The sequence below is a fragment of the Magnolia sinica genome, chromosome 7, assembly GCF_029962835.1.
Source record: "Magnolia sinica isolate HGM2019 chromosome 7, MsV1, whole genome shotgun sequence".
Classification (NCBI taxonomy): Eukaryota; Viridiplantae; Streptophyta; class Magnoliopsida; order Magnoliales; family Magnoliaceae; genus Magnolia; species Magnolia sinica.
The window spans coordinates 79432259-79504347 of record NC_080579.1 but is presented as its reverse complement, the minus strand read 5'-3'; the positions used below and the strand labels follow the sequence as shown (position 1 = coordinate 79504347).

General features: G+C 41.1%; 2 protein-coding genes and 1 long non-coding RNA gene across 3 annotated transcripts; all 3 read left to right on the top strand.

The window, feature by feature from the left end:
• The first annotated feature begins 16970 nt into the window (after positions 1–16970).
• On the top strand, positions 16971–21006 carry LOC131251492 (protein MAIN-LIKE 1-like). Its single transcript, XM_058252242.1, has 6 exons — positions 16971–17506; positions 17630–17675; positions 18700–18746; positions 19244–20003; positions 20074–20235; positions 20310–21006. The coding sequence occupies exons 1-6, from the start codon at positions 17292–17294 to the stop codon at positions 20457–20459; spliced, it is 1380 nt and encodes a 459-aa protein (XP_058108225.1). The 5' UTR covers positions 16971–17291; the 3' UTR covers positions 20460–21006.
• A 4909-nt stretch (positions 21007–25915) lies between these two features.
• On the top strand, positions 25916–41236 carry LOC131251494 (uncharacterized). Its single transcript, XR_009173891.1, has 6 exons — positions 25916–26255; positions 38956–39025; positions 39115–39302; positions 39390–39684; positions 39772–40102; positions 40202–41236. It is a non-coding gene; the product is annotated as an uncharacterized LOC131251494 (long non-coding RNA).
• A 4-nt stretch (positions 41237–41240) lies between these two features.
• On the top strand, positions 41241–70564 carry LOC131251493 (uncharacterized). Its single transcript, XM_058252243.1, has 13 exons — positions 41241–41332; positions 41499–41603; positions 41690–41768; positions 60422–60484; positions 60694–60830; positions 61575–61670; positions 62464–62565; positions 62861–62983; positions 63060–63129; positions 63230–63308; positions 68590–68680; positions 68948–69039; positions 70357–70564. Exons 4-11 carry the CDS (start codon positions 60478–60480, stop codon positions 68600–68602), a joined length of 627 nt encoding a protein of 208 aa, XP_058108226.1. The 5' UTR covers positions 41241–41332; positions 41499–41603; positions 41690–41768; positions 60422–60477; the 3' UTR covers positions 68603–68680; positions 68948–69039; positions 70357–70564.
• Positions 70565–72089: the final 1525 nt, after the last annotated feature.

The window sequence follows — 72089 nt, the reverse complement described above, 5'->3', positions numbered from 1 at the left end:
CACAGCTGGGGCCGTGAGCCCCAGCTCGTCCGTCCGTCAGCAGCCGGACGGCATGGCGCTGCTGCCTCCCTTCTATTCCTTTTTTTTTTTTTTTTTTGAAATCCGGTTTTTTTGCAGATTTTCTATGGTAGGGTCCACTTCAGTCCGATCCGTCCCAGCCACCGGATTCTACGACTCAAGATCGACGAAACGAGACCAATATGCAATGAGTTGTTGGCGGATGGACGGGTCAAAGTGGATTTAAATGGTGATACGTCTGTTTCTTACGGCATGGCCCGCTTGAGAACCGGATTGGTTCCAAAATTTAGCTCAACGTCTAAATTAATCCAAGGAAGAGGATAGACGGATTAGATCAAATACTTGAATCAAGGTGGGGCCTATGTGAATGGTCCACCCCCAAAGGTTACCTTTATCCCTTTTTTTTTTTTTTTACACACCCATGCCACTTGCCAACGTCCAGCGTCCAGGGACGCTGGACGGCATACATAAGTGTATTATTGGGGTGGGTCCCACATAGATGTGGCCCACCAACCTATATACATAATATATATATATATATTATATTATATATATAATACATAATATATTATATAAAATATAACATATATATATTTATATATAAAGCATTTAACCCACCTAGATAGTGGATGGTGTGGATCATCACCTGTAATAGAGTGGACCACACCGTCTGGTGTAGATGGACGGGGGAGATGTAACACATATTGGTGGGATCCACACCATTACAAAGAAAGAAAGAAGGAGAGATAGAGAGAGATACACGGTGAGATAGAGGAACCCCGCCACTATGGGCCCTCTTGATTAAATCACATACATCCAAATGGGTCCCACCAACAAGTGGGCCCTAAAATTTAAATTAATGGAAAAACACCCACCTTATCTTCCTTCTCCTAGCTCCCTTGGACTCCTTAGCTCCTTACCTTCACTTTTAATGGAGATTGATGAAGGATGAATGGTTGAGATTGGAGATGAGAGGGTGGGCCACACTTGAAGTTGAGAGGGAGTGTTGGATGAGTGAAATTTCTCATGGGATTTGGAAAATTTGCTAGAGAATGAGAGGGAGAGATAGAAATAATGGGTGGAGGGATGGGTGGAGTGATGGTTGTAAGAAAGAAGTGATGAGGGGTATGGTTTAGTTTGAAATTGGTGGAGAAGAGAGATGGTTGAGGTTGAAAATGAGAAAAGAGGAATGGTGAGGTGGAAAGATGGTGGACTTTTGGAAAAAGAGGGAATGGGTGAGGTACTTTGATGTATGGTTGCATTTATGTTTAATTAGTGGGACTAATTGTGTAGAGATTCCCTCGAAATCCGCAACGCGCGGTGTTTCTTCGGAATAAACGCTAATCGGCATCTTCTTACCTGGGTATCGGTTCGGTGCGCAAGTCACGGCGTTGGAACCGCGGCGACGACGCGATCACCAAGACATAAGTTTCGGATCGAGCCGACGTCGGTGTGCGGGACCTGGCTTAAGATCGTGCGCAAATACCGAATACGGTGCGAAGGTTGCCGGAATTTGACCGGAAGGACCGCGGAAGCTAATGAAATGGTATGGATTAGGACACGGGTCTTACATCATCGACCTGAAAAAATCATCCAGTCGGACAGGGGTTGATAGTCGGTGGTCTGGGAGCTAGCGAAACGATACCCCGAAGATCCTAAGGGCACGTGCTACAGCATCCAGATTAGCCACCCGTCATCGCCAACATGCCATGGATGCATGATTAGTCAAACCGTAGTCCAGTTACAATCAGCCAATTTAGGTAAGCTTAAGGTCACTACGGGGAGCTCAGAGCCCAGCATAAGCCGACAGCTCGAGCATAGTGTCTCATTACCACCATTCCCGGCTTATGAGGCTACCACCTTAGGGTGTTTAATAGAAAACCGTCAACTAGTGGTCAATCATATTACAACATATGGGGCTTGCCATCGCATGGTTGCACGGTATAAAAACATCGAGCTCATATAGGAAAAATACCAGGACAAGGACACATACGGCGATATCAAAGCAAGACACATAAGGCAAATATCAAAATAAGCCACATGAGGCGAGTATTAAAATCATGCGATAAAAGACCATCCTTGAAAACCGTTGGACACAACAACCCTGGATGGTAGGCCCACATCACTGGTTCATTTAAACCACCATTCAATAACTACTAAGCTGAAGGTCCATTACTATCGCAACCAGTCGGGTTACATCCCAAGTATAGGTGTACACATATAGGTGAGGGTTTCCCACTGGTGTACCAATTCAAGTTCCATAAGCAATCCACAAATAATCCACAAGCATGAATAAATATGCAGGATAAACATTAAGTATGTAATATAGCAATTTAATTCCAACAATTAACACATGTGACCATGAAATTGATATATTAATTATAAGTTAAAATAAAAACTATAACTTAAGTTAATGAAAAAATGGAAAGCTCAAGGGGAAGAATCATCACCTTATACTTTGAATCGCCTTCTAGTGTCGCTAAGTAATTACACCATTGGAATCGTATCCTATCACAAATCACGAACTTGTACAATTAGATCCAAGTTCTACGTACTACCTAGGTTTAAGATCATGGCCTAGGGTTTTGAATTTACTTATCTTAGGGTTTTGATGTAAAATTAGGATTTTCATCCTAGAGTTTAGTTCTAGGCTCATATTTCTCGGATTTGAACGCTAATTAATATAAAATTTATTTACCATGCTAAACTAGTAACTATAAGCTAATTGTTAATATTAATAACGGTATTAATATTAGCTAACGTGTTACTAAAAATCATTATGATGATAATTAACATTATAATCCACTATTTATAATAATATTTAAGAGTGACAAAACAAAACACTAGTATTTAGTAATGATATTATTTTATTTTATTTTATTCTTGTCTACCATAACTAATATTAGTATAGATCATTTACTAATGGCTAATCTTTACTGATATTAACAATCCTAACAGTAATAATGGCAATAATACAAAAATAATGGCCTAGTGTGGGTTTGAAGGGCTCATTAATATGGGAAATTGGGCCTCTAGTTTGGCCTTGCCTAAGGCCCGAACTGGACTTAATCTTGGGCCTGATTTTAGGCCTGGACTAGGGCTGATTTCAACCCAAATCTAGGACTGTTCTCAGCCCAAAATGTGGCTCATGATAGGGGCTTCCCATGGCCCACATTACAGCCCAACTAAGGCTGATCTCAGACCACAGATCTGGACCAGAGTTCGGCCCACTGTATATATGGTGGGGCCCATGTGCATTTTGATCTTAGGTGCGGCCCACTGCATTGTACAGTGAGGCCCATTGGAATTTGAAGTCAGCTGCGGCCCAACTTGAGATGTAGCAAGGCTGAAGTCAGGCCCAGATTACGGCCCAAACTTTACTAACCACGGCCCAGTCCCTTTTGACTGGAATTAGGTCCAATCTCAGCCCAGTTTTGAGGCTAGTCTAGGCCCAGAACGTGGGCTGGTTTCATCCCACCTCACGCACCAGCTGAAGGCTGGTATCATGGCCCAGCTGAGGCCTGCTTTCAGCTCAGTTTTGGGCTAGCTTTCAGCCTAGATAATAGCCCAACTAGAGAGCCATTTTCAGTTTGTTGCAGGGCCAGAAAGGACTAATTTTGGCTCCTCTCAAAGCCTTTTTTCAGCTTGATACAAGGGTCAATTTCAGCTTGATACAAGACCTGATGAAGTCCTTGTTTAGCTTAGTTTAGAGTTTCAAGAGGAGATGGAGAGAAGGTTTACCTGACTCAGTTTGGCCTGGAGTTGGAACGTGCACACCCACACTCCCTTCTTTCTCTTTCTTTTCTTCTTTTATTTCTCTTTGCTCCCTGGTTCTTCCTTTCTTTCTTTCTCTTTTGCTGGAAACCCAGCGAGGCACAAACTAGCCCAACTTGGACCGCGGCTCGATGTAGTTTGAACGAGGAAGATGACCGGGCTAAAATGGTGGATTCAGATATGGAGCTTCTTCCTCCAATCCGCTCCTTCTAGACGATTCGTGTGGGTCTTAAGAAGCTTCCAGACAAGCCTTTTTGAAGCTTGAGGAAGGTTTAGGTGATGGGTTCAAGGGTGGAAGGTGACGGTCGTTTTCTCTCGAACGACTGCAAGAATAGAGAATGAGCTTCTGTTGCTCAATCCTCCCATGTTTATAACATAACCTAGCCTTCTCATGGTTCGTCGGATTGACAACAAATGCTCCAGATTGGATTTGGTGGAAACCATTTTTGCACATGGCTGGTATTGCAAATACTGGTCGTGGTTTTGCTTCTTTGTGGGCAGGAATCCTCTCCCACGTGGAGAGCCATTGGATGGCTGAGATGGCTTCCTTTGGGACGATTAGGATAGGCGGAGAGGAGATCACGCAGATTGCCCTCATGGCAAGGAGGACAGTTGCCAATTTTGGAAATAAGGTTTTGTAGGGTCTGTTTTCAGCGAGGACTGTGTGCATGTACATGTGTGGAATCATTTGGGACTTAGGGATTTTGGTCAGCTCTACCATCTTGATCAGATGGACGGTTTAGATTGTCCAGATGGACCATGCAGGTGGGCCACTGATCAAGGGAAACAGATGGTCGTCCGTCGGCTACTGCAAATGAGGAGAGAAGGAGAGTTTTCTCCTTTCTTTTTTTTGGAAAAACGCGAGTAAGAGCTTGTCTGACCGTGCAGGCAGTCTGGTGCACCTCGGGTGTACACCAGTTATGCACATGTGTACCGTTATGTGGGGTCCGCCCTGATGTTTGTGATAAATCCACCCCATCTACCCCACTTGGAGGGCTCAATCAGAGTCTTTTACCAAAGGTGGGGCAGATCCAAGGTCCAAGTGGGCCATACGGGTCGATTCCTAGCTCTAACGGTGGATTCTCGTCGATCTAATGGTCAGATTGTTCTGAAATTGAATGTCAACGGCTAAATATAGTCCCTGGAATTTACCAGACGATTGGGTCCACATGTTGTAGGGACATGGTGGTGGAAACCACGGTCACTTCCAGTTTCTGAATGTTTCTTCATGTTGCTATTCAAAATAGGTAGGGTCCACCTGTGATGATCTTTTAGAGAATCCATGCCATTCACTACTTTTGTATCGTTATGTTAGGACACGGGGTCAAATATGAGACGATTTGATTAATCGAGTAAGTCGTACGGGGTGTCCAATAGCAACCAACACTCACCGTTAAACCCCATGCACGTAGCTTGCTGTGAAAATTTAAATGAATCGAGTTATTTTGTGTGAAGTCCACTTAACTACTTGTAATTGTATGATCCGCTCTGTTCATTGCGTTTAACATGCCCTATTAGGATTAAGGTCCAAGAATGGGGCAGATCTGTTGATCGGGTGGGCCATACTATCTAATCAAGCATCAATGGTGGCATGTAGTGGCATTCACTATTTACGAACTCACCATCCATTTTCTAATCATCTTCCAATGTCTATTATATCAGAGTGTATTGTCCAAATGCCCTGAAAGTTGGCGGGTATCCCCCATTTTTCATGCTCTTTTCATTGGTCCAATTTGGGCCCCGATCTCCCTAGGATGTCCAAGATGCTCCTTTAGTGGCCTACACACTCCGTAATTCAAGATAACATTTATACACCTCCAATTGACAAGTTACTAGGTAGTTGAGACTTAAACCCGCAGATCTTCACAATGACCGATTCATCTTGATATTCGGATAGCCCATTTGACGGATCCAAACCTGATGAATGGTCAGGTGACTTGTTAAAATAAGAAAACTTTATGGTTAACACTCTAACCATACATATGGGTGGATGTATGGTTAGTTTTGTGAATGGGTGGACATAAAATAGGTTTCTAGAGTGATTAGGGGTAGGGCTTATATAACGTTAGATTCGAGTGACTTTCTTATAGGTGAAAGTTTCTTAGATTCGGATTCTAATGGTGGGTTAAGCATATTCATATGGTGTGAATAAGATAGACGGATCAGAATCTTGATTTGATAAGTGTACGAACGGATGTAGAGGTCAAGTAGCTGAATTAATGTGATCTAAGGGATGAAATTTGATGTGTACGGTTAATTTATGATAATTAGGCCTGGTATAAAGTTTCACATGAAATGGATCATGAGAACCTTGTGAGTTGGAATTCAGGGTATAGGTTGATGGCATTTTCGTAATTATTGCTGATCTAAAGTTTTGTGAAATCCAATGGTTCTAGATTATTATATGTCATTTTCTAAATAATTCTTACAAAAGGACTTATATTTAAATCAGTATAGATAAAGACTTATTCACTAATTTAGTTAAAGGTAGGTACATATGTAAAACTATATGAGCAACGGTCGGATGACTTGATTTATGGATAAATATCATTTATAATCGGTCAGATTCATATTGGAGGATGGAAGTAGGGTTAGGTTGACTAGATTGGTACCGTACACGTATATATAATAGGTTAAATTTATGGTAACACTCGAGGACTTTCAATACTCGGGTATTGAAAAGTTCGGGGTGTTACACTCGTCACCCCAGCGTAGGCCGACAGTATGGGCATAGTGTCCCATACCACCATCCCCGGCTCATGAGTCTTGTGGGCCGTAAATTACAATTAATAGTAGGCGCAAAGGTCTTAGGGTACTTCGGGCTCATACAGGCGTGATCAAACATGGTTAACGTATGAGGATGGCTGACTTAAGAGTTGATATGCCCCCACAAGTTGAACTATAAACTGAACAGCCTGAGAAAATGTACAGCTTAACTAGTTGGGCCAGATTTACCCATGGGCTGATCCAACGATGGGATTCCCAAATAATTCTGGTTATCGACCAATCCATGAGAGGACAAGTTCACAGATGGATAACATAAATACGACAAATTCAGGAATAATTTCATATATGGCAACATAATCCAACATTCTAAGTATATGGATAATAATACACCAATCTTCACCAACCACGAGGATCATGTTCAGCATATTCCAACAATTGTAACAAAATGGACATCAACATACAAAGCTCCACCCAAATTTATAGATTATACATATCATAATCCAGCCTATAATTGCATGGGCAGTCAGTCATATAACAATACACCGAAGTTTATCTTCCATAAATCAACATGAAGCGCTCAATTCAGCCGTACATCTAATATTAAGGCAAGTAACTCAACTAATCAACCGATTTGCAACATTGCATGCCTTCACCCAAACATAATTAATCATATAATCGGAAATCAATCGCTAATTACCAATTTACAGCAATCCATGTTATCATTTGAAGCATAGTTAACACTAAATCAGGGAATCAACAATCAACTAGAAGCAATTTGGGAAAACTTAAATATTTACATCCTACATGAGCATGCAAATGCATAAGTCATATATTTGGGGTATTAGGGCCAAATTTCTTCCCATTATTTTGATAATTCCTAGTCCATTATCCTATATATGTCGTCCAAATGAAAATTCAGTCACATGCACTACCAATTCACCAATCACATTCATTAAAACTACGCTAGGCGCGATAATCGACCACCTAGAGATAATGGTTCGCACCTATTGTCGACTGGAAGCCTTTGCAAGCGTCCTAACGTCGTCAGGTCCACAAACTCGACGTCTGGGACCCTACGTTGCAAGAAAATGGTGGTAGGATGCATGCATGTGGCTGGTCATCAGGAAAAAATGGGCTGACGTCCGATTCTTACCTTAGATCGGGCGTGGCTCGGTTCTACGGTGTTAGGATCGAAATTTTCAGAGTTGCAAGGACGATGGGTGCAGGGAGTTGCGATCTTCAAGCACCAAGGTGCAATCCTTCACCCTCACTTCTCACCCTCTCTCTCTCTCTCTCTTTCTCTCTCTATCTCTCTCACAATTTCAACTGCTGAAATCTCAACAAATGAGGGAGAGAGGGCTTATAAATACCCTGAAATTATATCTATTGACCCCACGTTTCAAGAAATGCCTTCAATGGCCCTGTAGGACCCAAATCTGGCTACTGGGGCTGCCCTGATGCCCCGTTGGCCCATCTAATTTATGAGATAGGTGCCCTATGGCCCGATGAAGGGCTGTGCAAAGTTTGACGGCAAACGGATGCAGGGTTTTACCGGAATGGCCCGGTTTGCGATCAACGATCACCGATCCTCGATCAATGGTCAGATTAAACGGATGAGTGTAGGGAAATATTTTCAGCCTATAGTGCAAATTTCGGTGAAATCCGACAGCTGAGATGCCCTAATTTATTGTCCTAGATGGTGGGGTCATTTGTTTTAAAATTCAAATTTTGTCCGACGGCTGAATTATCTATTTTCGGTCGTCGTCTGAGTCTGTTGTCCGCGATGGACCACAAACCCAGTGGGATGGACATTACTCTATAATTTCGGAACTAGTGGCCCACTAACGAGTGGTCTAGAGCTTGTTCGGGTAATCAGGTATTTTTGAAATAAAGTGGGTAGAAGGATTTCTTGGGCGTCGTTGTTGAGGTATGGATTAACTAAGTTCATAGTATGGCCTATTCAAAATTAATGAAAGTGAAGATTTGGTCATGATCACTTTAAACCATCGGTTTTGGGCTAGAAGAGTAATTGGGTTGATTTGGTTCATTAGTCAAGATCCGGGTCTTATCTGACTCGGCTTCGGGTAGATCTTTTAATTAATTATAATTGTTTTAATTAATCAGTGGTAAGTCGGTCAGATTTGGCCCTATGTGAACAAGTCATGGGGATAAACTTGATATTTAAGTGATTGGTTGGGTTCATTGGTTTTCTACGGTCAATCAATCCTATTTGTACGGCTCTTATCAGTACCAGCCATGCATAAGCCCATCTCGAGTGTCAAGGGTCAGTAAGTGATGATGTGGCTAGTTATAAAAAAAGAGAACTTTAAGGATTTTTGGTAATTCAAAATAGCAAAAATTCGGGGTGTTATAGGCTAGTAGGACAACCCCTGCTCCCCCACGTCTTACATTAGATGATCCGTCTACGTAGAGTACCCAACTGTTTGGGTCTACCTTCTTTGCCCTAGGGGCCTCGGCAGGATGGGAGGGCTGGAGAGTTCCGTCGCAAAGATCAGATGTTTCTGTTGGATTGGACGATCCTCCTAGGCTGCTTACGGATGCCTGTTCATCCTGAACTGAAAGCTCGACAATGAAATCGGCCACCACCTAACTTTTGATAGTCGTCCTGGGCTGCTACTGAATTTCGAATTCACCGAGCTCGACTGCCCATTTAGTCAGCCGTCCTGACACCTCGGGTCTCTGGAGAACTTGTCGAAAGGTTGGTCAGTGAGGACCACTATGGTGTGTGCTTGGAAGTAGGGACAGTTGTCTGGACGAATCACTAAGGCCAGAGCGAGCTTCTCTATGCTCGAATACCAAGTCTCGGCGGGGACCAATGCTTTGTTGACATAGTACACATGGTACTGCTTTCCTTCGGATTCTCGGATAAGGGTCGAGCTCACGGCCAAGGTGGACACGGCCAGGTAGAGTTGTAATGTTTCTCCTTCCATCGGTTTTGACAGTAACGGGGGTGATCCTAAGTATTGCTTTAATTGTTGAAATGCTTGCTCACAGTCGGAGGTCCACTCCACCTTCTTGTTGCCTTTCAGTTTTCGGGGAGACCCCATGTCTAGTAGAGCTTTGATCTTATTCGAATTTGCCTTGATGCCCCTCTGGCTGACCTGAACGCGCACTTGGTCGGATTCAGCTTCATTCGGTATTTTCTCAAGATAGAGAATGTCTCGCCAAGGTCAGTCAGTTGGTCGGCCGCCTTGACACATTTCACTACAATATCATCAACGTACACCTCCATTGTGTGGCCGATCTGCTGGGTGAACATCTTGTTCAGCAATCATTGGTATGTCACCCCTGCATTCTTTAGGCCGAATGGTATGACCTTATACCTGTAGAGACCTTTATCAGTGACGAAGGTAGTCTTCTGCTTATTCGGGCAATGCATCGCTATCTGATTATAACCCGAGGATGCATCCATGAATGTTAGGAGCTTGTGTCCAGCTTTGTTGTTAACTAGTTGGTCGATTCTGGGAAGAGGAAAGCTATCTTTTGGGCATGCTTTATTCAGGTCGGAATAGTCGACGCAGATGCGCCATTTCCTTTTGGATTTCTTAACCAACACCACTCAGGATAATAGACTTCCTTAATGAAGCCCACATCTAACAGTTTGCTGACCTCCTCGGCGATTGCCGCATATCACACTTGCTCGAACATTCTTCTCTTTTGCTTGATCGGCTTGAAGCTCGGATCCACATTTAATTTGTGAACTCTAACCTCGGGATCAATGCCCGGCATACCCTGATGAGTCCAGGCAAACACATCTCAGTTTTCCCTGAGGAAACTCATCATCTGAGCACAATGGTCACATGTAAAAGATGATCTGACTTGTACCGTTTTGTTGGGGTTGCCTTCGTCAAGTGAAATGGCAATAAGCTCCTCCATCGGGGAGCCTTTCTCCGATGACTCTTCTTTGGGATCGAGTGAGTTGATCATCAGGGCTTAGTTGGGTATACCTTTCCTCACCACAGTTGAATAGCAGTGCCAAGCCTCACGTTGGTCTCCTCGGAGATAACCGGCCCCACCTACAGTGGGGAACTTTATCATTAAGTGGTATGTAGATATCATTGCTCTCATGGAGTTGAGCGAAGGTCGTCCGAGAATCACGTTATAGGTTGACGGACAATTCACCACCAAGAAATCCACTATCAAGGTGACCTGATTCTATCCCTCCTCGGCCGTGACAGGGAGGAATCGCGCCCTCGGAGATGACCTTATCCCCCACAAAGTCGTGTAGTGGGGTTTGGATGGGTCGGAGACATGATCTGTTGATGCCCATCTTATCGAAGGCCTCATAGTATAGTATGTCGATCGAGCTTCCCGCATCGACCAGAATGCATTACACCTTTTGATTGGCTATAGATAGCCACTACCAGAGCAACGTCATGAGGATGTTGAATACCGCGGACGTCATCTTCTGTAAATGTCAGGCTACACAGACTCATATGCGACTCCTTGCTCGGTCTATTTGCTAGGTGGATATAATGTTCAGGGTCGGTGCTCTAAGCGTGCGCTTTGCGTGCATGGTTTGAGTCTCTGCCCCCGGATGGTCCTCCGCAAATAGTTCGGATCTCAACACTGTCGTCTGGTCCTCTGCTCAGATGTTCATCTTCCCGAGCTTGCTTGTCCTTCTTGACATACTCACGAAATGCCTTTTGCCGATAAGAGTTTCCACCAACGCAATTGCTAGTGTTGTGGCCATGGTCGCGATAAAAACGACAATATTTGCTCGTATCTCGTTGACTCGCGTCCGTTTTCATACAACTTGGCCACCTTAAAAGCTTCTTGTCTCGAATCTCTGGGAGGACTTGCTCTGGAGATGTATTCAGGGGAGTGCACAAGCTAAATAGACTCTCAGGACACCTCCTCGACCTTTGGCTACGCGAGGTGTCCTCGTATGATCTCTTTCCGTTCGAGCTTGACTGGTGCGAGGCCTCCTTTCGCTTCTTATCGCTCGTGGAATTTTCCGCACTTTGGGCTCCTTTCCGAAAATTGAAGAAATCTTTGGCATTCAAGTATTTCTGAGCTCAGTTCATGAGCTCCCCTAATGTGGTCAGAGGATTCTTCCCTATCGAGAAGAGAAACCTTCCTTCTCTGAGTCCAGCAATCATCGCAGTCAGAACCATCTTGTCAGAGTAGTCGTCGACTTGCATCGACTCCCCATTAAACCAAAGAATATAATCCTTCAATGCTTCTCCCTCCTTCTGTTTGATGGTTAGTAGATGAGCGGAAGGCTTTCAGCGTTGTTTCTCGACGATGAACCGCATTAGGAATGCTTTGCTAAGCTCGGCAAATGAGTCAATCGACTTCAGCTTCAGTTGTTGGTACCATCCTCGGGTGACTCCCGTGAGGGTTATAAAGAAGGCTCGGCACATGATCGATCCGGAGGTCGACTGGAGCTCCATTCATGAGTGATAGGATTCCAACTGCTCAGTCGAATCCCTAGAACCTGAGTACTGTGCGATGGGAGGCATCCGGAACCTTGGAGGCATGACTGCGCCCATTATTTCGTTGGTGAACAGGGGCTCCGCCTCTTCCATCATCGCCTCCACTACGGTCGGAGCCTATACTTGATATGCTCGGCGCATAATGCCAATCTAACCTCGCAACTCGTCCAGCTGTGTTCCGAAGGGTCTTTATTTTCAAAGACAGTTTCATGACCTGGATTGGCTTCAAGAATTTCCCGCGCCTCCTCTTTAGTTCATAACGGAGGTCAGTTGGAGCTAATGCCGAGGTTTCGGAAACATGAGTTGGCGCTCGGGACGACATGCCTCGAGCATGAGTCAATGCTCGGGCTGACGCACCCCGAGATGTTCCTCCTTGAGAACCGGTAGGGGCGGAATGTTCTACAACTAGTGGAGCGATCGCCTCATGATCAAGGGGAGGATGTTGTCTGGTCATTTGTTGTTTCATTTGGCCAAGCTCATTGACCAACATTTCGACTTGATTTTGTAACATGTGATATCCACTTCCTCGATTCGGAGATCTCTGCGTTGGTCTCGTCGAAGCTGATTCACCGAGCAATTGAGAAGACGAGTTTCACTGCCCAGCCGGCTCAAGATCAACAACAATGGTTGGAGGAAGCGCTTTCTTCTTTCCTGTCATCATTTTTTTTCTAGTAAAGTAGGAGCAGCTTTCATGTCGAAATTCCCACAGACGGCGCCAAAATGTTGATGCAAAAGTCTGGTTCACCCTCACCGAGTTCTTAGATCCGAGCACCTGCACAGATGAACAGAGGGGACCCTTCAATGCCAAAGTCAGGCCTGAAATCTGGGTCTAAGTTGTGTAGATGGGGTTTAGGGTGAGAGATTTTGTTTACCTGTTTCATTTGGTTAAGCTTCTATTTATATTGTTTGGTCGGAGTGGATGTTTATTAATCTCGGCACGATCTCTGCCATTAGGCGAGAACTACGTACGTGATGATGATATCAGTTATCCCATGATTGTGGTTAAGCGATTAAAGTTATCGTATGTTACTGGATTGAGCTTGGCTCAGTCGTCTTAACTAAGTTGGTCGATTGAAGTTGGTCCGAGCAGACGGCCCGAGCAAAGCTCTCTTCAATCGGGCTCAGACTATGCTGGGTCGGCTGTGGGCAGCCCAAAGTTGGGGTTGGCGGGGTTGATTCACCTAAGCCCATGCCTTTCCACGCTACGGCTCATATTCATCTTGCCCGTTGGTCTCGTTCGATGAAGTATATTTGGAGCGGCTGCTTGTCTGTTAAGCCGACCATGAAGGAAGTTCGGCTGATCTGTCCTGAGACGTGACTAAGCCGAGCTGGCATTAACTATGGTCGGATTATATTTTCCCATGACATGAACCACATTAGAAATAAATAGTGGGGCAATGATAACCGTTAAAACATTTGTAGGACCCAATATAGCATATATTTTCCATCCAATTTGTTCATAAGGTCACACTGACCTGGATGATGAGGAAAAACAAATATCATTTCGTTTCTAAACTTCTATGGCCTCCAAAGGGTTTCAATGGTAGATGTTCAATTCCCACTGCCTTCTTTAGTGTGGTCCACTTGATCTCCGGACCTGTCTTATTTTTCGATTCAAGCCCGAGGACGAGCTCGCCAAATAAAACGACAGTCGGGATATAACACATACCTCATGATGGGACCGACAAAACTTGGTGGCATCAACACACAAGCCATATCGCTGGTGTACGGTACACCGGCCAATCTGCTTCCTACTTAATTTGCGTCCGCGCGTCCCTATTGACAGTGCTCTATCGGCCCTATATGATATACATGTATTATGTGTTTTATTGAGGCTGTCCATCTTTTTTTTTCAGAACATTACAGGGCACTATCTGGAAAATGAGGGAGATTCAAATCTTGAGTGACCACATGATGAGAAAACAGTGACAATTGAATGCACTTAAATATGTCTATTTTTTTAGTTCACGCCCCAGATAGTGCCGAAAAATGGATGACTGCTGTGGATAGGATACACACATCATGATGGCCCATATACTACTGTCCGTAGCCTCCTCAATAATGATACTGTCCGTACACAACAGGAAGCCATTCTTGCCCGGAGCGGATTGCTAGATGAGTAAGCTACATGGGTCTACTATCATTTATATATTTTATACACTTCTTCCATCCATTTTACCAAATAGTTTTAGCAATTGATCTCAAAAATGAAGCGTATATAAAGCTCAAATAGACCATACCTTGGGAAACACTGTGACTTAAAAGCCTACTGTTGAAAAATTCTTGAGGGCCACTAAAGTTTTGGATCAAGCTTATATTTGTATTTTCCCTTCGTCTATGTTTTTTATATATTATGTTAACAGGTTGGATGGCAAATAAACATCAATGTCGGGCCTAGCAAGGTTTCAACGGTGGAAATCATTATTCCCACTATTTCCAGTGGTATTGTCCATAGGAGTGTACATCGAGTCGAACCGAGTCGAGCTGGCCTCAGCTCGACTCGGCTTGGCCACTGGCTGACCTCAGCTTGAACTCGGCTCGGCTCGGTCCTCGAGCCTGACTGGCCAGCTCAGTTCGGTTAGCAGCTCGGGCCAACTCAGGCTGAGTTCGAGCCAAGATCGATCCGAGTTCGCCATTGAGGCATTTCCACAAACACCTGGACTGCACCTTCAAGAAACCAAGAAATTTGACCTCCTTGTTTATCCTGCCACCCCATCAAGGTAATAGAAAGAAAAAAAAACATTAATTAAAATTTTTTTAAATAGAATGAGAAAAAACATTAAGGGCTATATTTATAGAGACATGTACTATGTAGACACGCACACATTGACACATGTAACCCATTGTAGTTACCTGGTAATAATTTCGGTAGACATCACTTGCCATGGCTTGTGATAGTATCAGGTTGTGGCCTGCGATCAAAGGCTCTGTCTCTAAATCCCCAATAGAACAGTTTCCGAATGGTGCAGAACACCGACCCCGCGGGTATGTTCCCTTGAGATAGCCAAACTGAGCCACAATGTTTGGCTCGTAAGGTGACCCACAATTTCACCCGATCACCACAGGCCTTGAAGAAGATATTGGCAAAATATGCGAATTCTTTCCTATAAGGATCAAAATCTCATCGATGTTATAGGTAATTCAGTCATGGGCCTCATCGCCAATGTAACATGGCTAATATAGGAAAAATGTCATGGGACTTGCTGTATTTGAGAACTCATCCATCCACCATATTTGTCCTTGAGTTGTTGTGGTATGTACATACCTTCCTTGCTACCAGCCACACTTCGTTGAGTCATTTTATCAAACACTTGGTGAGCAACATTAATGGCAAAGAAACCAAGTCACTGAACTAGTTCGATCCGAGTTTGATTCGAGCTGGATTTAATTCGAGTCGAGTCGAGCCGGGGCTCGGCTCGAACTCATTTTCAAGCTAAAAAAATCAACTCGACTCGACTCGAACTTAGCTTCAAACCGAGTCGAATCGAGCGAGCTAACCGAGCTAGCTCGGTTCGTGTACACCCCTGATTGTCCACTTGAACATTTCTAATGCTTCAATTTTGGGAAGCGGATTGCATCCTACCCCATTCGGGCAAAGTTCTGTGGGGACCATCGTAATGCAAACGTCTTATCCACACCGTCCATCCTTATTTACAGATCGTTATACGGTATAAAGCCAAAAATTAGGCAATACCAAGGCTTAAGTGGACCACAAAGTGGAGATTGAAGGCCCTCCATTAAAAACTTCTTGAGAGCCGAAGAAGTTTCGAATTAAGAAGATATTTGTGTTTTCACTTCATCCAGGTCTACATGACCTTATGAATAGGTTGGATGGTAATAAAACATCACGGTGGCCCTTAGAGAGGTTTCACTGATGGGTGTCATTATCACCACTGCTTCCTTTGGTGTGGTCCACTAGAGAGTTGAACCTACTTTATTTTTTGCATGATGCCATAAAAGGGTCTGTAAATAAGTATGGACAGCGTGGATAAGACGTTTACATCACGGTGGCTCCCACAGAGCTCCGCCCCGACGGATTATTAGGGGTAGGATGTAATACACTTCCTCAATTTTGGTCTCAACCCGTTAAATGAGCTGGAAAACGGATGCATGGAGTGGATAAACACAGAAGCGGATTGGCCGGTGTACCACACACCAGCTAGATAGCTACTGTAGGTACGTGTCGTGCGAAGATGAGCACTGACGCTCCTCGAGCTCCGAGTTTACGAACTGTTCAAAGGAGATCAAAGTTACATGGGCCCCACAGTGATATATTTATTATATCTTCATCGTTAATCTATTTTTAGAGATCATTTTAGAGCATTATCCAAAAAATTAATCATATCCAAAAATCATGACCACACCACAAATAGTGGTGGAGGTAATGACTTTCATTGCTAAACAATTCATAGGCCCACCGCAACATTTATTTTCCATCCAATCTGTACATAAGGTCACAAAGACCTGGATGAAGAGGAAAAACAAAACTCATATTGATCCAAAACATCCGTGACCCAAAAAGGGTTTCAATGGTAGCCGCTCAATCCCTCACTGCTTTTTGTAGTGTGGTCCACTTGATAGTTAGATCTGTCTTATTTTCCATCTCATGCCTTAAGACGAGCTAGCCAAATGGATGGACGGTTTGAATATAAGACATACCTTATCATCAAACTCACGGAACTTGCTGGCATCAATACAACAGCTATATAGCTGGTGTGAGAGGTACACTGGCTTCCGATAAACACGCACATACACGGTTGGCCCATCTGAGTTGATTCGGTACGATAGTGGTGTTACGAGTAAAACAGTACCCAATTCGATTTCTTCTCGTCCGTACCCAGGTGGGCCCACCCGATGTACGATCCATGAATCCCGCTCACACGTTTCAGTGGAATCCCCTCGCGCAAATCTCCTCACTAATTTCTGTCCGTCGGGAGCGCCAAAAAGCCCCTCCGCGCCAATCCCTGGCGCCACGGAGAAGAGCAAAGAAGCAGAGAAAACGCCTTTCCGCACTCCCCAAATCCCAAATTCCATTCTTCCCCACAGACAAACCGCTCTGAGTTCCAATCAATCTCTCGCTCCTCTCTTCCTCTTCAATCGTTTCTCCACGAACCAAAAGAGAGGGCAAACGAAAACCCTAAATCCTTCCCCCTCTCTATCTATTTAAAATATATCAATTCCAGAGATAATGCTTTTGCTTTGAGAAATGCCTCTGAATCTCAGTCGTTGCAAGCCATGCGTATGAGTTTGATTTCGACATTTGGAGCTTAACTTGCAATCAGGGGTCGGCATTCTAGTGGCATTACTGTGAAGATGGAAGTCGATGGTGGACTTTACCCAAATGTGCCTCCGGGGTTTTTGGCTGCAGATTCGACTAGGGCTAGAATCAAGCGCGAAGTTAATGACGATGGTGAATCTGTTATGGATGACATCGATAATCTTCCATTGAGTAAACGGATGAGAATGCTGCTTGCTGGTAAGCCGTCTGGTTCATCGTCGGGCAGTGGATCGAGTGGAAAAGTTCCAACGTTAGTATTTGGTTTTGATAAAGAAAAGAAAAAAAGAAAAATTGTTCTGTTTTTGAATCTTTTATGTTGTGTAGTGAAATGGGTGGAATTGATTTTAGTAACTTATGTGAGGTTTGGTCGCAGGTGTAACGTTGATGAGGCTGTTATAGAAGAAGCTCGCCCTTCAAAGGTATACGTGCTTTTGATAAGATTCCGGAGGAAATACACAATCCTATTTGTATTGGAGGCTTGCGCCTGCATTTCTTGCTGGTGGGGTCCACCATTTGACTATCCAAAATGTTTCATCTAGTGGGGCCCATCATGGATGGCCGTTCCTATAAAACGTGGCTTCATTGGATTTTTTTAACTTTTTTCCTCACTTCTCCTCCATTGTCCGGCATCACAGTTTCATGCATTTTCTTCTTTTTTCTTCTTATTATTATTTTAATCTTTTGCATGCTGTTGATTTTAATTTCCCCTTTTCTTCATTTTCCTTTTGGTTTGTTGATCGCGTCTGCCGCTGTCCAATTGTTCGGGGCGGTCCCAGGGGAAATTGTTTTTCCTCTAGGCAGTTGGGCCGTCTAGATTGATTGGGGCCCACCTTGTTCTGATCGGGACCCTGACCTGCCAACAATTTGTGAAGTGAGATGCAACAGATCTGGACTGTTCGAACTGATCAGGGCCTGTACCTGTCCAATTGGAAGCCCTGATCTAATGAGAAATGGGCCAGATGGGCCTAGTGGAATTCCGATTTCTGCTTTGCCTCCATGCTGATGCGGCGGCTTCAGACAACTCAGTGTGGAGCCCATATGGCAGTTTGGGCTGTCCAGATTGATCGGGGCCCACCATTTACTGATTGGGCAACTGACCTTCCCAAAAAATTGTGAAGTGGGGCCCAACAGATCTGGACCGTTCAAACTGATCAGGCCCCCGCCCCTGTGCAATTGGAGGCCATGATCTGATGACAAATGAGTCATATGTGCCAAGCGGAACAGCTGTCCGACATATACTTAGAGTGGGTTGTGTTAGTGCGGGGCCCATTGGAGTTCAGACAACAGTGTGGAGCCCCCTGGGATCGGATCTCTTGGCAAAGGGCCATTCTGTCTGGATGATCCTGACGTGGGTCCTGCTTCTATTTAATTTCACAATCCCTAGTTTCCTTACCATTTTTACCGTACATGATTTGTTGACGCTCGCTCTTGTTGCTGATCCAGGGTGCCGAGCGAGGTGCCATTCCGAAGAATGATCCTTCCCATCAGAGGTGAGATCGGTTTGCCTATTCCTCCTCTAGTGTGGTGATGACTTTGATGTGGGGCTCATCCTGAGCGGTTTTGGTCATGGTATGGGCCTTGATCTTGGGCTGCAGATTATCAGTGTATATATCACTGCCTAATAATTAGTGGGTCAATCTGGGCTGGATAACATATGTGGCTGCCTTGCTTATGTATGCTTTGGCATTTGGCGGGCAATGAAATGATACCACACCACGGCCTAACTGAATCTACTACCATGGAGAGGGCCCCTTCTGTGGGCCTTGAGATGTGGGCCTTGAAGTGGGCTTTGAGATGTGCTTTGGAATGGGCTTTGTGGGCCTTGAGATGGGTTCTGATCAATGGGCTTTGACATGAGCCTTGAGATGTGGGCCTTGCAGTGTGGGCCTTCAGAAGCCTATTCACGATGTGTATCCCTCTTCTGGAATGTTTAAGTTATTTTATGGGAGTGAGAGGAATACTTACCTGTGAATGTTTGACCATGCAGCATGCCTCGTTGCGGTAGGAATGAGGCTGGACCTTCTCGTCAGTCGGTTGATCCTTGTTATGTTCCTCGAGAGGGTCAGCATCTTTCCGATGTGGCTCGGGAAGGAGGGGCTCCTATGATCTTGAGGGGTCGTGGAGTCCGCACTCATTGGCCAGATTGGTTTAGGGATCCCCAGCCACTATTCTTCCAGGTGTTGGAGCGTACTCCCCTGTTTGGCTTGTTCAGAGTTCGTCTGAGCAAGACGAACATGGCGCTGCTATCCGTGCTGACCGAGAGGTGGCGCGCCGAGACCCATACATTTCACCTCCCTTTTGGAGAGTGGGGGATCACCCCTTATGACATTTATATGCAGCTTGGCCTTCGGTACGAGGGGGGATCCATTCCGTTCGAGGAGGACCTCCCTATCCCTACTGAGGATGATTGGATGAGTCTATTAGGGATGATGCCTGATTCCTCGGACTTTTCAGGGTTACGGTTTAAATTGCTCTGGCTATCAGCGAACTTCTCTCGCCGCATTCCTCAAACTGAGGCCGAGGCAGTTGTGAAGGCTCGTGCCTTGATTTTGTATACCCTGGGAGCAATGATCTTCTGCCATGGGAATGAGCTGGTGAGCTCCCGTCTGTTGTCGCTCGTGGCAGATATTACTTTTCCCACATCATACAACTGGAATGCGGCGCTTCTGGCCCATTTGTATGAAGGATTGGACAAGGCCAGCCGTTGTAGCAGCAGATCGTTTACTGGCTTTTACCCAGTCATTGAGGTGTGTACCAGGCCCTTCTGTTTTGCATTTTTCTTGTGAACGTGTCTTTTGATGATTGGTTCTTGTGCAGGTCTGCTTTTTTGACCACTTTCCACACCTGGGGCCCTCTTTGATAAACCGCACTCCCCCTTTCCCTCGCATGATGCTGTGGTACAAGGATAACCGCAGCCGTACTCGCCAGTTTTCCGATCTTGCCTGGAGATCAAATGTTGACGCCCTGGTTCCTGATGATGTAAGCAATGGTCTTTTCGTACCTGTCACTTCTCTGTTCGTGCTCTCGTTCTGACCTTGTATTGTTTTTGCCAGTTCCATACCAGGCCTTACTTTCGATCGGCTGCCACTCTCACTCCTGAGGCCCAAGAAGCTTTTCAGGCCTCGCGTCGTCGTCGTATTTTGGAGGATCCCCGGGTGACAAAATGGTACCTGGGAGAGACTTTTTTGGCAGTTGACTGGTAGTCCTCTTGTGCCATTTAGTCCTCCTTCTGAGCCGGCGAATTGGAGGGCAGTCCCCGAACGTGAGCTGGCAGTTGCTTTGGAGGGATACGAGGCTAGTGCTTTTGTCGATCTATCGAGGGAGTACAACTCGTGGTGTGAGCAGTACGGGATCGGCCCGATTCTTCAGAATGTTTATGCTCCGGGTGGCGGCGCGCGTTTTGCTGGAGGAAATCTTTTGAGACTCGAAGTCCTTCCGAAGGATACGGATGACTATGTACCTGATGAGTAGTGTTCTTGTCCTTTCTGTTTATGTATCATCTGTGTACATATTTCCGTATATATCAGAGTTTGTTCATCCGATGTTGCCTTTCTCATTACTTTTTAAGCCCTTCTGTTGATCCTATTGTGCTGACTGTCGATGATTGGGATCCCTCCCACTCCTTAGGTGCGCCCCATGCCTGATTCGAGCGATATTTAGGCCCGAGCGGTAGTCAGACTACCGCTCGTTGACATTTGCTGGTTCTTCTGAGTGTGTCAGTCTGCAGGTGCAGAGACAGCATGTGGGTGGTACTCGGATTACCGCACACGGTAATTCGATTACTGCCCCTGCTCATCTTTTCTTCCAGCGGGGTCCGCTCTCTTCTGTTCGTCTGAGGCTGCTATCCCTTGATATTCCTTCCCTGCTCTAATTCCTGGATCATCCCTTTTGTCTCCCTTTTGTCCCCTCTTTGTCTTGTTCTTTCTTTTGTCTTCTTGTTATCCTTTATCCCATGGTTGGAGTTGGAGAGGATCTTGATGGGCCCAACCATGATGGGAGGATGGGCCCCTTTGAGGTAAATGATGCACTTTCTTCCCCTTTTTATAATGACATGGTGGGTGGGAGCCCATTTATGAGTGGCTTTGATGGGGGATTGATGGGTGTTAATGGAGGGTTGGTAGGGCCACTTGAGGAGGTGAATGCCATTTATGGTGTGGCTCCTACCACCATTAATGGTGGGATGGGTGGTGATGGTGTGTTTGGAGAGAGTTTGGAGGATGGATGGGGGTTAGATGGTTTGGATGGGCCTATACTTGGTGGGCCATTGGTTGACGGGCTAGCCTTCAGAGACTTGGGTATGGGCATGCCATTGGATGGTGTGGATGAGGCTATGATGGTGGTGGATGGCCCGGATCTCACCATGGTTGATGGCATGGTTTTGATGGTGGAGATGGCAATTTGATTAATTTGGATGGTTTGGATAGGGCAAATGGGGCCATGATGGATGGTGTGTCCCATCTTGATGGTTTGAGCATGATTTTTGGCACGGATTACGAGGCTGTGATGGGAGGTGCAACTGATGTCGGGGATCAAAGTGATGGCCCTGTTGGTTATTGGAGTGGCTCGGGTATTGCAACACCTGGGACAGGTACCTTTCGGACAGCTCCTGATGTGATGGTTATCGGCGACTCTGGTCCGCCTGTTGCTGCTTTTCAGGACACACTTCGCGAGGCTATGGGAGAGTCTGTCTTCTTTTGTCACCATGAAATCGACTTCTTAAATGAGGGGATGCTCATTTTTTATGATTCGCCAGCTAATCTGAGCTTCCAGGTTGTCGAGGGTGTGCTAGTTCATACCTGTCGTCTGCAACCATGCGGTACTTGTTCGGGGAGGTTACACGCCTGGATAGGTAGTCTGACAGCTTCTGAGATCCCTGAGCTACATCTCTTGGGATTTAGAGAGGTCCTTCACTTTCGACGTGTTCGCCTGGATTGGCGATTGCTGAGTGCTGCATTGTATGATTGGGTTCCATCGCTGAACTTGTTCTCTTTCAATGACTTAAGAGTTAGGTCCTTCTCTGGAGGAGCTATCTTGTCTGTCTGGCCTCCCTTTTTCCCAGGAGTTGTATCTTCCTCCACCCCATCCGGTGCGGTCCTTAGATTTGGAGCCTTGGTTCGAGTTTTCGGCAGTTCTTCCCACGGTTGATGATAAAACCGGTGAGTTCTCCCTCGAGCTCTTATATGATCAGTGCTCGACTGCTCGTGGAGGTGACAGATCCGATCGCCAGCTTTAGTGCTTGAATGCACTGATATTTTGCGTTCTAGCAGAGCTGCTCTTCTCGGGATGGCGGCGGTCATCTCTAGTGGTTCTGTTTGACGCTTTCCGTCATGTCCTTGCTCACCGGAGCATTGTCTCGGTGGTACTGGCTGAGCTTTTGCTGAGTTTGTCTCAGTGTTCACTCGGGCAGACTCGTATCCTTAGGGGGTGCTGCTCCTTCCTCTAGGTATCTTCTGTTCCATCTCCTCTTTTTTTTTTTCTTTTTTTTTTTTTATAATATTTCTCATGCATGGTCCTCCATTTCTTTAGGTGTGGTTGTGAGAACACCTGTATATGACTCATCTCCTTTCTTGGCCTGACTCCCATTGCATTGACATCTTGTCTTTGCTTCTGGATGGACTCCCCCTCGGTGCCAAGGCTACGGAGTCCCTTTATCGTTGTATGTTTTCTCAGCTCCGAGGGTGGGAGGTTAGCTGGGAAGCCCCATGGCTTTGCCATGTGCCGTTGATCTGTATTGCCGCTCGTACTCCTCTGCTATTGCTGGGCTTCCGAGGGTACTGCTCTTATTATTCGGTTTGGTTCCTTCGGCAGTTTGGCTTCTGGCAGGACATACCTGACTTTGCTTTCTCAAGATTCGGGCATGCTTCTCTTCCTTTGCGTATGCCGATTCTTTGCTAGCGAGTCCAGTTTTTGTGGTAGGGCTGCCTGGATGCAACAATATTGGAGTTTGAGTCCTGGGCTCCTCCTTTGGCGACAGTGCCGTATCAGCGGTGGGTGGTGGAGCAGTCGCTTTATCGTCAGGTTCTTGGTTGGCACTTGGAAGATGATGAGGCTGATAAAGACACCCTTGGGGACTCCGCTTCGTCCTCTTCAGGGGTTGATGATTCCTTTGAAGCGTTCAAAGTGAGGCCCTTCATTGATCCTTCATTCCTGTCAGCCACGCATGGCCACCTCATATCCGAGCTTTCGGTGCTTCGCCATACCTGTGAGGACATGGCTCGTCGTTTGGTAGTGGGGCAGCGGTATGATGAGAGCATGATTGCGTCTCACCGTTCAAAGAGGGATGAGGTCTTCTACCTGCACATGGAGGTGGACAGGCTCATGCAGTGTTTATCGATGTATGAGGGAGGAGGAGGCTTGCCATGCGGTTTCTGACTCTGCTACCGGCCATCTTTATGTATTTTTGTTTAGGTCAATTTTGCAGAAAAACAATCCACTTTTATATACAAAAAGCTTTTGAGAGAAGAAAGGAATATTTTTGTTTGTGCCACATCTTGCATGTATGTTTGTGTTTGAATTAATACTTTTAGATAATGGGATCAGAACATTGGACTCAGCCCACGTCGAATTTGGCATTCTGAGTTGTTTACTTGGGATGCTGGTTCCCTGAGAACAGCGCATCCTAGGATCATGCCCCTTGGATTTGGGTAGAGTCTGACAGAATTCTTGATCCATGATTTATCTGTTCTTTGTGTCTCCTTGCTTTGATTGTTGCCTTGACTTCTCTTGTACTTGTACTTTTTTTTTTGGTTTCTTGCCACTTTTGCTCATAGCGCCTTTTTCAGGTTTTCACTATGACTAGCTTTCCGTCATTTTTGCCCGTGGCGCCCTTTCTGATTTTCACCATGTCCCGGATTTTTGCTCTTGCCTGCCCCTGGGCAGCTATGCTTTTTTTTACCCTTGGCACCTTTTCAGGTTTTCACCAAGTCCGCTACATGCCCGCTGTTTTTACTCGAGCCGCCCTTTCAGGTTTTCAACTCGCCCTTCTTGCTTAGGCACGTTATCTCTTATCTTTTCTTTTTTGAATACCTGGAAAGACGAGGAGATTTCCTTTATTGCCGGTTGATTGGCTATCTTCCTGCCTTTGTATCTGATTACAATCGTAAACTGTTTTATTTAGGTCAAACTGTTTTGTTTAGGGAAAGTGGGATAGCTTTTCTTTTTTCTTTTTTCTTTTTTTTTTTTGAGCTGTATGCCTATTTTTTTCCTCTCTTCCTTTTCTTTGAACTTGTATGGGAAAGGAATGATAGGTATAGTTCTTTGTTGTCTATTGACCTTAGCTTTATGTTTGTAATTATTGACAAAGTTAGGTGCGGTTACCTGTAATAGATTTTCACGTTGTCGGTGTTGATGGGCTCTGGAAGATCTTCTCCTCTCAGGTTAGTAAGCCGAAGGGTGCCTCCTGGGAGTACCTCCCGAATGATCAGCGGTCCATCCCACGAAGGTTTGAACTTCCCTCTGGGGTCTGGCAAGTGTGGTAGTAAAATGCGCTTCATGACCATGTCGCCGATTTTAAAGCTCCTCTTTCGGACCCTCTTGTTGTAAGCCCATGCAATCCTTCTTTGGTAGCATTGTGAGTGGCTAAGCGCGCATATGCGTTTCTCATCTGCCAGGTGCAGTTGATCGTATCTTGCTTGTTGCCACTCGCCTTCTTCGACTTTGTTTTTCAGTAGTATTCGCAGAGATGGAATTTCGACTTCAATCTGTAGTACTACCTCCATTCCGTACGTGAGTTCGAAAGGGGTTGTGCCTGTAGCAAACCGTATAGACGTCCGATAAGCCCAAAGTGCGTATGGGAGCATTTTCGACCAGTTGTGATACATCTTGACCATCTTCTCCAATATTCGAACGATTGTCTTATTTGCGGCTTCGACCCCACCATTCATTTGAGGGCGGTAGGGACTTGATCGATGGCGCTGAATTTTGAACTTTTTGAGGAACTCGCCCATTCTTTTATTGACGAACGGTGACCCGTTGTCTATAATAATGGCATGAGGAATCCCATATCGGCTAATGATGTTGTTTTTCATGAACTCTATCACATGGGATGCTGCGATGGTGGTGTAGGATGCTACTTCTATCCATTTTGTGAAATAGTCTGCCGCCACCAGGATGTATTCATGTCCGTTTGAAGCTTTGGGATTGACTCTCTCAACAATGTCAAGGCCCCATATATAGAAAGGCCATGGTGTTGTCAGATTGTACAGTTCGGAAGCAGGCGCATGGATTTGATTTGCGTGCTCCTGACAATTGAAGCATTTCCTGACATGTTTGCAGCAGTCTGTCTCCATTGTTAGCCAATAATAGCCGAGTCGTAGGATCTTTGCCATCATATGATCGTTTATGTGTGGGCTGCATAGTCCTTCGTGGATTTCTGACATGATTTGGGCTGCTTCTGTTTTATCCACGCAGCGGAGAAGGACTTGATTGAAGGATTGCTTGTAGAGGATACCACCGGTGATTGTGAACTGAGCTGTCAGTCTTTGGATAATGTGACGATTGGTTGATGCAGCTCCTTCAAGGTATTTTTGGTGCTCGAGATATACTTTGATGTTTCCGTACCATGGATGGCTGCTTGGGGAGGCCTTTGCTTCATCGATTTGCAGGTAGAAGGCGGGCTCTTCTTGAAGCTCTACGGTAAGTTCCCACCCATCGATTTCCAGACGTACCTCCAGGGTTTTCGACTTCAGATTCAAATCCGGTTACAATCAAGCACAAAGTTGATGGCGATGGTGGATGTGCAGTGGATGACGTCGATCATCTTCCGTTGAAGGAACGGATGAGAATGCTGTCTGTTGGTGGGCTATCTGGTTCATCCTCAGGCATTGAGTTGAGAGGAAGAGTTCCAACGTTAGTATTTGGTTTTTCTTTAAGTGTTCTGTTTTTGAATCTTTTGTGTTCTATAGTGAAATGGGGTGGAGTTGATTTTAGGAACTTATGTGAGGTTTGGTGGCAAGTGTTGCGTTGATGAGGCTGTTTTAGAAGAAGCTCACTCTTTAAAGGTATATATATGTTAAGAGTCGTTACTTTGTATGTTATGCTTTTGATAAGATTCGGAGGAAATGTACAGAATCCTATTTGTATGGGTGGCTTGGCGCCTGCATTTCTTGCTGGTGGGGTTCATCCTTTGACGATCCAAATGATTCATCAGATGAGGCCCACTATGGATGGCCGTGGCTATAAAACGCAGCCCCATTGGCTTTTCTTAACCTTCTTGTCTCCTTCATCTTCCAACACAGTTTCATGCATTTTTCTTTTTTACTTTTGCATGCTGTGTAAACTATATGCGGAATTGCAAAGGACCGTGCTATGCATCGAGTATGAAGATCTAATAACTGAATTAGAGGCGTACCTGATTGAAAAGCCATTGTTATAGGCTTGATGTTGTAGTCTTTCGCACCTTACACCTTAGAGAAGCACCGTGATGGGATGAAAAACTTTAGTTGTATGTAGGCTTGGGGATCTAACCCTGTTTATATAGTTTAGAGGGTTGAGGAGTTTGGAACCCCTCAAAACTCCTCTCCCTACAGGCTCTACACGAATTTGAGTATCCTAGTTCAACTAGAACATTGTGCGTGTGACACAGCTGTAGCGCACAACCCCTTACACAATTTTAGATGAATCACAACAGAGTGGGGTCCACTAGTATTCCTGATCACACAATCCAACCCTTAGGGCAATTCAGACCGTTGATCAATAAGGCCCACCTTATATAATTCTTATATTCTCCCACTTGGGCCACATCAATCAATGTCAATGATTAATCTTTGAAAACATTTTAAAAACATGTTTCAATATTAAACAAAACAACCGAATGGTTAGCCAATATAATTGTTGGATCGCGGTAGCCGTCACAACATTTAATCTTGGCGAAGTAAGACTAAGCGCAGTCACAAATATTACTAGTCTTAACGACATAGATTAGGAACTAGAAAGTGTGATATGAGAATTACACGTGTGCTATGATGGTATGTTCTTATCCTTAAGAAGTCGTGGAGCGTTAAAAAATATCTCTAACTAGACACGACTTTAGTTTTGCTTAGAACAAATTGCGCATATATAGAGAGAGAAGCAGAAATTAACTTTATATCAGAATCATCAAAACTTTTCAAATAAGATCTCTTCTATGTTTATGAAAATAAAACGCACTCAACTCTCACTAACTGAATACATTTGTAGGATCAATAAGTTCCATGGATGTTACATGCTCCTGAAATGGCGTAATCGGGAGCCCTTTAGTGAGCAGATCCGCAATCATCTGCTTAGTGCTGATGAACTTTACAGACACTAGACGATTTTGAACTTTCCTCCACAAGTTATTTGATGTCGATATGCCTCGACCTTGATGAATGCTTGTTCGGATATACTCCGGTACCCGCAAACCTGAGAAGAAACGTTATAGCCATAATGTCTGATTTGATGCTTCATGACAAGCTATGAACTCAACTTCCATAGTAGATGAGATTGTGGTTGACTGTTTCACGCTTTTCGAAGACAACCCCACCAAATATCATGAAGATGTAGCTTGAGGTGGACTTCTTTGTATTAACGCAACCAACATAATCTGCATCTAAGTATCCAACCAACTCTAAATGATCAGACCTTCTGTGTGTGAGTCCGAAGTCTTTTGTTCTTTGTAGGTAGCGCAACACTTTCTTTGCATCTATTCAATGTTATATTCCTGGATTAGATAGATATCTGCCCAACATTTCAACTGTAAAGGCAATATCCGGCCGCATGCAGACTTGACATGATGCTCCATACTACTTGCGTCATTGTTTGAATTATCTCCGATATTATCAAAATATCTCCTATATTATCGTTATATCTAGCTTGGCAATATTGATAACATTGGTAGCGATACCGATAACACTGTTAGTATTAGAAATTTCAGGCATCAACAATGTATCGCCAAGTATCACCAACGTATTAATATTGCAAATATTTTCAATTGTGTGAAGTCTAAGCATTCGCTTGTATTGCCGATGTATTGATATTGTCAATATTTTTGACTGCATAAATTCTAGGTAACGCTTGCATCACAAGTGTATTACGATATTTCAATAATATTGCCAACATAGAGATATCATAGAAAGTTTGTTTATTAAAGAAAATTCTATTTCATTTTTTTATGAGAACATTTGTAATGAGTTTTCAATTTTTCGTTGCTAATATTGATAATATCTCAATATTATCGTTATCGCAACATGTGCGATATTAAGACCACAATCTCCCGTTTCCTTTCTAGTCGTTGATGATTTTTTTGGCAAAATATCATAAGTTGCCGATATTTTGCAATATTAATGGAAGTTTGGATGGTTAGACGGGATGGATGGGATGGTTAGATTGTTTCTTATGACAACACATGCTTTTAAGCCCCCATTAAATGGAAACTTGCTGTGTATACATTCTTTTTGCAAACTTTTTATTCCTAAATATTCAAATATGTGTATTTTAGCATCTCCTAATGTTCCACTGAAAATTCTACCGTTTTCCCCATGTTTTCCCTCATTTCCGGTTATCAACAATATTATCAGGGATATTGATATTGTTTCTGTATCCCCAGCCAGCAAAACTTGTAGCGATACCAATACTTCGAACACTGACTGACGCATAGGAAAATCCTTCATTCGATTCTTTTCCAAATCATTCTCAAGACACTGGAACTGGCCGAATTTATCACCCTTTATACCGGGTGATTGTTCAGGAGCACAGTTTCGCATGCCATACCTTTCGAGTATGTTATCAATATAGGCTCAATGCAACAGGCTAAGCGGTCCACCTAATCTGTCTCGGCGTATCTCAATGCCGATCACATAAGAGGTATTACCGAGATCCTTCATCTCAAACCTTTTATATAGGAATTTCTTGGTATCGCTCAAAATTCTTGCGACACTGCTAGCCAACAAAATGTTATCGGCATACAAAACCAATCTGACAAACTTACTCCCATTTATTTTAACGTAGATACATTCATCTGCAGTGTTTTCTACGAAACCATATGAGGAAATCACTTCATTAAACTTCAGATACCACCATCGCGATGCTTGTTTCAACCCATAGATGGATTTCTTTAGTTCACAAAACATATGTTTTAAGCCTTCGGCTACAAAACCTTCAGGTTGTAACATATATACGTTTTCGTTTAGATTGCCACTGAGAAACGTAGTCTTTACATCCATCTAATGTAGCTCCAAATCCATATGAGCCACAAGAGCCATTATGATCATGAATGAGTCTTTCTTAGATTCCGGTAAGAGAGTCTTCTTAAAATCAATGCATTTATGTTGGTAAAAACCTTTAGCAACAAGTCTGACTTTATATCTTTCGACAGTACCCTTGGAGTCCCGTTTGGTTTTGGACACCCATTTACAACAACTTGGCTTTATTCCTTAAGGTAATTCAACAAGATCTCATACTCTATTGTCCTTCATGGATTTCAACTAATCCTCCATGGTATCAATGCATCGAGAATGGTTGGCACTTTGTTTGACTTGTGTAAAGGATTCAGGATCCTTTTCCAACCCTATGTCAAATTAGTGCTCCTACGAATATACGATGCACTCGTCTAGAATCGCAGGCCTCCTTTCTCCATTTGATCTTCTCAATGGCTCACCCTTATGAGTATGATTTTGATTTCCTTCATTAGTGGGTTGTTCATCGTGGTGATCTGCATAACCATAGGCTCAACTGCAGGATTTATACAAACGTGGTCCGGAATGACTGCGACGGAAGTCTCAATCCTTTCTTCATTGAATACAAAATCCCTAATGTTTGTACTCTCACTATTTTCAGTATCTTTAATGAATCTGGCATTCTCAGTCTCAATAATCCTGATGAAGTGGGAAGGACGGTAGAATCAATAACCTTTTGACCTTTTTGAGTATCTTATAAAGAAACAACTTATATTTTTGGGATCGAGCGTTCTTTCATGCGGGTTATAAACTTTGGCCTCAACAGGACATCCCCAAATATGTAGATATCGGAGACTTGACTTTCTCTTATTCCACGACTTAAAAGAGGTTTTGCTTACAGCCTTACTGGGGACCTTGTTAAGGATATGAACTGTTGTTTCAATCGCACCACCCCGCAAAGATTCCAGCAATATCGAATTACTAATTAAGCTACGCACCATATCCATAAGGGTGCAATTGCGTCTTTCAGCCATCCCATTCCGCTTTGGGGTCCTAGGCATGGTGTATTGGGCGACAATGCCACAATCTTGTAGGTATCTAGCGAAGGGTCTTAGATTGCTAGTCCTAGATTGCGACCCGATTTGTCATATCTGTCATAGTATTCACCTCCATGGTCAGACCTGACGACCTTAATGTTCCCATTGAGTTAATTTTCAACTTTAGCCTTATAAATTTTAAAGGCATCTATGACATCTGATTTTTCAACGATAATATAAAGGTACCCGAAACGAGAGTAGTCATCTATAAAGGTGATAAAATATTTGTGCCCACCCCAGGATGCTGTAGGGAATGGTCCACAAATATCTGTGTATCACTTCCAAGAGTTCTATACTCATTGTTGCACCCTTCTTTCTGGTTCTGATCTGTTTACCATTAATACAATCAACACACATTTTATAGTCGAAGAAGTCAAGAGAATGAAGAATCCCTCCTCACACCAGCCTATGCAATCTCTCACGAGAGATGGCGTAATCGCCTATGCCACAACATGGAAGAATTTTCGTAGTCTAGTCTTTGTTTAGATCCTACTTTATTTCCATGTAGGGCATTTACATTATAAACGTGTGAGGCATTCAAGCCTAGTTGGTATAGATTGTTCATCATAGAGCCAGTGCCAACTATAATTGAATTAAAGTAAATACTAAATCGTTTATTATCAAATTGAAAAGAATAACCTAATTTATCCAAACGAGAAATAAAGATTAAATTACGCCTCATAGAAGGCACACAAAATGTATCTACTACATACTCTGACTGTCTCCAAGTTAATTTTAACGCTATTGCCTACGTATACTGAGCATTTCGCATCAGTTGGTAGCCTACTCTGTAGCAAGTCCTGCATAGAAATACTGATGGGGATATCAGAGGACCTACTCGAGTGTACCAAAGACGGAGACAACCACTTACATCAATGCAGCTTTCTATGTGAATGGGAATCGAGTTCTAGATGGGGCCTGCCAGGCCATTTTGAAGGCCCCACATGCATTGGACGTGCATCAGGAAGACCCCACCTTGGGATGATGCATGTGGGTTGCTTAGGAGATTATTATAGTTGTAGGATTTCTATTTCGTGTCGATCCGATCATTGGATCTTGTCGATTAGGCCATCGGGCCACCAAATCTTTTAAATTTGGGCCCTTACGACTCCGATTTTGCTTTCTTTATGGTTTTTGTTATTTTTAGGAGTTATTTGATGGTTGAGATTGATAATATATGTTTTAATTTTCTTATTTTGGATTATAGGCAACTTTACTTAAGTGAGTGACATAGTTGTAATTATGCTGAATTTTAATTCCGAATTTTTTAATTATAAAACCACAAGGGAAGTGGAGTTCCAACCCTAATGGAGATTTGAGAAGAAAAAAAAGAAGAAGAGAAGCTCTTTTGTGTGAAGGAATTTTTCTCATTGTTTTCTAGGGTTTCTTTTTTTTTGAAAAAAAAACCCTCCCTTCCAATTGAATTGTGGAAGGGTACAAACTTGTTTGGTGGTGGATTCTCCAAGGTATTCTTCTTCTCTTGTTTTCCTCTTTTCCCTTCCATTACAACCTTTTAAACCCTATATATTCAATTTCCTCTTTTCCCCAATTTCTAAAAACCCTAATTCCAAAATCCACAATTCCTATGAACCCTAATTTTCCAAATTTCAGATTTTCTTCTTCCTAACCCTAATCATAAAACCTACTAGTCATTCCCTTGAGTTTGGAACATGCCTATGCTAAATTGGAAGTTCTATCCTTTCATCGGTCTTAGTTTTAGTTGATTTATGTGATTTCTTAGCATGCGGGTATGTTATTTAGGTCAAATCAGATTTTATTTCCTGTTATTTACTTTTAATTACTTGGCGGATTAGCATCTTTTGTTAATTGAATTACTTTATGGACTCTTTCATAATCTCGACGTTGCTCGCTAGCATTAAATCATGCGTCCTGCATCAAATTTGGTATCAGAGAATAGGTTTAGCATAGGATTTTTGTGTTACATCTAGGTTAGAGTCACATCTAGGGTTAGTAGAGTATGGATTGCCTATAGGATCATATTGCTGAAATTTTGTTGGAGTATCTTATTGCTGAATTTTCAGTTCGTGGCCCCACTTATACCATTGCTGAAATTTCAGCATAGATTTCAGGTTGTCACATTACTGAATTTTTAGCTTGTAATTTTCGGATTACACACGTGTTGAATTTTCAGTTTGGCACTCTTGGATTACTATCTTGCTGAATTTTCAACATAAGATTTGAGGATAGCCACTTGCTGAATTTTCTGGTTATTGTGCCTAGCGTGATCTCTAGGTTAGTACCTATCATTGTCATCACATTGTCCTAGGACCTAGAGTTTCCCTTTTGGAGTTACCTTGTGTATGCCCTCACTCGTTCTGGACGTGGCTTTAGTCTACATCTTACTATGAATCTAGAGCAGATTGACAAGGCTTTTAACGCTATCAACAACCATTTGACGACTATTGAAGCACACAATAGGACCACCACAACTCAATTGACTGTGATTGATGCACGTGTCAATTGGTTCAAAGCCTCCCTTCAGGCAACTTCGACACTCGGGAGATGTCCAATCACAAGTCGGGAATCAAGTTGAGACTCTGCCACTTGCAATTATTAGCCGCACCTTAAGTCAAAATATAGAAAGTGATGATTGGCGCAATGATTCAATTTTCCACACTTATGCCAATGTGGTTGCAAAAACTGCAAGGTGATCATTGATAATGGCAGTTGCATCAATGTGGTATCTGCTCGCACCGTGGACTGCTTAGGTGTGCTAGTCGTTCCTCACACTCAGCCCTATTGAGTCTCATGGGTTGATACATCTTCAATTCTGGTTTCCCAACGTTGTCCTATTCTCATCCAGTTTTGTTCCTATATGGACACGTTGTGGTGTGATGTTTTGCCTATGGATATAAGCCACATCATTTTGTGTAGGCCTTGGTTGTATTCCATGGACGCAACACTATTCGGTCGCTTGAATACGTGTTCGTTTCTGTATGGAGGCAAAAGGATTGTCTTCAAGTCTCTCCCGCCCAAAAGTATCCCTAAAAAGGAGGACATCACGACATGTGGTCCAGAAGATGTGACGAAACTCCAGCTTGAGTCTCTTCCTATAGTTTATGCCAAAGAATCTGAAAGAGGGACTAAAACTAATTTGACGTTGTATGCCCACGTGGCAAGTGAGGTCACACCTAAGATTATTATGGAGATGCCACCTGAGGTTACACCTGAGGGTAGTGTAGACTGTAGAGTTACCATATGAGGTGAGTCCAATATTGGAGGAGTCCAGTGTTGTTATTCTAGAGGACATAACGGATGAGTTTACACCTGTGCGGGACATTCACGCATTGACTCTACCAAACCTTCATCACGATCAAATGAGTCTTGGGGAGGAAGTGGATTTGGAAAGACAAGTAGATGAGCCTAGGACCCTTATAGATTGCATACCCATGTTTGTGTTCCATAGGCCTTCAGAGTTTACACATGCATCTACACAACATATGTATGACTTGCATATGGAGATTGGAAAAAGAATCAATACAAGTAATGAAACATACAAAATGATTGCTGACTCACACCATAGGTTTAAGGAGTTTGTTATGGGTGATAAAGTCATGATTAAAAAACATCAAAAAGGTTTCCACAAAGAACTAAAAAAAAATTACAAGCCTGTAACATTGGAGCATATAAAATATTGAAAAGACTGGGCTCGAATGCTTACTTAATAGATCTTCCACCTAACATGGGTATCGGTCTCACATTTAATGTGGAAGATCTTGTACCGTTTCATGGACCTTCCCCTAACCCTCACATGAATTTGGATAATGATGCCCCTGACCTGTCTCAAAACCCATGGCCATCACCTGACCCCTCTTCTCAACCTTTACCATCCGTACCATCCATACCTATGAGAAGAGAGGAGATGGAGGATATTTTAGATGAAGAAGCAGTTTCTACACTACATGACGGTTACCACGAGTTCCTTGTCAAGTGGAAGGGCAGACCAAAATCAAACAGTATGTGGATTACAGAGGTAGAGCTTCAACAACGAGACTCGGATCTCCTTGAGCATCACTGCAGCTTTATTTCGCCAGAGGCGAATTCTCTTCAGTCGAGGGGAATTGATGGGGACATCAGAGGACTTACTCGAGTGTACCAGAGACAGAGACGACCACCCACATCAGCGCAACTTTCTTTATGGATGGGAGACGAGTTCCAGATGGGGCCCGCCAAGCCATTTTGAAGACCCCACATGCATTGGACGTGCATCAGGAAGACCCCCACCTTGGGATGATGCATGTGGGTTGCTTAAGAGATCATTTTAGTTGTAGGATTTCTATTTCGTGTCGATCTTATCGTTGGATCTTGTCGATCGGGCCACCAGATCTTTTAGATCTGGGCCCCTTGGACTCTAATCTTGCTTTCTTTATGTTTTTTGTTTTTTTTAGGAGTTATTTGATGGCTAAGATTGATATATATGTTTTAGGTTTCTTATTTTGGATGATGGGCAACTTTACTTGGGGTCGTTTGTCACCACGGATTGGAGGGGATTGGAGGGGGTTTCAAATCCCTTGGTTGTTTGGCAGCATAAAGTAACTGGGGGTTTCAAATCCCCTGGCTGTTTGGCAGCATAAAGTAACTAGGGGTTTCAAATCCAATCTTTGAGGGGGTTTCAAATCCCCTGGTTGTTTGGCAACATAAAGTAACTGGGGGTTTCAAATCCAGTCTTTAAGGGGTTTTCAAATCCCTTGGTTGTTTGGTAGCATAAAGTAACCGGGGGTTTCAAATCCAGTCTTTGAGGGGGTTTGTAATCCACGGTGAGAACTTGGATTACACTTAAAATCATTTCAGTAGTTGCAGGTGTAACATGTGTGTCACTATTCACTATCATTCTATTGGGCACATGGCCCGCTAATGATGATCAGCACCGTCCAAACATTGTCCATGTAAATCAGCACCGTCCAAAGATTGTTCATGTAAATCAACGATTAAAAATCGTTGGTTAGTCACTCAGACATGATCTTGTGCTTGTGGCCCATCCAAGACTTGGAACTTCATCATTTTCGGGCAAAACATATATTTCAACGTGCTTATCACAACTATTGTGTCAAAAATTACATATCTCACTAATTAGAGGTATTAAAATTGATTTAGTAATTAAATTCAAACCCCTGCAAATATACCATGCACGGGTGCTTTTGGATTAAAGTTGATTCACACTCCAGGGTGCCAAACACACTGGGAGAATTTCAAATCCAGGGGGTCTCAAATCATGGGGGTTCCAAATCCACGCTCCCAAACAGGCCCTTAAGTGAGTGGCATAGTTGTAATTATGCTGAATTTTAATTTCGAACTTTTTAATTATAAAACCACAAGGGGAGTGGAGTTCCAACCCTTGTAGAGATTTGAGAAGAAAAAAAAGAAGAGACAAGCTCTCTTTTGTGAAGGAAGTTTCCTCATTGTTTTCTAGGGCCCTTCCAATTGAATTGTGGAAGGGCACAAACTTGTTTGGTGATGGATTCCCCAAAGTATTCTTCTCTTGTCTTTCTCTTTTCCTTTCTATTACAACCTTTTAAACCCTATATATTCAATTTCCTCTTTTCTCCAATTTCTAAAAACCCTAATTCCAAAATTCACAATTCCCATGAACCCTAATTTTCCAAATTTCAGATTTTCCCCTTCGTAACCCTAATCATAAAACCTACTAGTCATTCCCTTGAATGTGAAACGTGCTTATGCTAAATTGGAAGTTTTATCCTTTCATCGATCCAAGTTTTAATTGATTTATGTGATTTCTTGGCGTGCGGGCATGTTATTTAAGTTAAATCAGATTTTATTTCCTATTATTTACTCTTAATTACTTGGTGGATTAGCATCTTTTGTTAATTGAATTACTTTATGGACTCTTTCATAATCTCCACATTGCATGCTAGCATTGAATCATGTGTCCTGCATCAAATACTTATGTGAATAGTTGTTCCAGAATCTATCCACGAAGAATCTACCGACACATCAATTAGATTAGATTCAAAACAGACCAGGATAATATTATTACCCTTCTTTACGAGCCATTGCTTGTACTTTATGCAGTCTTTCTTCTGATGGCTAGGCTTCTTGTAGAAGAAGCAATTATTGTTTTTAGCCCGCTTGTTGCCCAATCCATTCCCAAGTTGATTTTCATGATTTCTAGTCAGAGGACTTGAGGATTCTTTATTAGAACCTTATTTCATTTTTCTCTTCCCATTATGTCCATGCCCATGTCCATACCCATGTCCTGAGGTTACTAAATTAACATTTTGTGCCTTGCTTAGTGTCTTGATCCTTTCCTCTCGGACACACTGAGAAATCAGTTCGTCCAACGTCCATCTATCATTTAGTGTATTATAATTCACTAGGAATGTATTGTATTGAGGATGTAAGTTGTTCACGACTAAGTGAACTAGTTGGTCATCTTTAACTTCTAACCCCAATGAGTGGATCTTAGAAACCACTTCGATCTGCTCTACGAATGTTTCATTTTCCATCATAGGATGAACGGGTTAATTTATTCAATAAGAAACCCACTTCAACCTTATTCGATTTCTTGAATCGGTTTTCCATTTTGATCAAGAAAACTTTGGCCTTAGCCACATTAGGCATGACACCCCTCATTGTCTCAGAAATCGAATGCTTTAGCGTTTGAGTTGTAATTGTAACTGATTACAAAATATACTCACATTAGATGATTGTTTACATAAAACAATTCATGAATAAAACCGAATATCAAGCAAAATTTATTACAAGTTCAATTGATTAGGGCCTTCAATCGAACTCTCCAGGATGAAGGTGGGTCCAACCATTCCATCCTAGCGAGAATCGGTCACATTATCATCACTCTTCCTGTTGGAGGGAGTCATAATATGCAAGTGACTCTCTTGAACATGAAGCTAAGTGATGCCAATCATATAAATCTTAAAACACTTAACACCTGCAGGTGAGATGAGTCTCTCAAGCTTACATAACCAACACCGTTTACTTCATACCATCTACATCCTTGCCAAATGGTTATCGGTTGCATTTTCGTCACTGTTCGCATTAAATGTAAACGCAACTTTATGCAATCCTTTAACTTAATCCCAATATAACAAGTTCCAATTCGTGAAATTTTTTACTGATTGAGGTCACTATGGTGGCTAACACAAGTAGATCAAATCCCATGAATTTGGAGTCAAGATTGCGACTTTAATCCCGCCTTCAATGGATTATCTAAAATCGGTTCAATTTGCCCTAGAAGTTGGTTGGTATTGATTGTTGAAAAAATGAGAAACAGATGATTAGGCTTCGCTTTCTTAATTCCAAATTTCCAGTGGTCCATTTTAACTTCTAAAAGATGGGTAATGAGGGCCAAATTGGGTCCAATCAGAACTTTGTTCATATGATCTTAACTCCACCAATGAGCATCCCAGTTCTGGCCCTTAACATTCACAAGATGGCACCCAGATTGAATATTTAATATGATTTAAATAGATAATCATATCCTTACATTAGGGTCCATAAAATGGATGGTTCAGACGCTCAATTGTGCCTATTTTATACGAAATAGATGGTTCATATCTAGGATAACAAGGCCCATAAATAGGCCCTCAATGTGTTAAAGAGGCCCATACATAATCTCTAAATGGGCATTAAGATTGGGCCTTGATTTAAACAAGATATGGTCCTTATTAGGGCTTAAAGATGGCCCGCAAACAACCTTAAAAGCAGGCCTAAGATTAACAACTTAGGGCCCAAATTGAATTAAAATATGCCCATACGAAAGTCTACTCCCGCTCATGATATGGCCCAACACTGGACTAGGAACTGATGCAACACTCGACCGGGAACTGGGGTTGGTCCATAGACTAAGCCAGTCGGTTCACCAAATGGGTTTGAACCCAATCCGATGGCCCGCGCTCGGGCCCAATACACGAGTAAAAGGAAAAAGGAGATACAGGGCAAGTACTACAAAGAAGAATTACAAAGAAGATGAGACCACCTATTATGGAGTAGTAAAATGGATAATCGAGTTAGATTTCACTATCTTTCATCAAATGGTATTTTATCATGATTAGGTCAGAGTGGAAGACAAGACCAATGGTTGCATTGTTGATCCCGAGTCAAATTTGGTAATGGTAAACATAGAAAAATTAAAGGACATGAGAAGGAAGGAGATGAACCATTCATACTTGCATCCCAAGCAAGTCAAATATTCTAAGGATCAAATAAGGCTTGGATGATATGTTGCTTTAATGGCACCAAAAAGATTGACAAAAGATGTGGACACACTTGAAGATCCGACTATGTTTTCTTCTTCTGGAGGCAAGAATGCAAATTTAAAATATATTCTAAAGGAAATTGACTACGAGTTATAAACAATTTGTTTGTTATCATACTTTGTGTTAATTCATTTGACATTTATCTGATGTAAAAAAATATCTTTATAAATGAATTTCTATTTGCATGATGATTTTTTTATATAATTGTATCTATAGACAAGCTTAAATAGGTCAATAGCTGAGGAGAACATGTCAACTTCACAAGCATACGTATCAAAAAATGCAGGTAAATACAATTCCTTCATTACCATGATAATTTAATACATTAGTTTAAATAATTTTATTTTGATACAATGTGAGTTTTGTATGGGTTAGGAACTTCTTCGTCGTCAAAAAATAAGCTTGTGATAACCTTAAATGCATTTGGACAACTTGTGGGCGAACACTCGCATAGGTTGGCTACAAGAAGTGGAGATCTAGTTCGCACCTATGTCTCTATTGCCATCAAAGATTGACGTGCAGTGCCAAAAAGTAAGAAAGAAGAATTTTGGAAGCTCTTACAGGTGGGATATAACAACATTTCCTATGAAATAAATTAACCATTATGCTTTTTCTGCTTCAGGTAAATTCAATCTCAATTTTTCTTATAGGACGAGTTTGTTATTCCTTAGTCTTACAAGGATAAATGCTTTAAAAGCATGTCTGAGGTCTTTAGGAAGTACAAGACCAAATTGAGGACGAAGTACCTTGATCCCCATACAAATCATGATGATAAATTAAACAACTGTCCATCAAGAGTTAGGCTTGAAGATTGGGAATCGTTCATTCCACATAATTTGGATCCCAAAACTGTAGAACAAAGGAAAAAATGTTGAGAATAGGAAGAATATGAAAATTTACCATACGAGTGGCAGGCGTGGCCACGCGAGAATCAAGGAAGAAATGGTAAGTATTGATAGTTATATGCAACTTAAATCTTTTAGTTGCTTTGTTTTCTTAATAACTGATAATGTGAAATTCATCCAAATATAGAAACGCCAAAAGAAAGATGGTGACACCCCCATTAGTAGATTGTATAATATTGCAGGACAAAGTCAAAGAGTTACTTTCTAGCCAAGGAAGTAATTCACACGACATCCTCAACGATCCATTAACTCAAGTGTTTGGTCCTGATACAAGGGGTCGTGTTGGAGGTGTTGGGACCACCATTTCCCGAACACAAATCAGGGGGTGCGTTGCAGCTCTTGAAAAGATATCTTCATATAAGGGAAAAATAGACGAGCAATCATCCACAATTCAAGAGCTATCGTCTAAAGTAAATTTTCTTATGTGAGAAATTGGGGGTATCAAAGAGATGATGCAGGTCAATTTTCATTGGAATCCTTTTAAAAAAATTTTAAATATTAATAATTTTTCTTCAATTATCGTATATAACACATGGTGTGGAACTTTATTACGGCAGCAGCGCATGACTTCAGGCTTCAAAGCAAACACATCGGTTCATCCGGAGAATCCACAATCGACTGGTGTACCTTCAGTTGGGAATCATCAATGTGTAGAGAGAATGCGTCCATGCAAGTTGTACTCTTGGCGTAGAGAGCTCGTTGCTCAAGGGAGAGTTGTTTTGGTAGATGGGCCCCCCAAATGATTCATGGCAAACCTCTTCGGGAAGATTCATACAAGGTTGCCATTGATATCATTGTGAAAGGAGATGTCGAATTGCCTGAGCCAAATGGATATCATCTGACTTTAGGCGAAGTTGGAACTGGGTCATTTGTTGCATGGCATCATCACTTTGTTTGGTTCACCGATTAGAGTCTATTGTGCTGTCTGTTGGAGTTGGACAATTCACCTTTTTGTGCAATTCTATTAAACTTTTATTTTAATTAATGTTTTCTGAATTCAGTAGTTCTTTGTTCTTTCCCTTTTGAATGTCTGTCATTTATATTCTCTGTTTGAAGGTTGTGTTTTGATCTGTTCTAACCTTTCAAATATGCAGTACTTACAACAGCACTAACTTCTGACAATTTTTGAACCAGGTGCATGAAATTTTGCAGAGAATACATGAAAGAAAGCTCGTCAATTTCATTGAGTGGGCCCCTGCTAGCATGCAGGTTTATATCCACTTAAGCAAAGTTCAACTTGATTTAATTTAGTCCCTCCTGCCTCATTTTTTTGGGTATCACATCGTTCACATGATTCTTTTGCAGGTTGCCTTGTCTAGAAAATCTCCATATGTTCAAACAGCTCATAGAATAAGAACTGCTGGTTTTCTTTAGTTAAATCTCTATTTGTATCCAACAACTGTACTTAGTTCTTGACTTCATGTACTCTTCCTAAAACTTAGCAACTTTATTGAAATTTCTTCCGGTCATGAATTTTGATTTTTAAACTCAACTGTTTTATTTCTTTTGGTTGGATTACCAAAATGCTTAAAATAGATATTTGAAGGATTCATTTTTTTTTTTTTTTAATGTTTCCACACTCTTTAATAGGTTAGTGGCACCTCTTCAGCAAGTGTTTGAGCCAGTATGAAAAGTTGAGGAAGAAGCAGGCCTTTCTTAACAATTATCGAAAGTTCCCAATGTTTGCAGTAAGTTGCCTGCCACTGCCATTGTTGTTTCCAACTGCATTTTCCTATTTATTTATTTGAGAAGGTAAGAAAGATATTTTTTTACTGATCAGAGGCCAAAGCCTAATTACAAGCAACTGCATTTACTCTTCTTTGGTCACAAGAGATTTTTTTTCCCTTCCACCAGGACAACCATCTCTCCGAATTTGATGAGTCTCGAGAAATAATAGAGAGCTTGGTTGATGAATACAGAGCATGTGAGTCACCAGATTACATCAAATGGGAGATAGAGGTATGTTGCCGATGGAAGCTGACTGTCCATGTTATATTATTTTTGATTTCTCAGCACAGTTTTGCTTAGGGGGGCATTTTTTGCAGGACCTGGATCGAGTACTCACTAGAGAAGTCAGTGTCTCAGGAACAGAGGACTCAAATATAGCACTGTAAAGATGGCCAAGTAAGCGCTGATAATTTTTTATTTTTTTTTTTAAAGAATGGCCAAGTAAGCGGTTCTCATCCCTTCCCAAGAAAGCTTTGTGGATAGATGTTGATTCTTCCAAAATGGCTGAACTTATCTTTGTTTTGTGATGATGGATTGCTGTAATGTATATGCTGTTTGATTTATCTCTAATCAATTCCAATCAAAATACAGTGCAGGTGTTTGCCGATATTTCACACTGCTTCATTCTTGTGTCACTTGGAAACTGATACCAATCTCGTATTTTCTTCAGATTTGGTTCTTTTCTTTCTCGTTTCTGCCATCCATCTCTTTCCTTTACTTTCCTCATTTTAAGTCTCTGTTTTTGGTTTTCTTTCTTATTCTTCTTCTTGCCGTCTGTTTTCTTTCTTTTGGTATAAATCTCCAGATTGTTTTATGATCTAGGTTTCAAATTTTCAGTATTATACTCATGTCCATGAGCAATTTGCAGCTGCTTTTTTCTAGTATAACCTTTTTGGCTTGCTTTTGTGGTTCATCGATCCATATCATGATATTCAGATTGTTTCCTTTTCATGGATAAGAAATCCACACTAGTGATTCTTTGGGTGTAAAGGGTGTCTATCCAATCAAGTGATGAATGCACACTCAATTATTCGATCAAGTTGTGATTGGATCACCACAGCCTAATCCATTGGGCTGGTTATTCCAAAACAATCAAGATTACTAACATACCCGATTCCATTTGCATAAGTTGTGACTCTTAAATCTGCAAGTCGTTGTACATATGTTGATGGTGGATCATCTCTCACACACTTGCCATGGTTCTCCATTCTTTGGATGTAGAGGGGGGAGAGAGCTTTTCTTCATCTCTTCTTTTGATGATCAGACACAAAAGGATGTAGAATCTCTCTCTCTCTCTCTCTCTCTCTCTCTCTCTCTAGGATTTTATCTTTTCTGATAGCTCAGAGATTAGATTAATTACACTATGTTTGTAATTGAAGAGATTGGTATTTTTATATCAATTGCTTTACAGTTATATGTTTTCGTAGATGATGTAGTGTATATTTGCTTTATTATTGTATTATTTTGATTCTTGGTGAATATAGCTGAAAAGGGCGAGCTTAACAGTCCTAGAGGGGGGGTGAATAGGACTATGCCAAATAAAACTTAAAGTACTGAAATAATAAGTAAATCAGAAACTCAATCACACTAGTATTGAAAAATTGATTCAAACTAGTTCGTAGGACAACCTTCACCCAAAACAAAGTTTAGGTAGGACAACCTTATTTCACAAACGATCGTAAGGATCAAGATCTCAAACCAGGCAAGAGAAAAATAAAGTTATCTATTACAAACATTCACCACTTTTGCATAAATAAAATTAGAACCATTCTCCACAAATGCAAAAGGTAAACATTCACCACAACACCAAGAATTATAGCGGTTCTGTGTGTACAACAACTGTTCTCAAACAGCCACACCTACTCCAGTCCCAATAATCACTATCCACGTAATATTGGCTTTCACTATAAACAAGGTTTTCACAGGGTCACCTTAAAACCTTATACGGTTGTGATTTTAAAGGGCTATCACAAACAAAAACCCCTCACTGAGATTTTCTGGCTATCTCAAGTAAACCAACAAATGAGATTTTCTAGCTATCTCAATGAAACCAAAATACAAAAGATAGAATATACGTATCTTCACTTTGAAGACGTATTTATTAATGTAGCTTGTAGAACCGCTTCTCTTGTAGTAGATTGTTCAATGTCCAGTCACATAAACAAGGGTTCTAGGTTCTAGATTGATTTTAAATCGATTCAAACCAAAGGCTACTTGTTTGAATTCCTCAAGATCTCAAAGAAGAATATCTACTCTCTTTAAAGAATAAGATTCATAAAAAGGAGATCAAGGGAAATTAAAACAAAAAGCTATTAAATAAGTATTAAAAATACCATGCGATAGCTTGAAGATAATGGGGACTTCTCTCTCTCTCTCTCTCTTGATGAAGGCTTTTACTATCTTGGATTGATAATTTTGGATTGAGAGAAGGCCTCTATTTACAAGCTGAAAGGTTGTTGCTTCAACCCGTCTAAGGATCAACAAATTTTCAAATTTTGAGCGCGATCGGATAAAACGGTTCTTTGACTAGTCGAGGGTGCCAAAAATTAGTTGCTGAACTTCGAGTCGAGCAACCCTTGACTGGTCGAAGGCCCCTCTTCGACTGGTCGAGCAATCTGCTTGACTGGTTGAGGAAGCAACAAAAAAATCTATTTTTTGGAATTTAAACTTGGACTAGTCGAATATTTTCTTAGACTAGTCGAGCCACAGCTTAGACTAATCGAACCTAAGCCTAGACTAGTCGAACTTAAGCCTAGCAAAAGTATAAAAACCCATATAAGTTTGTCTCTTAAAAGAACTTAAGCCTAAGGTCTTTCTAGGGTCTGTTATACCTGAAAAGACTGAACATTGAGGTTTGAACTTCACGGAACTTGTTCTTCTGCTTGATTCTTCAATAGTACTTGTAGTTGAAGATGGAGCTTGATCTTCTACTTGAAGTGTAGTAGAACTTGAACTTTCCATCTTGATCTACTTCATGACTTGAACTTCAGTAAGGTCTTGAACCATAGTAGATGTTGAACTTGCTTGACTTGAAGTGAGGACTTGAACTTTCCATTTTGATCCACATTAGACGGACCACTTCATAAGCTATTTTGTCTAAACGAAGTTTGACAACCAAAGGTGTGCTTTATACAATATAGCACTTACAATCTCCCCCTTTGTCAAATTCGTGACGAAACACTTAATACAATAACAACTAGAATAGTATCTTGAATACAATGTTGTAGAAGGTGCAACTTTAATGAATGTGCAAAGAATTTGCTGCTACTCCCCCTCAATGTGAGTTTCTCCCTGCTTTATACTTCCCCTGTATTATAACATACCATTCCAATGCAAAACTCCAACAACCATATAGCAACATTTTCCATTCTAATCAAATATCATCATTCACATTCATATTCTACTTTTAAAATTAGCAAATTAGCTCCCCCTTTTTGTCACAAATTGACAAAGGAAAGAACATTCATGTGAACATAATTAAACCATAACAGAATCAGTAGAATAATAACTAGAAAATGCATAGAAATATGTCAATGAAAGGAGTTATCACAAAGTCATCAAGGAGCATAAAGAGAGTATAGTTTGAGAGTTAACAACCAAGCACACACATAATTAAAGTTTCTACAACCCAAAATAAAAGAAAATCAAGCTAATCGAATCTAGAGGAAGATGGAGGAGGTATGGAAGGATCAATCTGGTGAAGTCCTTTTGTAATGTGATGAAAATATTTTCGCATATATTTCATAGATGCTTTGTGACTTTCAGCCAGAGTATCTTGTGATACCTTCAACTCAACAACTTTCTCTTCCAATGACTTAAGTCGATCATTAACTTGGGAAGGCTAATAGTCAGGATCAACTACATCATCCGATTCAAGTTCCGCAAAGATGTCATCCATGGACGTGTCTTCAGGTAAAGGTGTGTCTCCTTCTTCTTCTTCATCCTGATCTCTCTGGCCGGGTAGAAATTCCAGGTCCATCTTATGGATATTCGTATTATAAAATGGGAGGGCTAACTCTGGTGCCTCAGTAGAAGGAATAACAACATTGCAATGAATAGCAAGACTTGTCATGAGATAAGCAAAAGGGACCGACCCATGGCCAGGATTGATACGAAATTGGATAATTAAGTAACATATCAATGAGGGAAGATAGATAGGAATGCCAGACACAACAGTGTGAAGAACACGAGACATGAAGGGAGTAAGTTCAGACTTATTCCCAAACCGTGGATAGACATTAAATGTTAAAATGCAATGAATGACTCTGTATTTAGGTAACATCTTGTTGGCACAGAGGACATTTCCAAAACTCCATTCAGCATAAAACCGACATAATTTACAGGTAATATCCCGTCGCTCAGATTCAGTCATTCTATCAGCAAGGGTAGCAATGGGTATGCCTTCATCATTAACATTAATATCCATCAACCCTGAAATTAGGTGCCGATCAATTGGGATTGTCCCTTCTCTAAAATTAATAGAGAATGTCAGATTATCAAGGGACAATTCGCCTATTGAAGCATCCATCCCTTGCGCTATTGAGCGGTATGCCGTTCCACCCCAACTAAGAATGTTTTCCCAACCAATGGTAGTGAGGATAGGTAAGAGCTGGAATGGAGTAATGTGATCTACGTTCACAGTCCTTTCAATGATAATTTCTCTAGAGTGGAAATCCCTAACATGCTCCGAATCTTCGTCAGGAGATCTTAAGGTTCTCACCCTAACTGGAGTCGACCTGGAGGAGGAGCCGCTAGGGCCCTTGCGAGTAGCCTTCCTCTTAGTGCGATGCTCTATTTAGAGATAGCAATAGAGAGAATTAAAGAAAATAGATGAGTTTGGCTTCAATTAGATTTTTGCACAAAACCCACTATAGAAAGGATGCAAATCACAAAATAAATCACAAATGAAAGATTAACTAGCAAATAGGAACCCAAATCTAGAAGGAAATGTGAAATAAACCACTTACAATGAACAAATGGAGATGGATTCGATGTGTGGAGTCACAGCTAGTTGAGGAAGAAAGGAAAAAATGAATTAAAAAAGTGTTTTTCCCTCTTTTAATGAGAAAACCCGCGCACCTCAACCGGTCAAGTATGGTCCTCGACCCGTCGAAGGTCGACTGGTCGAGGACGTGCTTGACCCATCGAGCGGCTGACAAAAATCTCATTTTTTTAAATTTGAAATCAAAAGGTTTTGCATTTTTAAAAAAATAAAATTATAAACATACAACAATAAAAAAAATGCATAAACAACATGATTTAATTAATTAGAAGTATACATACTAATATCATGTTTAATTTGGAATATCTATTCCTGTCAAGCGGTTTGGTCATAATGTCTGCAAGTTGCTTTGCAGTTTGAATATATTCTAATGAAATGCTCATCCTCAACTAATTCTCGAATATAATGATATCGAATGTCGATATGTTTCGTACGAGAATGTTGAATAGGATTATTTGAAATATTGATTGCGCTTGAGTTATCACAATATAATATCATTGTATCTTGCGCAATCCCGTAATCAGCTAACATCCTTTTCATCCAGATTAGCTGGGTACTAGCATTACCAGCTGCAATATATTCAGCTTCAGCTGTTGAGAGTGATACAGAATTCTGTTTCTTGCTGAGCCAGGAAACTAAACAATTCCCTACATAGAAACACCCACCACTGATAGATTTTCTATCATCGATGTTTCCTGCCCAATCAGCATCGGTATATCCGGCAAGTTGTACAGTTGTATCATGCGGATACCATAGACCGAAATTAGCAGTACTTGCGACATATCTGATTATGCGTTTAACAGTGATTAGATGTGATTCCTTAGGATCAGATTGATATCTAGCACAGATTCCAACGCTAAAAGCCATATTGGGTCTACTAGCAGTTAAGTATAGAAGACTATCAATTATGCTTCGATATAAACGGGAGTCTATACTTGTTTCATCCTTAGAGAGTTTGAGAGTTGTACTCATAGGAGTATCAGACTTTTTGCCATTTTCGAATCCAAATTTCTTTACCAAATTTAAAGCATATTTGGTTTGAGAAATGAAAATACCATCTTCCTGTTGTTTTACTTGTAATCCAAGAAAGTAATTCAATTCTCCAACCATACTCATTTCAAACTTGGATTTCATCATATCTACAAACTCAATGGACATGTTAGTGCTTGTAGATCTATAAATAATATCATCAACGTAGATCTGTACAATCAATATATGTTCATTATATTTTTTGACAAATAACGTTTTATCAACACTTCCCTTGATAAAGTTGTGACTAAGTAAGAATTTAGTCAACTTTTCACACCATGCCCTGGGAGCTTGATTTAAACCATAAAGTGCCTTTTTAAGACGATATACATGATCTGAAAGTTTAGGGTCTTCAAAACCCTTAGGTTGTTCAACATACACTTCTTCATGTAAATCACCATTTAAAAATGCACTTTTAACATCCATTTGATATATTTTAAATTTCTTATAGCAAGCAATTGAAATAAATAATCTAATGGATTCAAGGCGCACAACTAGTGCGAAGGTTTCATCATAGTCAATTCCTTCTATCTGAGTGTAGCCTTGTACAACCAATTGTGCCTTATTTTTAATGATATTTCCCATTTCATCAGATTTGTTCTTAAAAATCCATTTGGTTCCAATTATATGTTTATCAGAAGGTCTAGGAACCAAATACCAAACATCATTTCTGACGAATTGATTTAACTCTTCTTGCATAGCCAATATCCAATTTTCATCGGTAAGTGCTTCTTTTACATTTGCAAGTTCAATTTGAGGAGTGAAGCAAACGTAGTTATAGATATTTTCTAACTGTTTTCTTGTCTGAACAGCAGTATGAGGATTACCCAATATCTGATCAGTCGGATGGTCTTTGACTGATCTTAATTCAGTATTATCTGAATTAGATGAAGAGTCAGGTTTATCGATAATGTTGACTTCATCATCTTCTTGACTTGGTGTAGGTGTGATTAGGTGATCGTCAATTACAACATTAATAGATTCCTGAATCACTCTTGTTCTTTTGTTAAGAACACGATATGCTCGACTATTCAAAGCATAACCCAAGAACATTCCCTCATCACTCTTAGCTGCGAACTTCCCCAAATTTTTCTAGTCACGTAAAATGAAACATTTACTTCCAAAAGTTCGAAAGTATTTAACTGTTGGCTTCTTGTTGAACCATAACTCATAGGCTATTTTATCTTTGGCTTTTCTAGCATACACACGATTTATAATGTAGCAAGCAGTATTAACAGCTCTGAGCTCTGAAATGTTATGAAGTAAACATAAAACAGGGGATAAGATAATCACCTAGCTTTCTTCCGAATCGCTCTGAGCTTCTTCTCAAGAAAGAAGCTCGTCGATGACCTAGCTAGTCGATGAACAAGCGCGCAGGGTTTGGCCAGGCCAGATCCCTCGAGGAATGGCAGATAGCTTGTGGGAGAGGTCGTTCTGCTGCGAGCAAAAGGCTCTCTCCAACAAGGTTTGTTTTGAGACGAAGAACACCCCTTGCCATTTTACCCACTCAGATTCAGAAGAGTAGAGACTTCAGCTTATTCATCTGGAACATCACCTATGATACCACCATGGTCGATCTTTTTCAGATATTTAGTAAATACAGGAAGCTGATTGATGTTTACATTCCCAATTTCCCTGGCATGCTGAAGCCAAGGGGATATGGTTTTGCTAGATTCAGATATGAACAGGATGCAAAGAATGCCGTGGACGTTCTCAATGGCAACTGAATCGATGGAAGAATTGTAGAGCTCAGATGGGCCAGATCTAGGGCGATTCTTGAAAGATCAGATCCCTGCTGGCGTAGCTCAAATCAGGGGAAACAGGGAAGACAGCCATCTCCAACCAACAACCACCGGCGAAGCTCAAATCAGAGGAACCAAGGAAGTCAGCCATCACCAACTAACACCTATGTCGAGGCAGCTCAAGTGGTGGCCAATGTGGGATCGCGGGAACTGCCCCAAGAGGTCGATGAAGCAACAATAGCTGATCAATGAGCGGTGGAAACCAGCCTCCACGCCTTAAAATTAGGAGTGGTAGTTACGGCTTCCACCCCATTCATTTCCATTCTAAGGGTCAGGAGTGCTATCATGGCATCCTCTTACAGCTCTTCTATCATTGAAGTTACTCGGACATCCCCAGATAAATTTCTCATCACTTGGAGATCAAAGAAGTACTATGATAATTTCTTGCTCGATTCCGATGTTCATCAGAGCATGGGTATCATCTCGGTCAGCAAATGGAAGCCAGAGGAGGTGTTTGGAGGTGAAGGTATTTGGCTGCGATTATACGACATCCCAGCTCATGCCTGGATGGAATCAGTGATTCTGGATTTGGGAAATCAGATGGGTAGGGTCACCCAGATCGATCCTATCATTGCTTACGGTATTTTTCAGGTATTTGCTCGGATTAAAGTTGTCATAAGGCCGGGAGTTCATATACAAACTGTTCTGAAACTTGTAGTTCTTCGGAAGATCTTCCCCATATTCATGGAAATGGAGACGATGGTGTCTTCATATAAGGCAAATCCCAGATCTACAACTCCCAATAGGGAGCCAGCGGTGAGGGAGAGCACGAGACAATGGGTGGAGAAAATTTTCAGCTCCAAACAGATAACTCCTCCGGTACGCACAACAGTTGTTTGTGAAAAAGCCAAGACGGTAGAACTGGCTGCTGAGACTCTGGATAGGGACGATGATGCATACTCAGGCAAACAGGACATGATTGTAGAAGAGAATGCTGACCCTACGGTGAAAATTAGTGATGAAATTCCAGCACATGCAGTTTCTTGGGTTGAGGACGTTGAGGGATGTGAAGCAGGCAAGTCGGCTGTTTCAATGGCTAAAACACATGACTATGTAGATGCGGTATAGAGCCAAGGTACTGAGACCGATACTGTGGAAGAGGAGGCTGCAATTGCAAATGACCCCCTACAGGAGCCCTGTTTAACTGATATCAGAAAAAAAATCATTGAATGCAATTAAGACATGTCCTTTGATCATCTAAAGGGATCTGCCCCAGAGATGGGTACTCCGCAGACATGCTGTTCCAGTCCGTCCATTCTACAAATCCCAGAGATCTCTCCCTCTCAGCCCCCACCTCTCTGGAGTAGACAAGATCGGTAGGTCTGATATTGCCAGAATTTTGTTTCTCATGGAAAATGAGGCTGTCCCACCTCAAAGACAGCAGGTCTTTTGTCCAGCAACAAACAGACTAATCAGACAACCGACTCCATCACGTCGCTCAAGATCATTTGAAAACTCGCCGATCAAATTCGGGCCGCACAGACAGGAGATACCCGGGGAAGCACATCCAGACACTGATTTACATTCAACAGTCCCAACCAACGAGAGAAGAGAAGATCAGAACTTTTATCAACTACAGGAGACAGAAGCTATTTCCTTCGTACCAGGAGAACATCTCTCTCCGAGGAGCTTTGCGCGATGCACCAAAGAAAATTTCGAAATCGATCTATCCCCTTACTTCACCTCTCCTTGCGAGGAGACTTTGATTCGAGGTCCAAGCTCTCCACCCCACCCTCCACATTCAACCACGGTACAACAGCAAGGAATAGAAAAGGGACAGGCTGCTCAGACCACAGAATTACTGCAAAGGCCATCAGATACAATTCAGGAGGCTCACAATATCAAGAACTCTACAGAACCTAACAGGGGAGTACGAATTTTCTATTCCAGGGGCGACTGGAATTCCAGATTAAGAAGACTCAAACGGAGGGCAATGAACATAGGTTGTGTCGCGGATGGATAACATCCTTGTATGGAATGCCCATGACATTGGAAACCAGAGAACAATCAGAACTTTGAAAAGAGTAATTAGTCTTCATAACCCCTGGATTGTGGTTATTCTTGAGCCTATGCTCAAGGATACCAGCAGAGTAAGAGTGGGTCTATCTCTTGGCTTTCACCTCTCTTTTTCGAATGGGGAAGAGGGAGGGAAATATCATTTTTCCACAGAGAGATGTTAACCTGTTCTTTGTTTAGAGTGACTAAACCAAACTCTGACAGTTAATATTGATGTGCAGAATTTACAGTTGTCAGCCCATTTAACTTGTGTATATGCCAGATGTTCGAGGTTACTCAGAAGACCTCTTTGGGAGGAATTGGAAGCCCTTTCGACTTCTCTGCTTGGCCCGTGGGGAGTGTGCGGCGATTTCAACGCCATTACAAGTTGCTGAGAGAAGAAGCAGAGGAGAGTTTGATGTTCGAAGCGCCAGGGAATTTTCTGAAGCGATTGAGAACGCGGGACTGATTGACGCCGTTCTCGAGGTCTCGCTACACATGGTGCAACAACCAATTAGGTTCAGCCAGAAGCTAGGCAAGGCTAGATAGGGTGCTTATCAACACCCCATGGGTTTCCATTTTTCCGCGGTTCAAAGTCGATCACCTACCTCGTGTAAATTCAGACCACAACCCAATTCTCCTGACTTTCCCTCGCCAATAGTCTAGCAGCCCAAAACCTTTCAGGTTTCAAAGGATGTGGACGAAGGACGATTCTTTCCTTCAAGTGGTCAAATCAGCATGGGACAAGGCATAATCATATCACCTGGTTTACAATTTGCTGGCCAAGATGAAAAGTGTGAAAATGGAGCTAAAGATCTGGAACAAGGAGAGTTTTGGCAACATCTTTGAGCAAGTGAAGATAGCAGAGGCAAAATTAGCAGAAATTGAGATGCCAATGCAGCAGTCCATGCCTACTCAAGAGCAGAACCATGATCTAATGATCACATTTCAAGAGGCGACTGATAGTCTTAACTAGTTAGAGGTCAAGCATGAACTATTCTGGAAACAGAAGTCCAGGATAAGTTGGCTAGAAGAGGGCGATAAAAACACAAAATTCTTCCATGCGGTAGCTACGGAGAGACAGCGAAGAGCGTCGATAAACAGGATAGAGCTTGAATCAGGAGAGATAGTAACCGATCGGGAGGACATAAAACAGGATGCGATGCGGCACTTCCAGACGTTGTTTTCAGGAAGCCCAAGAGAGATAGTTACAAACTTGTTGGACTTGGTTCCCCCTTCAGTGAGGCGGGATATGAATGATATGCTGTTGGCCCCCCCTTCCATTCTTGGGGTTCATTAGGCAGTGCAGTCCATTCCGGCTGACAGTGCACCTGGCCCTGATGGTTTTTCGGGGATCTTTTTCTCGTCCTGCTGGCATATTATCAAACAAGATATTCACAAGGCCGTCTCCTATTTCTTCCACTTTGATTTGTTTAATCCCCATAGGGGTTGCTCCTAAGAGATGGTCAGATTATCACCCCATTAGTCTCTGTAATTGTATATACAAAGTTTTCTCAAAGACATTGCACTCAGGCTCAGTCAGGTTCTTCCTCACCTGATTTCCCCAGAGCAGGGAGCATTTATAAAGGGCAGGTCGATATTATAAAACATAGCACTCTTGCAGGAATTGTTCAGGGATATTAACAGGAAGAATAGAGGAGGGAATGTGGCCCTGAAGCTGGACATGGAGAAAGTGTATGATAAGGTGGACTGGGCTTTTCTTAAGCAAGTTCTATTTCGCTTTGGGTTCTCCTTCAAGTGGATCGGGATTGTTGAGAACTGTTGGGATAGCAGTTGGATGTCCATGCTAGTTAACGGCGAAGCTGCAGGTTTTTTCAAGCCCTCAAGAGGACTGAGGCAAGGGGACCCATTGTCTCCAAGCCTTTTTATTATTTGTGTGGATGTCCTAAGCAAAGGTCTTAATCGGTTAGTATCACAAGGAATTTGTTTACCTTAAAACGTCAGGAGAAGCTGTCCTACTGTTTCCCACCTCCTCTATGCAGACGACACCTTGCTTTTTCTTAATGGAGGCATTGCTTCACTGAGAAAAATCATGGCGTTAATGGAAGATTACTAGAGAGCAGCTGGTCAAAGCATAAACTGCACAAAAAGCTCCTTCTATTGCTCTGACAAGATATCGGTATCCAGAATCAGGTCCATCTCAAACCTGTTAGGTATTAACAGGGCTGCTAGCTCTTTCTGTTATCTTGGGGTCCCGCTGACAGTGGGCAGGCTGAAAGTAAGCGCTTTTCAACCCCTGATAGAAAAAGTTGAAGGCCGCATCAGGGGTTGGAAAAACAGGTTCTTGTCTCAAGCTGGGAGAGTGGTTCTCATCAAGCATGTGTTGGGGAGCATCCCCATTCACTCCATGGCAGCTACCTCTCTTCCAAAGAGGGTAATCACAAAGCTAGAGAGCTGGTTCTCTTCCTTTTTCTAGGGTTTGAGTGATGGTAAAAGGAAGCTGCATTGGAGGAGTTGGAAATCCATAGCCAGGTCGAAGGAGGAAGGTGGGCTCGGAATTCGGAAATTATTGGAAGTTATGCATGCGTTTCAGATCAAAATGGCCTAGATTTTGAAATTTCAGAGGGAATCTAGCTTATGGGCCTCGTTCATGGCTGCAAAGTATGGTTTGAGGCAGGAATTATCGACCTCAGGAATCAACGATGAATATGGCTCTCCAACCTGGAAGAGGATGAGGTATCTCCTGCCGTTTTTAAATGATAAGGTACAATGGAGTATAGGTGAGGGAGAATGCAGGTGTTGGCAAGAGAATTGGACCGGTCTTGGGCGCCCCTTCAAAACTACGTAACAAGGACATTCCAGCAGAGATAAGGACGTTGAAGGTGAATCAGATTTTACGCCCGGTTGGCCCTCTCCCTCCAACAGTGGTCTTTTTAATGCTTCCTCAACAGATTGTTGAAAGTATTTTTCAAGGGGGTTACTGCTTATCAGAGGACCCTGACTCTCCTGTGTGGCCGTTCACTCCATCAGGAAAATTTACAGACAAATCAGCGTGGGAAGCAACCAGACCGCAGTCACCCACGAAAGATTGGGCGAGGTGGGTTTGGCATGGGAAGTTGCCACCAAAAATTTCTCTTTTTGTGTGGAAACTCCTTAATAATTCGGTTCCGGTGGATATGGCTATTCAATCTAGGGGCATTCAGTTAGCATCGAAATGGGTCTGCTGCAAAGTCGGATTAGATCAGGGCCCAGCCGGTGAGTCTCTGTCTCACCTTTTTCTAGATGGCGAGTTAGCTGCTTCAGTGTGGGACCATTTTGGGAGGTCTTTCGGTATCAATATTTTACAGGCCTCCACAGTAGAAGCTAGGTTTACGCTATGGAGGAGGGCTTATTCAGTCAGTAATGCGCACCACACCAACATGCAATTAGTTCCAGCCTTCATCTAGTGGGAATTGTGGAAAGCAAGAAACATGTCGGTTTTCGAGAGCAAACCCCCTGCAGCGGGTCCAGTCATAGCTCGTGCCTCCTGGTGGTTATCCAGAATGGGAAACAAAGAAGTGGGAAATCGATCAGGCTCTGTCTCTATCAGTCTTCCTCAGCGAGCAGTTGGCCCAGGCGGAGCAAGGAAGGGTTGTCACTCTATAGTTACCTGCCATAGACCACCTATGGGATGGGTCAAAGTGAATGTGGATGGCTCTTCTAAAGGTAACCCGGGCTTGGCAGGGGGCGGCGGTGTCTGTAGAAATGACAAAGGTCAATTCATATTCGCTTTCTCTCTCGAATATGGGGTACTGTCTAACATTGGGGCCGAGGTGCGCGCGGCTCACTACGGCCTAGCAATGTGTATAGAGAAAGGCTTTTCTAAGGTGGTAGTAGAATCGGATTCAGAATTGGTGATCAAGTTGTTTAAAGAAAATTTTAGCCTTGGGTGGAAATGGAAAGGCTGGACGACAAGGACGGAGAAGCTTTGCCTTCTTGGCCAGATAGAGTTTCAGCACATCTTTAGAGAAGGCAACGCCCCGGCTGATGCGCTAGCCTGCGCCAGGAGTATGTCCCAAGCTCGGTTTTCCAGCAGTTCTTGGACCGAGCTTCCCGAGCAGGTGCGTGGTCTTATTTTCTTAGACAGGGTGGGTCTAGGAAACATAAGGGAAAGGTAGTGTTTTTTCATGTTCCTTTTAGTTGAGGGCCTGTTTTTTTATTTATTTATTATTATTGGTTTTCAGATCCGTATGGATAGGAAGTTGTTACGATAGGTCCTCTTCAGGTCCTTTTTTCCTGAGAAGACCCGAAATTGTAAGTTTTTGTTCAGAATGAAATATAAGATTACCGGTTTTTTTAAAAAAAATAAAAATAAAAATTTTAAAGCAATATTAACAGCTTCAGCCCATAAGTTTTTTGGTAAGTTCATGCTATTTAGCATTACACTAGCCATTTCCTGTAACACCATGTTCTTTCTTTCAACAACCCCATTCTGTTGAGGTGTTTTAGGAGCAAAGAACTCATGTGATATATCATGGTATGTACAGTACTTCTCAAAATTGCTTTTTTCAAACTCAATACCATGATCACTTCTGATTTTGATCACATGTACTTCTTTTTCAGTCTGAATTGGTTTTAAAATTCTTCTGACTTCATCGAGAGTCTCTAATTTTTCTCTTAAGAAAGCTACCCAAGTATATCAGGTAAAATCATCAACAATAACCAGAAAATACTTCTTTCCGCCTCTACTTTCCATTCTCGTTGGTCCTACCAAGTCCATATGGAGTAGTTCAAGAGGTTTGATTGTGGCTAAGGAGTTCACTTTCTTGTGACTACTCCTAGTTTGCTTGCCAATCTGACATGCGCCACAGATCTTTTCTACCTTTTTTTAATTTAGGTAAGCCACGAATATGATCTCTTTTGCTCAATCTATAAATATTTCTAAAGTTAACATGTCCAAGACGTTTATGCCATAGTTCTGTTTCGTCTATTTGGACTATGTAACATGAAAAGTTACAAGAGCATGAGTCATTGATGATCTAGTAATTCTCAGAAGTCCAATGACCATTTAATATCACACATCCCTTCTCGTTTGAAATCTCACATCCGTGATTTGTAAATTTTACACTGTGTTTGTTATCACAGATTTGAAAAATACTTAGGAGATTATGTTTGAGACCTTCAACATACAAAACATTCTCAAATGGAGGAAGATTAGAGAGTTGAATAGTACCTTGCCTTATGATTCTGCAATTGCTTCCATCACCGAAAGTAACTAATCCGTCGTTTACTTCCTTGAAGTTGGTGAATATTTCTTTGTCACCTGTCATGTGTCTTGAACATCCACTGTCTAGGTACCATTTTGAACGGCTAGTGGCTTTGAAGGCTGTGTGGTTAAAAAGACATGTAACCTTTGGAACCCATTTCATTATGGTTCTGGGTTTAGGAGTTCCATTAGTTTTTCTCTGTTTCAGGGGATTTGTATTTCTCCCCTTTCTATTAACTCCGATTCCATCTGAGTTGGATTTTAGAAGCTCTTTGAGTAAGTCCACTATTTTTTCAGCTAAAGGAGGTTTGTTATGTCTTTGATTTCTATAGCTGATGGCATTAAAATTAGTCTTAGAAACTTATAAAGATTTTGGATTTTTGAAATCATTTTGACCATAGTTTCTCAAAGTCTTACCTTCTGAGTTTGAGGATTCTCCTTTTACAAATATAGGAGATGAATTCTTGTTTTTCAGAGAATTATCTTTGAAATAGCCCAGACCTGATTTGTCACCACATTTTCTGGATGAGGTTAACAGTTTTTCCAGTTTTGGTCTCTGTGAGCATATCTCCAAGTATCCTTAGAACTCAAAAAAGAAGAAATTTTGAATTTTAGATTCTCATTTTCAATTATGAGTTTTTCTAACTCCGAGGTTTTGAAATTTAAGTCTAGTATTGTTTTTTCAAAACAATTTGAAAGACGAGATTTTTCTAAAACATTATTTTCAAGTTCTTCTTTTAATTTAAGATATTTTTCTCTTTGAATTTTTAGTTTGACAGCAATCTTACAACTTTCCCTGTATAAGGCATTGTAAGCGTCTTGAAGATCATCTTCATTCTCATTTTCAGAGTCACTCTTGAAATTTTCATAATCAGATAAGTTACAACTATCTGAGGAGGTGACTCTAGCTATAGTCATTAGGGCTTTTACATCATTTGTGTTTTCTTGTTCTGATTCATCAGACTCAGAAGAACTGTCAGAGCCGGATGATTCATCCCAAGTAGTTAACATACCCTTTCTTTTTGACTTATCCCTTTTTGGACATTTATTCGCCAAGTGCCCATATTCATGGCAGTTAAAACATTGACTGTCCTTTACAGATTTCCAAAATTTAGATTTTCCTTTTCTTTTGTCAGATGGTTTTTGAAAATCTGATCTTTTCTTGTTTTTGAAAATTCTGTAAAAAAATTTAGCAAGTAAAGCCATATCATCTTCTGTATCTTCAATATCAAAATTAACACAATTTTCCTTTGAAACAGATTTAGATGATTTTAGAGCTATGGACTTACCTTTAGGAACTTTAAAATTTAACTCATATGTTTGGAGAGAACCAACTAACTCCTCAACCTTCATATAATTAGTATCTCTTAATTCCTGAATGGCAGTTACTTATTAAATCTCTCCGGAAGAGATTGCAGTATTTTTGCATAGACCTTGCTTTCTGACATTCCATCTCCTGGACCCCACATGGAATTTACTATATCATTTAGTTTCGTATAGAAGTCCATGAAAGTTTTATTCTCTTCCATACGAATTTCCTCAATTTTTGTAGTGAGGATTTAAACTTTTGATTTCTTGACTATAGAAGTTCCTTCATGTGTCATTTCAAGAATATCACAGGCTTGTTTGGCTGTATCACATGAAATAATTCTCTTAAATTCATCAGGTGATAGAGCACAAGTTATGGCATTTAAGGCCTTAGCATTAGCACTGCTTTTGCTTTTCTGAGCTGCAGTCCATGAAAAGAATGCAGTTTCTTTCATAGATTTAGTTCCATCAATGCCTAAGCCGAGAATGGGGTTCTACGGAGGCTGTCGGCACCGGATTCGGAAATCGAGAATTTTATGAGCCCGGTTTCCGAGTTTGGGGCGTGACATAGTTAGAGCCATCAAAAGGTGGTGGCCTGGTAATAAACAAGCTATTGAAATTTGACATCATGAAAGCTCTAAATCTTTTAACTCAAGGAAATTAATCCAAAAAAAAATAAAAAATGAGCAACTTAGCTTTGATACCACTTGAAAAGGGATAGCTTAACAGTCCTAGAGGGGGGGTGAATAGAACTATGCTAAATAAAACTTAAAGTACTAAAATAATAAGTAAATCAGAAACTCAATCACACTAGTATTGAAAAATTGATTCAAACTAGTTCGTAGGACAACCTTCACCCAAAACAAAGTTTAGGTAGGAGTAGGACAACCTTATTTCACGAATGATCGTAAGGATCAAGATCTCAAACCGGGCAAGAGAAAAAATAAGCTATCTATTACAAACATTCACCATTTTTGCATAAATAAAATTACAACCATTCTCCACAAATGCAAAAAGTAAACATTCACCACAATACCAAGAATTATAGTGGTTCGGTATGTACAACAACTTTTCTCAAACAACCACACCTACTCTACTCCCCAATAATCAATATCCATTTGATATTGTCTTTCACTATAAAGAAGGTTTTTCACAGGGTCACCTTAAAACCTTATACAGTTGTGATTTTAAAGGGCTATCACAAACAAAAACCCCTCACTGAGATTTTCTGGCTATCTCAATGAAACCAAAACACAAAAGATAAAATATACTTATCTTCACCTTGAAAACGTATCTCTTGATGTAGCCTGTAGAACTGCTTCTCTTATAGTAGATTGTTCAATGTCCGGTCACATAAACAAGGGTTCTAGGTTCTAGATTGATTTTAAATCAATTCAAACCAAAGGCTAGTTGTTTGAATTCCTCAAGATCTCAAAGAAGAGTAATTGCTCTCTTTAAAGAATAAGATTCATAAAAAAGAGATCAAGGAATTAAAACAAAAGGCTATTAAAGAAATATTAAAAATACCATGCAATAAATTGAAGATAATGGGGACTTCTCTCTCTCTCTCTTGATGAAGGCTTTTACTAGCTTGGATTGGTAATTTCGGATTGAGAGAAGGCCTCTATTTATAGGCTGAAAGGTTGTTGCTTCGACTCGTCTAAGGATCAACAAATTTTCAAATTTTGAGCGTGTTCAGATAAAACGGTTCTTTGACTGGTCGAAGGCCCTGCTCGACTGGTCGAGGGTGCCAAAATTTAGTTACTGGACTTCGAGATGAGCAACCCTCGACTGGTCGAAGGCCCCTCTTCGACTGGTCGAGCAGTCTACTCGACTGGTTGAGGAAGCAATAGAAAAATCCATTTTTTGGAATTTAAACTTGGACTGGTCAAAGATTTTCTTAGACTGGTCGAGCCACAACTTAAACTAGCCAAACCTAAGCCTATACTAGTCGAACTTAAGCATAACAAAAGTATAAAAACCTATATAAGTTTGTCTCTTGAAAGAACTTAAGCCTAAGGTCTTTCTAGGGTCTATTATACCTGAAAAGACTGAACATTGAAGTTTGAACTTCACGGAACTTGTTCTTTTGCTTGATTCTTCAATAGAACATGTAGTTGAAGATGGAGCTTGATCTTCTACTTGAAGTGTAGTAGAACTTGAACTTAAAGCTTGAACTTTCCATCTTGATCTACTTCATGACTTGAACTTCAGTAAGGTCTTGAACCATAGTAGATGTTGAACTTGCTTGACTTGAAGTGAGGACTTGAACTTTCCATCTTGATCCACATTAGATGGACCACTTCATAAGCTATTTTGTCTAAACGAAATTTGACAACCAAAGGTGTGCTTTATACAATATAGCACTTACAATAGCAATAGAACTGACAACATTATAATCTTGTATCCCATATTTATCCACAGAATCTCTAACATTGCATTTTTTTTTCTAGATACAATTCTAGAATCTATCAAAACTTGTGCCTGTGATGCTTGAAGCACCAGTATCTGGTATTTATCTGATGTAATGCTTATGTTGTACTTTATTTTCTGAACTAAACATTCAGCTGCATTTTCTTTAATCGACTAAAAAATGTTTCTGGAATTCTTGAGGACCTTTAATCCCTGCTTTCTGCTTCAATATCCGGTTTGACTGTCACTCATTTAATATTGCCTCTCCTTTCTTATGATTTATGTGTGACTGTAGGGTGCTTTGGTAACAGCTGATACTTCTGTGTTACCTGAGAGGCCATCTGAGCCAATATGTTCGGTAAGATATTCTTCTTTTTTGTGTTCTTATAAGAGTATTGTATTTATCCCTGCTTTTTTGTGTTCTTATATTTATAAGATATTCTTCACTTGTTATCCACCCCATCCTGTAACTTTCAAACATATTACAGTATTATGCGAAGATTGGCCAGTGTAAATTTGGTTTGAATTGCAAGTTTCATCACCCGAAAGATGTTCAAATACCATCAGGTGGACAATATTCGGGTAGCGGAGAGCAGAATGAATCAGCTATGAAGGATGATGAGGCAAATGGAAAGCCAATGAAGACATTTGTTCCATTCACCCCAGCATTGTTGCATAATCCCAAGGGATTGCCAATAAGACCGGTAAGAAACTGTAAAAAGATTTAGGGTGCATTTGGTTGCACCAGATATCATGAAACTTCATGATTAATCAGCCTAATTTAGGGCAGAATATCATGAAATTTGGTGATATTTGGTCCAACCAAACACACCCTTAATCAGCACGATATCCATATTTTATTTTCTTCTTCTCTATTTATAAAAAGCCAGTTCTCTACTTTTCACATGCAATAGCTTTTCAGGAGATAATGTCGTATATCAATTGTCAGTTGTCACTGGCTCTATCCTCGATGATCTTTGTTGGGTTATAATCATGTAGAACTCTTCTATAACTTCTCATTTTTAAGCTCATGTATTGTACTCTCTACGGTCTACTGGGGCAATCATTGGAGCCTGTTGCTGTAAAAACTGTTTTCCTTTGGAAAATAGTGCCTCCAGCATGTGATCTTTAGAAGGTCATAGTTTAAAGGTTTTCACAAGTAATGATTAGCGGCACAATTGAGTAAAACATGCAGTGTCCTCTCTTCTCTCATATGCATTGCTTGTGTATTCTGTAGGGTGAAGTGTATTGTCCATTCTACCTCAAGACTGGTGGGTGAGATTCATGTCTGCAGGAATTATTTTGGTCACCTGCCTAGCCAGATTTTCATGCATTTATACAACTTAACTCTTGGCACTCAAGTTTGTCTTTTGTCACTCATAAATTGTTTTAAAATGTTTGAGGAAGATTGAGCTTTTTCTATCATATTTTTGGTGGATACCCTGCAGTTGCCGTTAAAGAGAAGGGAGCTAAAGGTTTCTTCAGGGGCTGTATTAGCCAAGCTAGGAGTGGACCAGAAAACTAGGAAATTTGATGAGGATCAGGTGAATGTTGCCATGTCAAGGGAGAAATTAGTGGTGGAGAAGATGCTTCTAGTAACTGCACACTCCTTTTATGGCTAGATCAAAGCTGATTGATTTTGTTAGACTGATACTTCCAATTTGTCAAGATTGATCATTGTTCTTGCATCCTGCCCTTTATTTTACATTTTAGTTTGGCTAGCTCATACCAAGGATTCCTTAAAGCATATTTCATTTATAAAAATAAACAAACTATCGAACAGGGTTTCTGAATTATTAATTTGCAATAGGCTGACATCTTGCAATGCTATGTAGACTGGGTTCTAAACAGTTTGAAAACAGTGTTGAGGCACAGAATTTTACTTTAGTCTTTACTACAATAAAATTGTTGCCAATATTTTCAGATCCTGCTTGATTCCATGTTCTTGTGAAAGGTTTCTTTAAAAAAATTTGCAATGAATATCTCACCAATCACCATTGCCTTCTTTTCGATTATTCTTACCATTGCCATTTTACTAAGCTCCATTGTTTAACAATTGTTTAATATTCTGATGGGACTGCCTTACTTACCTACCTTTTAATAGTTCTCTTTAAGTTGTGTGTGATTCTTTAGCATTTATATCTGATGGCCATCATATTTAGTTTGAGTCTTGGTCCTAATATTTTAGTTTTATTTCTCTTTGTTACTCTATGAATCATTTGCAAAAAAAAATGTAACCTTAGATGGTTTATCTGCGAACTAAGGAGCTTGATGTGTCCTATTGATTTCACTCTCATTCTATTACGGTGATAATTGAGATCCCCCACTTGGTTGCAGATACTGGGTTTCTTTTTTGGTGGAGTTGTACTAAACCAGTTTGGCCTGACTACAAACATCACAGATGTTAAAATTCTCTCAGAATGGGGAATCCTTTTCTTGATGAGTTTCGTTATCTGTTGCCTTTTTGCTTTGTTCATATGTTAGACGTTGAAGCTAAAGATCCCTTTTGTTTATGCATGATTCAATGATTTATTTGGTTAACTCAATATTGAAATGGTTGGCTGTAGAAGGTTTTCTTGTTCTATGATGCTTGCTTTCTGCTTCAACAAGTGCTTATAATTAAGTTACATTCTGTTAGGTTCCCAGGTCTTCCAAGAAGTTGCACGAGGATAAGCATTTACTGTAATGCTACTGAAAGTCAGAAAACCACTAACCGGTTCTTTTCGCACTGCAGTATTTAAAGGAAAATCCTGATTATAAAAACCCAGTTTTCAGTACGAAGCTGGGGATCTACTCAGAGAATTGTGGTCTCGATGAAGTCACCATGTCATGGGGCCATGATGAGTACATGCACCTGGTACGCCATGTCACATTTTCAATAGTCTGCACTCTCTGTTTGTTTCTTGATGCTGATGTGGCATCTTCTTTGACAGGTGGCAAAGGGACACCAGATGACTCTCCCGCCAGCCGCGCTCTTCATCATCAGATTCCATTCCTTTTATGGTAGGCACCACCCCACTGCTGACTGTGACTGTTTTTCCTCTAACACATCAGATTTGCTTGTGCTGACATAGGCAATTTTCTTCTTCTTTTTTTTCTCCAGTTATGCATCGCTATGGAGCTTACACGTATCTCATGGATGACGAGGACAAGGAAATGTTGAAGTGGCTTCACGTGTTCAAGTGAGTCTCGCTCTTACCCCTTTTTGGTGACCATCATCAGGGGATAAAATATCTGCATTAAAAGATCCTGGGATTTCCAACAAGATATAAGGTGATCATTTTGTGGAGTTTATAAGATTTCCACTTGCTATCCAAATTATTGTTGCATGAAGCATAACACAAAGGGCAACAAATTCGGATGTGAGAATAGGGAAGCGTCCCTTTCAAAATGTAAACTAGTACAAATAAGTATGAAGCGGGAGTGAGTGTGGGAATCGCAAGTGGGGATTTGAAGTGTGAGCAACACCTAATTAGGAGGATTCTGCAACTAAGATCCAAACAACACCCATGTAAATGGAATACACGGAATCCTTATTTCAATACTAAAGAAAATCTTGGAAAATCATCATTGGATAATCATTAGAATATTATTTTCTTCTTTCCTTTTTTCTACCATCCAAACAGGCCCTTAGGTCATTTCCACTTTAGTTGAATTGAATGATTGCACTTCAATTCGGTTGGGTATCCAAACCCAATTTATTTATTCACAGTGCTTTGAATAGCATTTCACAAACCGAGCTAAGCAAAGCTAAAATTGCATTTGCATCTAAAATCAAGCTATGACAAGAATCAAGCGACTTAGCCAAAGCCAACACAGAACCAACATAACCATCTTAGGAGCTGAGATTTTGATTCTATTTAGGTAGATACTGAGCACTGTCAATATAACATAGGACTGATTTTATTTTTTTCCTTTTCTTTTTATTTTTTTAAGAAAGGAGAACTATCCTAGTTCACTATAGGAATCCTTCCATTATCCTCAACACCCATCTGATGCAGCTAGAGATGGAAACCGAAAAGGTTACATTCAAGTCAAATTTCAGAAAATCAATCTTTCAAGATATGTTTATCATCACTAATGTGTTTGTTTATGCCTCCTCTTATCCGTTTGTAATTATAAAACAAAAATGATAACACACCCTCAATGGATGGTAAGTTAATGTCCAACATAGGTTTGTATGATACCCAATCCATGCAAAAGGTGAGCCACACCCAGTGTTTGAAATATCGATACTATCGGCCGATATTATCGTTATCGCACCACTGCGAGACGATAAACCCCCGATAACCCCCGAAAGATACCAAAAAATCCCAAATTCAGATGTCGGCCGATATATCATCGATATCGCACGATATATCGACGATATCACGCGATTTCGTCTCCATTATTGTCGGAGACAAATGCACGGACAGTCATGGGCCGATTGCAGGGGACTCACGAGTCCCACTGTAGCTAACCACCCACAAACACCATAAAAATTGGATCCGGGTTATGGAGAATAAAAAAATTTGAATTAGAAAATAAAAAAGAAAAAGAAATCGGAGAGTACCTGGTTGTAGCGGTGATCGGAGGTGGGCCATTCGACAGGTAAGTAGGATTTTCTTGCCATTTTCTTCAACTTCCCTCTTTCTCGGAAATTCCGGCGAGGAATCAGGCCGAATCAGCGAACCGTTCCTTCCGGAACGAGATTTGAGGGGATGGCGGTGAAAATGGAGAGGGAAAGTGAAAGAGGGGCGGGATGGGGAAATCGGATTGCGTATGAGTTACTCAGTACGCTCTTATCGTACCGAGTAAACTTTGTAGGGCCCATTGTGCAGTTTTTTAGTTCATCCACGCCGTCCATCCGTTTTTCCAGATCATTTTAGGGGTTGAGCCCAAAAATAAAGTATATCAAAATCTCAAGTAGACCATACCAAAGGAAACAATGGAAGTATTGATTTCCACCGTTGAAATATTTATAAGGCCCCCAATGATGTTTATTTGTCATCCAAAATGTTCATAATATCACAAAGACATGGATGAATGGAAAAAAACAAATATCATCTTGATCTAAAACTTCTATGGGCCCCAACAACTTTTCAACGGTAGACTTCAATTCAAACTGTTTCAGGTGGTGTGGTCCACTTGAGCTTTGGATATGATTAATTTTTCTTTTAAAGCCCTGAAATTATATGATAAAACGGATGGACAAATTTGATAAAATGAGTGAATGACAGTGGGCCCCACAGTTTACTCAGTACACAGTGCGCAATCCGCTTCCGCAGATAGCTTGTCGTGGTGCGTGGTGCGTTACTCAGTACGCTCTTATCGTACTCAGTAAACTCACTTGGGCCCACCTTTAATGTATGTGGTCCATCCACACTGTCCATCCATTTTCCCATCTAATTTAAGGGTTGATCCCAAATTTTATAAAAATCTAAGATCATACCACAGGAAACAGTGGTGATACTGATTTCCACTGTTGAAACCTTTCTCCACTGTTTTCTATGGTGGGGTCCACTCGAGCTCTGGATCTGACCCATTTTTTGGCTCATGCTAAAATGATCTCTTCAAATGTATGGACGGTGTAGATAGAAAAAATACATCATGGTGGGACCCATGTAACTTGGTGACGTCTCGTGCCCCGTCACTGACGGGGCATTTGAGATTGCGTACTCAGTACGCTCTTATCTTACTAAGTAAATTCTATTGGGCCCACCGTGATTGCACGTGGTTTATCCACGCCGTCCATCCACTTTTACTGATCATTTTAGATGTTGAGCCCAAAATTGAACCATATCCACAACTCAAGTGGACCACATTACAGGAAACAATGTTGAATGAACGTTGACCATTAAAACGTTGTGGGAGCCATAAAAGCTTTGGATCAACCTGATATTTATTTTTTCCCTTCATCTGGGTCTTTAGGACCCAATCAACAGATTGGATGTCAAATAAACAGTACAGTGGGCCTTAGGAGGATTTTAATGGTGGATATCCAATCATTATTGTTTTCCTTTGGTGCTCTGTGGGGGCCACCATGATGTTTATGTTTCATCCATGCCGTCCACCCATTTTTCCAGATCATTTTATGATATGAGCCCAAAAATGAGATTGATCCAAATCTCAAGTGGACCGCACGGTGTTTATTGAACGCCCACCATTAAACACTTCTTGGAGGCCGCAAAAGTTTTGGCTGAAGCTGATATATATTTTTTCGTTTCATACAAGTCTGTATGACCTAATCAACAGTTTGGTTACTATGGGCTCAGGAGGTTTTTAATGGTGGAGATTCAATCACTACTGTTTTCCCATGATGGACGGCGTGGAAAAAACAAATACATCATGGTGGGGTCCACGTAGCACCGACCACGTAGCATTGCCCCACAATTCTTCACTTACCAGTTACCTATAAGGAAATGGGCCCCACATTCTAGAGTTACTATCAAACCACTGCATGGGTGGGGCTCACTGCAAGCTGACGGGACGAACGGGCGTGGTTTTCTCGGATCCACAGAGGTGGGTGGATCCCTCATTGTGGGGCCCACTATGATATATTTTCATCACATCTATTCCGTTCATCCGTTTTGAAAGATCATTTTAGAGCATGATCCCAAAAATGAAGAATATAAAAATCTGAGGTGGACCACACCATAGAAAACGTTTATGATTGGATATCCACTTTGTAGTCCACTTAATGAATTGGTTGTGTTTTCATACATGACTATGATATAAATATCATGTATTCAATTTAAATATAGTTACGTTAGTTCAGTTAAACATCGCATAGCTTAGAACCCTATACAAAGGAAACTTATTATGTGCATCTTTTTTTTGAGATGTTATGATTTAAAAGTGTGTATTAAGGGCCTTTTTAACAATCCCCAAAGTTTCATTAAAAAATTCAACCATTTTCCGAATGTTTCCCCTTGTTTCCCAAAAAGTGCGATAAACTATGCAATACAAACGATATATCCCGTGCGATAACCGATACGTATCTGTATCCCAAGGGTGCGATACATTGTGCGATACCGATATTTTGAACACTGGCAACACCATGAAAATCCCCCAGGTGCAAAAATCAGGAAGTTGAATCACCAAGAGAGCAGGCCATCCCATACACCATTGATGGTTTAAATCAGAATTACAAGTGTAATTCAAAATACATGTTCAACTAACTAATGAATCCACCAGCCCAATTATCTTCATTGCAGGGCCCGCCTTTTACATGTCACACAGATGACATGCTGTCACCTGCGCCATGGTGTATGGTTTGTCACCCATTGAGGTGTCCATTATCATTGGTTACGAGAAATGGATTTTTAACATAAGTGACTGTTATAGGACTGAAGAAAGCAGAACAACCAATGTTGGGTCCCAAAGGACGAGCATAAAAGCACTCATGGATGAAGAGATGTCAAAACCTCAGCCCTTAAAGAAGCAGATTACTGGAGCTATCAATGAACATATTAGATCCAATTCAGGACGTCGAGGCCGTTTGGGGAAAAAAATGCCAATCCGAATACTTTGAGGCTCTAATGACATACTCTAACAATACAATAAAAATAATCGATAAAACAAATAATAATAATAATAAAGATAGCAATCACCAGTTCTGCATCATGGTATATGCTTTCACAGCCTGTAACAGCTATTGGGTCTATCAACATTTGATAGATACTTGTATGCTGCCTCATCGGGGTTAATTCCGATAGGGAGCTACAAGACTTGAAACGAGGAAAACTTTCCCAAGTATGCATGTACGCGTGAGGGTGTCTGGGCATTCATGAATATATGCATCTAACAGTCTGCATACATCCAATAGCACCTTTTTTTGTATGTTCCAACCTTATAAAGGGTCTGATCAATTCAAGAGATAAACAATACTTAGATGTTGGCCATTCTGGGTAATTTTCAAAGAGAAAAAATGATATGATTCCTTGTTTCCATGAGATACTAGCCTGCATGTACTTGGATATGGAACAAATGGTACCCAAAACTAACATATCTAGATTTTAGGTAGAAGACTGTGATGACTACTTATATGGATAGATGATGATCATCTTCTGTTACAAGCGAAAGATTTCATGCTTTAATGTTTTACCAAGTTCTATTAATAGAGATCCTTTTAATTCACAAGTGTTCCTAAGATGCATGTTGGACAATGGATGGTCTGCTTGGCCTGATTTACATAAGACACTGATATCAAAGAAAAGACAGTCATAGTGACTGAGATTTCTGGGTTTTCTTTAGAAATGGCCCAAGATCTCTGAGAAATATTGGAATTGGCATTGGTTTGAAAGAGGAGATACTCAATCCAGCCCACATCTCCATTGGGTCCAATCCTCTTGTTTCCATACCAAACGGATTACTAGGGCCCGCTTTGACTTGTTATTGGAAAGAAGTTACTTTACTATTCTTTATGCTATCCTTCAATTATAGTGTGTACTGAGTATGTCAAGATGTACTTTCTTTATGTAGGTGGAAGCTTTAGCAGTTCAATTGACTCAGTAGGAAGGAGAGCTTCAAGAAAAAAGCAGAAGTGAAAAAGATAGCAAATTTTCCTAAGCAGGTAATCCCATGTTTTGTTAGACATGTATTGTTGGTTTAGGCCAATATTTTTTCCAACTTTCATTCTCTGTTTCATATGGTTCTTGCCTTAGATTCAAAGAAGCAGTTAAATAATAGAACTATGCATGAGCATGGATACGATTATGATAAGTAGGCATCTGATGGAACATGCTATCTGATCTTGAGAAATTTACCTCCTCCCTTTAGAAATTTACTTTACACATAAAAAGTACTGTTAATTGATATGCGAGACTGCTTTGGTTTTCAGGGAAGAGAGAAAAGAGCATGATATCTGAGCTTGAGAAAGCATGTGCAGATAAGATAGCTGCTGCAGAGTCGTCGCTGAAAAAGAAGAAGCGGGTCATTAGCTACCCTTATTTAATAGTTATTTTGATTTCATGAGACGAAATACCAAGTCCCTAGCCCATCCCTCGGCCCAAGTCTAGGCCCACCATTGCCACCCATAGTAACTATTTGACTTTTTACCCGTTGAATTTATATCGTTGTCCGCTGTCTTCTTAACCGTCCATTTGATAGCCATCAATCAATAGTTGGGATCGTTAGAATGGTGCGGCACTCGAAAAATATGTCCATCTTAAATGGGCCCTAGAACATGGACAGTTCACATTGTACCGCATGCAATACAACACAAGTTAGAAAGTGGTGGTGAACCATGACCTTGCTGTGGCCCACAAGAGCATAGAAACAAGTTGGAAGATCTGTAGGCTTTTGGCAAACCACGCCTTAGCTTTTCTCTTTAAAAATGAGAACTAACTTTATAGAAATCATACAACTTTGCTCTATTTTTATATTACTCTCCAACATAACCCCATTAATATTCTAGTTATGAGGAATGATCTGGTGGGCCATGCGTGGACACCAACTCATGCGTTGCATGCCAACTCCCCAGCACGCATGTCGCATATCCAAACTGTCCATTATGTCCTGTCCACTCTTCTTTTGACACCATGTTAAAATCACAACAATCCAAATCTAATGATCCTAAAACTTCACCTTTGACAACCAATCTTGTCCATCCATTTTGAACCACTGAATGGACGGTTTTGATCAAATACAATTTTTTGAAAGGTGGAATAGGAATAGTGGACTGGACCTAATGAACCGTCTGGATTGGTGGTGTGTGTGGTGAAGAGTACACATGCAACTAGGTGCATGGGGAAGTGTCCATGCACATGGCCCACTTGATCATTTCTCTTTATTTTTATCCCTTAATCTGACCCAAAGCTTATCCTCTGCCTTTTTACAACCAAAACAAAACCCCACCAAGTGCTCCCACTTTCGTAAAATCTCTCCCTTATTTTTTTTTTTATCTTTCCCTCACCTTTATACATACCATAATATATATTAAAGAGAATGCACTGTTACCAGTTAACAACCATTAGGTTTTAGTACACAACGTGGTCAAGATCTGAACGGTTCATCATTTGGGCCTCCTGGGTTTCATGCATTTTAAAATAAAGTTCTGTTTTCGTTTTACAAGAGCCTTTTTTTTATTATTTTTTCAAAGAATCCGTTTGGCCAATGTCAAACAACTTTTGTTAAAAAAAAAAAAGCCTTATTTAAAGGCTTTGATTATTCATTGTATTTTCAGAATGTCTCATGGTTTGCAAATTCTCATTTTGATTATTCATTGTATTGTTTATTGCTTTCTTGCAGTGTACTAGACCGTATATGAAATGATGCGTGGAAAAGGAGGTTGGAGATAGTTGGCTATATTAGCCAAGCTAGGAGTGCACCACATGGAGGATTTTTGTTTTATTTTTATGTATTCAGGCTATTTTCAACTTATTATTGTGAATATTATATATATTTTTATTGTAAAGTCATACAATTTTTGTTTAATATTCATTTTTAATTGTACTACAACATTCTTTGAATTTCAAATATTACAAAAATATATGTTCCAATTGGGAAAAAAATTGGCTTTTGCCGGTGGTTACACGGCTTTTATCGGCTCTTCCTAAATAAGGAATGGTTCAAAACTATTCCTAAAATACGTTGCCAAAATCAAGAATGGATTAGAATCGTTTTGAAAAGCTGTTCCTGAAATTTGAAGCGGTCCCCAAAACAGTTTTCAAGCGTTCTGAATTTTTTACGATGCCCTATTTAGGAACGGTTTTAAATCGTTCTTAACTTATTCATGAACTGTTTTGAACCGATTCTAAATAGTGATTTTTGTGTAGTGCAGGTAGGTAAATCAAATGAAAAACCATACTTTCCAAAAGCGTATTAACCTTCAGTTGACTCGCTGATTATTAAGGATCATCCCCTTAATCAAATTGGAGATCCCAATAACCATACTTTCCAAAAGCGTATTAACCTTCAGTTGACTCGCTGATTATTAAGGATCATCCCCTTAATCAAATTGGAGATCCCAGTACCAGTATGGAAACGAGAAGGCAACTTAAGACTATAAACAGTCATCTTTACTTCACCTTAAAAATGGAACCAAATAATATTATAGAAGCTCTGCAAGATGAATTCTGGATACAAGCTATGTAAAAAGAGTTGCAACAATTCGAAAGAAATGAGGTGTGGTAATTGGTACCAAGCCACATGATGTAAATATTATCAAAACTAAATAGATCTTCAAGAACGATTTAGATGAATGTGAAAATGTAATTAGAAATAAGGCTAGGTTAGTAGCATAGGGCTACACTTAGATTAAGGCCTTAAGGCAATTGATTTTGACGAAACATTTGCCCATGTTACGCGACTTGAATCCATCAGGATCTTTATGTCCATAGCCTGCGCCTTAAAGTTTAAATTATTTCAAATGTATGTGAAAAGTGCCTTCTTAAATGGTGTACTAGAGGAAGAAGTCTGTGTAGGACAACCAAAAAAATTTGTTGAGCCTAAATATCCTCATCAAGTATATAAATTGAGGAATGCACTATATGGTCTTAAACAAGCCCCTCGTGCAGGGTACTCAGATGATGATTGGGCTAGGAACATGGATGATCGGAAATCCACTAGCGGCAATTGTTCTTACATCGAAAATTGCTTAGTATCATGGTATAGCAAGAAGCAAAACTATCTCTATCCACCGCAAAAGCTGACTACATTGCAGCCAGTAGTTTCTGCGCCCAACACTTATGGATGAAGCAAATGTTGATGAATTGCGGGATCAAGAAAGATATGATGACACTATTCTATGATAATACAAGTGACATCAATATATCGAAGAATCCTATCCACCGTTATAGGACGAAACATATTGATATCTGGCACCATTCCATTAGAGAGCTCATTGATTAGCATATTATTTTGTTGGATCATGCGCCTATTGAGAGGAAATTAGTCGTTATATTGACAAAATCCTTGGACACAAACCGATTTGAAGACCTTCAAAAGTCCATTAGGGTGTGCGCTTTATAGTTAGGCCATTA

What these genes read in the sequence shown, in the direction of transcription:
- LOC131251493 (XM_058252243.1), top strand. An exon ending in AGGGATTGCCAATAAGACCG is followed by an intron (nt 60,831 to 61,574) that starts GTAAGAAACTGT and finishes GATACCCTGCAG; the next exon opens with TTGCCGTTAAAGAGAAGGGA. An exon ending in CAGATTCCATTCCTTTTATG is followed by an intron (nt 63,130 to 63,229) that starts GTAGGCACCACC and finishes TTTTTTCTCCAG; the next exon opens with TTATGCATCGCTATGGAGCT.
- LOC131251492 (XM_058252242.1), top strand. Translation starts at nt 17,292, where the DNA reads ATGGAAGTCGATGGTGGACTTTACCCAAATGTGCCTCCGGGGTTTTTG. An exon ending in AAGAAGCTCGCCCTTCAAAG is followed by an intron (nt 17,676 to 18,699) that starts GTATACGTGCTT and finishes TTGCTGATCCAG; the next exon opens with GGTGCCGAGCGAGGTGCCAT. An exon ending in GCTTTTACCCAGTCATTGAG is followed by an intron (nt 20,004 to 20,073) that starts GTGTGTACCAGG and finishes GTTCTTGTGCAG; the next exon opens with GTCTGCTTTTTTGACCACTT.